Source organism: Cyclopterus lumpus, chromosome 25, assembly GCF_009769545.1.
Source record: "Cyclopterus lumpus isolate fCycLum1 chromosome 25, fCycLum1.pri, whole genome shotgun sequence".
In the NCBI taxonomy this organism is placed as follows: Eukaryota; Metazoa; Chordata; class Actinopteri; order Perciformes; family Cyclopteridae; genus Cyclopterus; species Cyclopterus lumpus.
The window spans coordinates 2,016,817-2,084,916 of NC_046990.1; the positions used below are offsets into that span (position 1 = coordinate 2,016,817).

The 68,100-nt window shown below is 43.9% G+C and overlaps 5 protein-coding genes across 16 annotated transcripts in view; 1 reads left to right on the forward strand and 4 right to left on the reverse strand.

Annotated features, from left to right (window-relative positions):
• Positions 1-1,038, forward strand: part of ccdc9 (coiled-coil domain containing 9) — a 20,495-nt gene extending 19,457 nt beyond the window's left edge. For all 3 annotated transcript variants that reach the window (XM_034528690.1, XM_034528689.1, XM_034528691.1), the window contains one exon: positions 1-1,038. This exon is cut by the window's left edge and continues 1,189 nt beyond it. The gene's annotated coding sequence lies outside the window, so the exon portion shown is untranslated.
• A 10,159-nt stretch (positions 1,039-11,197) lies between these two features.
• On the reverse strand, positions 11,198-20,198 carry zgc:152863 (uncharacterized protein LOC562658 homolog). The gene is made up of 5 exons (XM_034529057.1): positions 20,109-20,198; positions 15,275-15,375; positions 14,095-14,298; positions 11,804-11,948; positions 11,198-11,659 (listed from the first exon to the last, which is right to left on the reverse strand). The coding sequence occupies exons 2-5, from the start codon at positions 15,360-15,362 to the stop codon at positions 11,323-11,325; spliced, it is 774 nt and encodes a 257-aa protein (XP_034384948.1). The 5' UTR covers positions 15,363-15,375; positions 20,109-20,198; the 3' UTR covers positions 11,198-11,322.
• Positions 20,199-22,398: 2,200 nt separating this feature from the next.
• On the reverse strand, positions 22,399-47,490 carry pak4 (p21 protein (Cdc42/Rac)-activated kinase 4). Of its 5 annotated transcripts, XR_004609081.1 has the most exons (12): positions 47,350-47,490; positions 34,490-34,726; positions 33,980-34,185; positions 33,694-33,901; positions 33,251-33,484; positions 32,091-32,549; positions 30,921-31,054; positions 29,878-30,004; positions 27,668-27,793; positions 27,445-27,579; positions 25,659-26,658; positions 22,399-25,484 (listed from the first exon to the last, which is right to left on the reverse strand). XR_004609081.1 is itself a non-coding variant. In XM_034528587.1 (11 exons), exons 2-11 carry the CDS (start codon positions 34,688-34,690, stop codon positions 26,503-26,505), a joined length of 1,986 nt encoding a protein of 661 aa, XP_034384478.1. In that variant the 5' UTR covers positions 34,691-34,726; positions 47,350-47,490; the 3' UTR covers positions 22,399-26,502. The 5 variants fall into 5 exon arrangements, 4 of the variants coding, with proteins under 4 accessions (XP_034384478.1, XP_034384481.1, XP_034384479.1 ...); XM_034528587.1 differs by having other exon boundaries at positions 22,399-26,658; XM_034528590.1 differs by lacking the exon at positions 47,350-47,490 and adding an exon at positions 47,130-47,301 and having other exon boundaries at positions 22,399-26,658.
• Positions 47,491-50,476: 2,986 nt separating this feature from the next.
• On the reverse strand, positions 50,477-60,437 carry LOC117728029 (heterogeneous nuclear ribonucleoprotein L-like). 2 transcript variants are annotated; one of them, XM_034528693.1, is made up of 14 exons: positions 60,303-60,437; positions 59,023-59,138; positions 58,558-58,795; positions 57,819-57,904; positions 57,343-57,439; positions 57,006-57,078; positions 53,989-54,021; positions 53,166-53,237; positions 52,770-53,017; positions 52,376-52,497; positions 51,935-52,136; positions 51,755-51,812; positions 51,502-51,618; positions 50,477-51,051 (listed from the first exon to the last, which is right to left on the reverse strand). In XM_034528693.1, exons 1-14 carry the CDS (start codon positions 60,378-60,380, stop codon positions 50,993-50,995), a joined length of 1,599 nt encoding a protein of 532 aa, XP_034384584.1. In that variant the 5' UTR covers positions 60,381-60,437; the 3' UTR covers positions 50,477-50,992. The 2 variants fall into 2 exon arrangements, with proteins under 2 accessions (XP_034384584.1, XP_034384585.1); XM_034528694.1 differs by having other exon boundaries at positions 50,507-51,051; positions 51,508-51,618.
• Positions 60,438-61,262: 825 nt separating this feature from the next.
• The window catches only part of srsf7a (serine and arginine rich splicing factor 7a), a 7,379-nt gene continuing 541 nt past the window's right edge, over positions 61,263-68,100 (reverse strand). Inside the window, exons 2-9 of one of the 5 annotated variants that reach the window (XR_004609084.1) lie at positions 66,992-67,225; positions 66,430-66,606; positions 66,207-66,305; positions 65,908-65,949; positions 65,647-65,694; positions 65,056-65,148; positions 63,380-63,914; positions 61,263-62,156 (exon numbers count right to left, since the gene is read on the reverse strand). Coding sequence is in view for 3 of the 5 variants with exons in the window: in XM_034528696.1 (XP_034384587.1) it covers positions 63,821-63,914; positions 65,056-65,148; positions 65,647-65,694; positions 65,908-65,949; positions 66,207-66,305; positions 66,430-66,606; positions 66,992-67,215 (777 nt within the window). In the remaining 2 variants the exon portion in view is untranslated. Of the gene's footprint in view, positions 64,869-65,043; positions 65,149-65,258; positions 65,695-65,907; positions 65,950-66,206; positions 66,306-66,429; positions 66,607-66,991; positions 67,226-68,100 lie in introns of those variants that run through there. The other 4 variants (XM_034528696.1, XM_034528697.1, XM_034528698.1 and 1 more) reach the window with 4 other exon arrangements.

The following is a 68,100-nucleotide window of genomic DNA, read 5'->3' on the forward strand; positions in this document are numbered from 1 at the left end:
CTGGTGGCCCATCTTGGGACCTCCGTTAGTGTTCATAATGTGGAGAAGAGGCCCCGCCCCCCAGCCTGTCCTGCTCTGTGGCTTCATTGTGTAACTTTGAATTACTTAGGCTCCATTTTATTCTTTAAAAAGACACACTAAAGATCCTTTCACTGCAGATGCATCGTGACGTTTTAAGTGTACTTTATTTAATGTTTTGCTGTTGTAGAATAACTGACTTCAGACATAAAGTTCTTTTGGTCGAAGCTTCCGCTCTGATTAACTTCAAGGTCAGGTGTTGCTCAAGGGCGCGCGACATCCTCCTCGTTATCAAACGCCAATCATGACGCTGTTTTTAATTATGTAATCGTGTCACAATCAGACAACATTTGATATTTTCCGTGACACAGACTGCGCTGTCGTTTTGTGAATCATGACTTGTACAGAGGAATCTGTTCATCTCCGTCTGAAGGGACACGCTGCCTCTCGCTGTTTTTAAGATCACGGTTCTCGTTCCAAAATGGCGTCATGGTAAATGTTTTGGCTTTACGTTCAATATAGTTATTTTTGAACGGCTGCGTTTCGAGGACATAATTGTCTCTTCTTTGGAAATATAGATTATTGTGTTAAATAAAAGTGGAGTAACATGAATTACTAATTGAGTAATGAAGAGTTAATTTTGGAACGAAGCCTTCGTACCTCAGCAGACTTAAAGGGCTTTTAGTTTGTTTCCTGCCCGCGGACCCCGGGATTAATGGATTGCTTTAATGTTTCCTGTGTTGTTTTCCGTAATAGAGGAATAAAAATTATGCTTTTGGATTGAAAGGAACTGCAATATGTACAGTTTTTAAATGGGGGGGGAAAGAACATTCCACAGTTGGGTGTATCTGTATAAATGTAGCTTGTGAGCTATGAAAAGATACTAGTTATTTTGGTTAGTTTTTTTGCACATCGATGTTTGTTTTTCTGAGCTTCGATGACGGATTGTATCTAAGGCAGAGTATATTTCAATATACATCCATTTCTACAATGTCTTCCTGATTGATGCACGAAATTGCTCCGAGAACGAAAAAAGGTTTGTCCCTTTATGGAACGGAGACGTGCCGCTGTTTTCATAAAGGTTATCAGGACGAGCAGGAATCCAAAAGTATAGCTTTTAAACGCTGTCGACGCCATTGATGAAATAAATGTCCCTCGTCAGCGATACAGCGGACAGGTGGTTGAACCCACATGAAATGTAAAGCACACGGTTGCTTATTAGTTTTTGTTCCTCTCATTTAGCCAATAAATGTCTGATTTCTGAAGTTGGTCTGATTTCTTCTGTAGCTGTGAGACTCGAGCTGTCTGAGGAGCAAGTGTGAAACATTGTATATGGAGATAGATGGAGATGGGAAACAATGTACCGTATTTTCCGCACTATAAGGCGCACTTAAAAGCCTTTAATTTTCTCAAAAAACGACAGCACCTTATAATCCGGAGCGCTTAATTAATTCTGGCTGTGCTTACTGACCTCGAAGTGATTTTGGCGCTCTGTCAACATGTTTTAGTACGACTTTGGTAAACTACAAAGCCGCACCTCTTGCAGCATTATGGTGCGTTCACCCCAAACGGCTTTATAACGCGTCAGTTTATTCGCCAGTCAAGTTGTGTTCATTTGTGTCTTTCGCTACCAGTTGCGAAAAGTGGGCGTGGCTTATCTCCGTGGCTTGTCTCGGTAAAAACAGTTAGAATTTCCTCCATCCACCACGGTCTAAATAACATTCAACATTAATGAATCAAAGGTACGGAAGTGGAGGAAGCAAGAAGATGACCTGTAAAGTAAAGAAGACCACACAGAGTCACGCTAACGTTTGATTTAGCGGTATCAGACTGTTTTTTTACGTGTTACAACTGAACAAGGTTGGGAGTTATTGTGAATACGCTTATTAACGTTTGAACAATGTTGAGAGTTATTGTGAACACGTTTAATAAAGACTGTTTTGTTTCGCTTAATGCGCCTTATAGTCGGGTGCGCTTTATATATGAAAAAAGAACGAAAATAGACCATTCATTGACAGTGCGCCTTATAATCCAGTGCGCCCTATAGTGCGGAAAATACGGTATATGGAGGTGCGAAACAATGTATATGGAGATGGGTGGAGATGGGGAAACAATGTATATGGAGATGGATGGAGATGTGAAACAATGTATATGGAGATGGATGGAGATGGGGAAACAATGTATATGGAGATAGATGGAGATGGGAAACAATGTATATGGAGATGGGTGGAGATGGGGAAACAATGTATATGGAGATAGATGGAGATGGGAAACAATGTATATGGAGATGGATGGAGATGGGGAAACAATGTATATGGAGATAGATGGAGATGGGAAACAATGTATATGGAGATAGATGGAGATGCGAAACAATGTATAGAGATAGATGGAGATGGGGAAACAATGTATATAGAGATAGATGGAGATGGGAAACAATGTATATGGAGATGGGGAAACAATGTGTATGGAGATAGATGGAGATGGGAAACAATGTATATGGAGATAGATGGAGATGGGAAACAATGTATATGGAGATGGGGAAACAATGTGTATGGAGATGGATGGAGATGTGAAACAATGTATATGGAGATAGATGGAGATGGGAAACAATGTATATGGAGATGGGAAACAATGTATATGGAGATAGATAGAGATGGGAAACAATGGAAATGGAGATAGATGGCAATGGGAAACAATGGAGATGGGAAACAATGAATATGGAGATGGGAAACAATGTATATGGAGATAGATGGAGATGCGAAACAAAACAATGTATATGGAGAGAGAGAGAGAGAGCTGTCTGGTGAGCAAATCAATGAATATGAAAAGAGCACCAGCTGCATGGAGGGAGAGAGAGAGAGAGGCCATCATGCCAGGCACCCGAGGGTGCACTTCATTGCATTTTCTCCGCTGATGACTCGCTGCAGGCCTCGTGCACATCATGAAGACCTGGGGTCTCGTGCACCTTGCCGGCTGCAGCGGGACAAGAAGGGCCCAGAGCTGCTCTCTAACGCCCGGTTAAGGTCGCTCGATGCACGGCCCATACATGTTCACGGCCGCAGCGGTGACTCATCTGTGTGTCGGGAACGCTTTTTATTGCGTCTCTAGGTCTGGCGACCCGCAGCCGCGCACGTTCTGCAGGCTGGAGGGAGTCCGAGGCGCCCCTCGTCTGTAGCGGAAGTCCGCATCTCTCCTACTTTCTGCTGCGGGACGTTTCTCTCAAACTATGACCCAATCGTTAGGTGTTGCGTACTTTCAGCCCCTCCTCGTCCGAAGCTGCGTCAAGCGAGGTGGAGGCACGCCGAGCGGCGCCGGAAGCGTGGCGGAACTTCCTTCAGAATAAGAGTAGGATCTACATTCAGGCGATCAAAGTTTGGTCTTGATCTCATATGCTACATCATTTGTTGATTTTTGTATGCTATATTATTAATCCGAATTTTCACTTTACTGTTTAGTAAAAATGTATAAGATTTGTTTTTGTGTAGAAGTACAAAATAGTGGTAAATACTCAAACTACAAGCAAATGAAAATAGTACCACCGTTTTTAGGTACTTGAGTCATTTTTTCACTCTTTTTACTCTGCAGCTGTATTTGCTGGCAAAGGAAATAAAAGTATAAATAAATAAAAGTATAATTGACATGTTAAAGTTTAGCAAGTGTGCTGCAGAAACCTGTTATCTCTCTCTCTCTCTCTCTCTCTCTCTCTCTCTCTCTAGATTTAAAAAAAACAAAAAAAAACATACATCACCAGCTGTAGCTGTTTGTCCAGCCCTTCTAGATACTGATGTTCGTTACTTTATTCCACAATTACATGTCATTTAGCTGACGCTTTTATCCAAAGCAACTTACAATAAGTGCATTAAACCATGAGTCCAAACTCAGAACAACAAGAATCAAGCAAGTACAATTTCTTCAATAACGTTAAACTACAGAGTACTATCCGTAAGAGACATGTAAGTGCTACTAAAGTGTTAAACTACAAAGTGCTACTACGGCTCTACCTTCCCTATTCAAGGTATAGTCGGAAAAGATGTGTTTTTAGTTTGCGACGGAAGATGTAGAGACTTTCTGCACACGTTTATCTTTGTTGTTCTGGCGGTTACAGCTCTATTATTTTGAAAATCCCCACCGGAAACCACCCCTCTAACCATGGCCAGCCTGACAGCAGTCCCATCCAGCTGATGCCAGAGACAGCCTCCTTGAGTTCAGTTTGTCCGGTGAGCACGGAGGACTCACAGGGGGTCAGGGATCTCAGGCTGCGGGACTCCGTGTTGCTGCCCCTGCGGCGTAGACCGCATCCCATCGCTGCCCGGGCCCGGAAGAGAGGACAGCCGGCCGTGAAGGGTAGAGAGAGGGGGGGGGGGCGCATCTGGCTCTGGCTCTGCTGCCCGGACTCAAATGAACACGCGACAGTCCGCAGAGGACAAACCATCGCATCAGGTCCACGCGCTCACACCGAGATGAAAGCGGCCGGAAGGCAAGTGTCCGCGGCCGCGACCGCGGAGAAGCTGAACGGGGACATGCAGCGGAGGCCGAGCTACCCCGGCGAGCTGCGGGCCAAGCACGCCAACATGTCAACTAAGATTTGGGTGAAAGTGGCGATGGCGATCACCTATTTCCTGTGCGTGTCCGTGGCCGCGTTCATCCTCGTGATTTACTACGTGTTCTTCTGGAAGCCCGACCCGCCGCACAACATCACCAGCACCGCGGCGCCGAACCGCACCGACTGCGTGACGATTTTAGGATGACTTTACAGCACGTGCGCGCGCTCCCCCCCCCCCCCCACACACACACATCTGCACACGCTATGTGGGTGACTGCATACACGCACACACGCACACACGCACGCGGCTGCAGCAGTGACGGATGGAAGCGGATGGAGAAACATGACTGCATCCAGAGTTTGGGGTGCTGCCTGAGGACCTGAGGGAGAACCGAGTGCGGGATGCGTCAGTGTTCCGCATGCAGGATGGGGGTGTTGTTGTTGTTGTTGTTGCCAAACACACTGTCCCGAGGGGCTCTATATGTTTTAGCAGGTTCTTGTCACTAGACCTGAAGGACATGTTGGCTTCCCCATCCAGTAAGTATGCGTCTTAGATTTGTTGTTGTTGTTTTTTGTTGATTTTGTGTTTCCCTGTGTGTGCGAGGGAGAACATGGTGGTTCTTCGGGAAAGTCCTCCATACATCCTTCAACTCTTGCACTTTGCAGTGATTTCAAAATATGAGTTGTGCCTCCTCAAGATATAGAGTCGGTGTCTCCTGGAACCTACAAGAACCTCTTAATATACTTAAGAAACCTACAAGAACCTCTTAATATACTCAAGAAACCCCGATCCCCCCCATGAAAACTGAGGAACAATCCCTGGAGCCCTCAAGAACTTTGGAACCCTCAAGTACTTTAGAGAACCCTTAAGAACATTCTTATGGAGGTCTACAGCCATTGCGTGCTCCTCAAGAACTCTTGATACCCAACATTAATGACCCCGTAATAACCCTTTGAAGAACCCGACATGTTCCTGTTGCACCTTGCAAAAGAAAAGAAGGAAAACAAGACCCTATACGAGATCTCAAGGACTTCCTCCCCCCATGAGATCCACCGCTCTGCACTAACGAAGACTTCGTTTTTTAATTTATTCTTTTTTATATGCCAATGTGAATGATGGACTGTCCTTTGTCTGCGCAGCAGGATGCAGTTTGTATTCAGGTATCTAGAGGAACTTAAAGTGAGACTGTAGCAGGAGTAGCCTACATTGTGATCTCCGGTAGCTCGTAGTATGAAAAATGCAAGGCGACCACTCGTATACTCTCAGAAGTTGCAGCAATTTAACCTTTTTTTTAGAACAACTTTAGTCTTGCAGCACCTCACAGGATGAGCATATATATTCAATGCAACATGACGTTTGTACCTCTTCTCGATGACACGGTTTATTCACCTCACTTCCTGCTCATAAGTTAGGCTACAGACCCTTAAATCTACTAGACTGTTTTATTTACGATGTAGCCTTGAGAATTTATTGTCATGATATGATAAACTATGCATTTATTCCAGTGTGGGTGTCGTCATTCGGATGATCTTTTGTGTCGGGGCTGACGTCAGCTTCCAGAGGACAGTTGGTGTGCTTCCAATGAGAGAAACCACGTATCTCCAGATGTGTTGCTTTTGAACGAAGGATGAAGTGTTCCTTTATGTGTTGAGAACATCCTCTTACTTCTTCAGCTGAGTAAACTCTTTGAAATGCGTCGTCAGAGCTGAAAACAGGGTTCAATTCAATTCTGTTTATTTTGTATAGCCCAATATCACAAATTACAAATTTGCCTCAGAGGGCTTTACAATCTGTACACATACGGGTTGTTTTTCTTTCTTTTTTTTAGGGATACGTTGTTCTCGTAACAGAAAATCCCAACTAGCAGTATATAAAGGAGTTGAATTGGGTTTTGAAAGCAGGGCTTTCACGTCGAGTGAAAGATCGTAGTTCTGCACCTTAAAACACATTCCTGTCACGTTGCAGCTCAGAGGCCTGAAATGGAAATCAGCTTTGTGTTGATTCGGCTCCTTTACAGTTAATGACCCCAGAAGAGTTCATCAGCGTCCCTCCAGTGCGAAGCGGCATCGCAGCAGATCAGATTGATGTCTAAGAGAAGACACAGAAGAGTCGAGCCACTATACTGAATATCATAAATGTGGGAATTAGTTGGTTAAAAGAAGAGAAGAAAAGAAAGTGAGCGAGAAAGAAAGACGCCATGAGTCCAGGATGGAAACAGAGCAGTGACCGAGGCTAAAGGGGTGGAAGAGGAGCTCAGGGCTTTTACTTAAACATAGGGTAATCTTCTCAAAATATTTTTGATATTTATAGAAGTTGAAAAATATTTAAAATATATATAATAAGAAAATCCACTATCTCTGGCTAGTAAACCATCCAATAATTATCCAAACACACTTAACGGGTTATTTTAAGTAATCGGGCTATAGTGTGTTTGTAAAGTAGAGACTGGACTCGTATATTCTGTAAAGACCTTGAGCAGCAACATGTCAACAATACGATTCAATAACCCAGATGTGGACGTGTTTAATCATTAGGATTTAATGCAGATCTTATTGTTCATCTTCTGCTGTGAAAAATAAATGTTCGGTGAATTGTTTAATTTGTCCCTCTCAAGCCAAAAATACAAGTTAAAAGTAATAAAAAAGCATATTTATCTCCAAGTCGGTAATCAGCCAAGCGCATATGGATGATGCAGCAAACAAAAACTAAACAGCGCCAGCAAGGTAAGAGGGAGGGGCCCCATGTGAAGGTGGGGGCCCTCACACCAGGAACCGCACCGGGCCCAGCTGTGTCTCATGAAGCAGACGACCCAGTGACGGGGACACGGGGACACCCAGTGGAGTATCACATATGCCATGAAAGAGTCGGAGTATAATATGTCGTTAAAGATTATCCTTAAAATGTCTTGGTATAGTATTTCACAAAAATTCAACAAATGTTATAAAAATAAAAGTCATAGTGTAGTATATCTGTCATGGTCTTGTGTTTACAAGGTCATCAGAAGGTCATCGCATAGTGAGCCAACAACATGTCATGGTAGAGTCACAGTATTGCATGTTGTAAAAAATGTCCTAATACTATGGTATAAAAATGTCGACATATTACAGTATGTGTCAAACATGCCCTAAAAAAATCATCATACAGTATATCGTGTGTTCTATTCATGTATTTTAATTGGCCTTTAAATGTTTCCTCTTTTGAAAACGGTTTCTCTGGCGCCACCTTCTGGCCACACAGCCCATCTGTCCTTGTTTTATGACGTCAACATGTAATGTAATGTCATCAGTGAGGGTCCTTGATGCTGCTGTTTGGACAAAGAAGCATGGACCGCTACTTCCTGTTTCTGTTTTCTAGTTCTTCATCTTTAAGATGGTCTTTGAAGGCATTGTTGGTATGTACACTAAATTATAAAGAATATTTCAGTTCATGAAGGAAATATGTAAGGAGTGCATACGCCAACAGCGTTTGTAATGGAATAACTAAATACATATATATATATATATATATATATATGTATAAATACATATATATATACATATATTTATATATATATATATATAAATACATATATATATATAAATACATATATATATATATATAAAAATACATATATATATGTGTATATATATATATTAAAAAACATATATATATATATAAATAAATATATATAAATAAATATATATATATAAATACATATATATATATACATACATACATAAATATATAAATACATATATATATATATATATATTTATTATGTGAAAAAAGAGGCCTTCAGGTTCTCACTAAGTTGTATAGAAGTGTACAATTTCGATCATAATATTATTATTTAAATTATATTTATAAATTATACAAATTGTCAATATTTGTGTTTTGGAGATATGGAATATACCCAGTAATATTAGTAAAATAGGATATCTGCACCTCCACTTCGCCTGTCTGCGTGTCTCAGCTGCCTGGGGCCAAGAGGCGGGTCTAAGAAGCAGTTTAGCCAATTACTGATTGAAGATATAAATGAGTGATATACAATGTAGCCAATCAGAGTCCTAAAATAGGTTCAGCTTTGGCTCACCCTCCACGCAGACAGAGAATTGGGCACATTGACAACGTCAGGTTCTATGCATCTCTCAACAGGGTTCACAGAATCAGAGGAAGCACAGTATTTTATAACAGTGGCAATATGTTTAAAAAACGAGCACAATCCTGCTGGCATTACAACACGAGCCATCCCAGCAGGTCATCTGAGAAATACAATGTGGTTCACCAGCGTTCCTGTCTCACCCAGAAGATGTGTGGCACACTCTGGACAGATATGAACTCCCGGGGCCAGAACAACACGTCTTCAACCACTAGTGTTGATGTGCTCTTGTACGATTCAACCATCAATAGAACATCCAGCAATATGACCAATAGCTAGAGGGCCGTATGTCCAATGTGTCCATTACAAAAGCACACACACCAGCAAGAAAGTCACTAGTGTTGACTTGTGTGCGCTGGGCCCTGGTCTGTGTCTGCAGGGCGCACTAGAGGAGGCCATGCTGAGATGGGGGCCGTGCTCTTCACCTGTTGGTGTGTCAGAGCTACACACATAGAGGTCATTGTGTCCTTGGACACGTCAATCTTTATGAAGCACATAAAGGTACATTTCATTGCCGCTTTTCCATCCAATGCTGATGGAGAAGCCGTGGAAAGGTTTCTGTCAGAACATGGAGAGGGGGCAGTATTTGTTTGTCCACCCATAGGAGTCCATTCCACCAGCCCACACGGAAACAAGGACGCCTGGTGCTTCTTAAGGACAGTCAGAGCCCCGAGGCATCATCCCCAACATGTATCCAGGTAAATACAGAAGGGTCAAAAGTTACATCTCAGACCTGTAAATGAAGTGGTCTTACCCCCGAGGGTCCAGCGCTGTGGTTTTCAATAAGCATGGACGCTCTTCCCTTTGATTTTCATCAACCTTAAATTGGTCTTTGGGATGTAAAGAACGTCTCTGTTCATGAAGGGGGTCTGCAGAGTGTTTATTTAGCTTGAGTCTTTGTCCTGGAAGAGCTCACCAGTGTTTTGGATGGATGTTACATTTCTGAAGGATGTTTATGTCTCACTTACACCAAACTCCAAGGACTTCAAAGAGTGCACGTTGTCAGCGTTATCATTTGTGGAAGACATATAGTACATCTTTGTAGTATAATACGTCAATAAATATCATCGCATAGTATTGAATGAAAATATCATATATTTAAAGTCAATGTATGGGAAAACTATTTTTTTTAAACTTCCAAATTTAATATTCATCGTTTGAGTCTTGATCTCAGGGTTGCTTGTCAGTGTGCAGTGACTTATTATTTCAAGTTCTTTATAAATGCAAATGTTTATTGGACTAACTACATTATAAAACTAATATATATATATATATATATATATATATATATATATGTGTATATATACAAATATATATAAAAATAAATAAATATATATATATAATTAGATAATATATATATATATATAAATATATTTATTATGTGAAAGAAGAGGCCTTCAGGTTCTTGCTTCTCACAGCATGTGGAGATGTTTGGGCTCGCAATGGGCCTTCAGGCCTTCAGGCTGTAGACAAACAGAACAACAACAACAAACCACTTCCGTGTTGACAACGATCTCGATTCTTTCATAGAACCTTCTTTTACAGAAGCACAGAACCTTGTGGAACTCCGGGACTAACCCATCTGGTTTTAAACCCGCTCAGTGAGGTTCCTTTCATGCCAATCGACTGTTCTAGTCTCTAAGTGACGGCCCGTGGTGAGGAACGCAGCACGGAGGTCTCCCGAGACCAGAACAAGTCCTGTATCTGCTTCACTTTGAGACAATATCCTCTCCGTCTGCTCGGCATCCAAATGACCACAGAAAGGGCCGAGATGTCAAACATCGCAATATTTATTCATCATTTCATAATTCTCTGCAATAATACAATGTACAAATAATCTTTCAGTAAATATTACAATCCATAGTTAAGATGTGTTGCCACAATATGAAACATAAAATACATTCAAGGTCTGTGAAGGCATCAGTCGCTCTGCAGAAGTTAGAGAGGGAACCAGTCAGGTGTAGTGAGGGCTCTCTCTCTCACACACACACACACACACACACACACACACACACACACACACACACACACACACACACACACACACACACACACACACACACACACACACACACACACACACACACACACACACACACACACACACACACACACACACACACACACACACACACACACACACACACACACACACACACACACACACACACACACACACACACACACACACACACACACACATTGTCCAACACCTGTTTTCTTTGCAGGTTGTGGCATGAAAACGGTTAAAAGCCCCTTCTTGTGTCTGCACCGATGCCACCGGGGCAAATAAATGTACAATTATTCCATATTCTCCTTACTGTACATTTAAATTATAAAAAATATTATAAATTCTATACTTCACTCAACACCGTTTGAACAAATGGAGAAAATAAAACTTTTCACGTCTCTAAATATCTGCAATACACAAAATAAATTAGCGTGCGATGCTGGTGAGCTGCAGCCGATCAGGAAAAGTGCAGTCTGGTTTTATTTCTATGGATCTGCAGAGTAAACACTGCAGGCGTCAATCAAAATCCTTCATTGCTAAATAACACGTGGTCTCACGTGATCTCACGTGGTCACATGTGGACCCCCCCCCCCCCGACCCCCGACCCTCAATCAAGTGTCTTTGTCGTCTGAAAACGCAACACGTAGCGGCCGGACGTCCCCGGCCCCCACCCTGTCTCTGGGGTCCGACGACAGGACCTCCTCGTAGGGGGGCGGGGGGTTGTCAGGGCTGGGCAGGAGCGGGCGGTTGCTGCTGTCTGATTGGTTGTTGAGAGACGCCGGGTGATTGATGGGAGCCTCCTGAGCCAACAGGAGCTGGGTGGGTCCCGGGGCCGAGAAGGCGGGCAGGCGCTGCCCCCAGCTGCCGTACACCGCCTCCTCGTAGGAGGGGAGGGAGACGGGGAGTCCGTCCACCATCAGGTCCAGCTGGTCTGAGGAGCGACGGCTGCTGGGACACACAGAGAGAGGGACCTCATGTCGGGGACCAGGTGTGTTGACATTGAATATTAAATGAGCCCCTTTCATCCAGACGTGTTCATTCGGATCCACGATGAACCAGATGCTCTATAAACGTAACAAGACGTATTCTCACCTGTGTGATTGACAGGGGTAGAGGCGGGACTTGACGACTAGGCAGGCGGTGGTGGTGAGCAGGAAGATGGACACGCCCACCGCCGTTGTGGCCATGCTGGGCATGGAGTCGTTCACCCGGTCGTCAGAGCGCATGTTGGGACCCTCTGAGGAGGAGGAGGAGCACACAGGTCTTTGGAAGGTTCTGGAGACACCGTTCACCACTTTTTAAATCAATTAAATCTTCACCATAAATCTCCCGACTCCTCAACTCCATCATGAATTATTAACATTGACACCATACCACCTGAACGGCACATTTCAACAATGAAACCCTGAATCCTTCAACGGATAAATAGACATAGAAACAGTAGTAATAATCAGTAATTGCAGCCACAGGACTAAAGTCTCACGATGAAGAAGAAGACGACGTGGAACTTCAAAGAAGCACGTAGCTCGTGTTAAGTGTTAAAGTGAGGATTTGGTATTTATATTTTTTTAATGATTTACTATGAGCTGAAGCTGTGGCAGAAAACAATCACCCTGTGGGTAAAAAAGAAAGACAGAAGGGCGTTCCGTTTGCAGAAATAGATCAAACACAACATCTAGAGGACGTTTTCATGTCGTTGTGGGGTTCCCATGAGCTCTTGATAATACGACAGTAGCTTTCCGTGAGGCTCCGACAGCTCAACGCAGAGGAAACGTTGAATGGTTGCGATGGCGGCTTCGCCCGCTTCCTCTTTCTGCGCCCCGGCTTCCTGTCGCAGCCGGTTTGAGTGAATGGCGACGGAGGAAGTCGGAAGTGGTCCGAGTCAAGTAGAGTGCCACAGAGCGTCTCCGTTAAGTAGGTCACAAGAGGAATGTTTCAGTTCCAGTGATGGTCACATTTAGGACCGGGTCCGATTCAATCAGAGGATCGGTGGTTCAATCCCCGCCCTAGCTGGTGTGTCCTTAAGCAAGACACTTAACCCCGAGTTGCTCCGCTGTGTGATTGTAAGTCCCTTTGGATAAAAGCATCAGCTAAATGAAATGTAATGTAAAAACAATATGAACAAAACCCAAACTACAACAATCTTTTTAGATCGACACAGTGTGTCAACAGCGATGGAGGTGAACGTACCAACACCACACTGCAAGTCAACGTCCTGCATTGAAGGTGCATCTATTTGCTTCTGAGATGTAAAAGTATAAAGTAGCATGCAAAGAGAAGTCTGCACTTCAGCACAGTACTTGAGTTCATGAGTCACATTCCACCACCAACAAGTCTTTTGGTTGACCCTCACGCAGCGGGTCCACGGCTCACCCATAACTCACATATCTTAGGGGGGGTCACCCCACTGGTGCTTAAACAATGACAGGCCAGGTGACGGTCGTAAAATGACCAACCGGCCTCATGAGCACGTTAGAAACTGAGCTCATCGCTGCGTGTGAGAGCAGCAGAATCAGGAGAGGCCACCGGGGGAATGACGTCTTCTCCAACCCACAGCGTTTTGTACTAAACACTCTTTAAATCTCATTTCATTTAACACACCCACAACCCCGAATCACACAGAGATAGGTTTTAACTCTATCCACCAGTGGGTGAACAAGTACTGAGCTCCCAATATACAACAGGCCAAAAATACTTCTCATACCAGTGCATTCAAAATCACACTTAAAGGGCCAGAAACTAAGAATCTGTGTATTTTCTCAAAACACGTTCTTAACCAAAGTCATCTTTTTATCTTTCATATGATAAAAGTAACTTTTAGTGTCAATTAAATGCAGTGGAGTAGAAGCAGTACCATATTTCTGCATAAAGAAGCATAACATAAATACTCAATGGAAAGTACAGTTCTTGAGTAAATGTTCAGTTACATTTCACCGCTGATGTCCACGACCCGGTGGAATCATTATTCATTGGCTCACAGGACGTTTATTCTTTACTTTAAAAAATGTTCTTCCACTGAAATGAGAACACAAGTGAAACCAGTCTGTTATCATGTCATAAAGTGATCCGGGTGAACTCAATAACTTACCTTTGGTTATATTAAAATAACTACAACATGTCAAAGTTTTCATCATCCTCCCTCCCAGACAAATGCTGAGCCGGTCGCATATACAGTTTACCTTTATTTACAGCTTTTAGATTAAGCCGTTTTTTATTTCTTACACGAAATTTATGAAAATATTGAAACATGTCATTTTGTCAGAAGTGACGTCATACGTCCGTCCGACCAACCACACTAAACAAAACCGGCAAAAAAAGAAGCAAATTCTCATATTTGTGACCGTCACTGTTTACATGCTACCAGCGAACCCCTGAACTCTGACCTCTGAAGGGGATGCAGGCAGGAATCGGGGGCTGCCACCTCCCGTGGCGACACCTGGAGACGCGGACCTTGTTGTTGACGTGGTAACCGGGCTCGCAGAAGAAGTGAATGGAGCTCTTGTGGGGGAAACCTCGACACGGAGACGGATCGCAGCGGAACCCTCCATGTTCCGGCACCAGAGGGTGCGTGCAGTTGCTCAGTCGGCCTGTAGGGACACCAAACACGCTGGTCAATGGTGGCCTCGACCTCGCAAGCTGGCTTCCACTTTTTAACTCCTTTATTGGTTAGTTTAATCTACATCAACGCATCATATTCTATAAGATCATCATATATGTTTGGAGCGTCTCCGCCCCGTGAAAAGATCAAAACATCTGTTTCCAGCTGATCCAAGAGGCTTTTTAAAGACTAATTAGATTAAGAATAGGAGGATTTTCTCAACACATAAAAGGAACATTTCACCGTCACAACATCTGGAGATACGAGGTTTTCACTGGACAGGACAGGGGTGAAAAACTGTCATTTGAAAAGTTACTAAATCTGTCAGACTCTGTGTGTAGTGGAGTAAAAAGTATAAAGTGGCAATAATTAAGCAAATTTACCTCGATTTTGTACCGAGTACAGCACTCGAGTAAATGTACTTGGCTGCAATGGCCGACGACGAGGGAGGGTGACACCAGCTGGTGAGTAAGTGAGTAAACGTCTCTGTGGCGCCTCGGGCCCGAGTTCGGATGCATGGACGTGTAAACGCATGCTGAGCACCGGGAGCTCTTTGCAGGAATCAAAAACGCCAACCCAACGAGCAGATTCTACCCACTTCCTCTTCCACTTCCTCTTCCCCTCATCATAGAAGGCTGCGTCTGCAGGAGGTCTCCACTGTCTCCCTCACCCCGAACATCAACACCAGAAGAGCAGGTCCAGTGTGACGCCGAGAGCGGAAAATCACGAGCAATGACACAACCAGAGAACCCCCCCCCCAAAAAAATAACCTAGTTTGACTGTGGCTCCAGAAAACAAGACGTTGTGATGACAAGAGGAAGACAATTGAGTTTCAAACCTCTGAAATAGAGCCCACATCCTGCAGCGGGCTGCCTAAAGAGCCATGATACCAGTTCATCTCGGTCACGTTTATGATTAAAGCTCGTTTCAGTGTCTCATTAAAAGAATGAATGCTGAGCTCTCACCTGCCGTGAGGAGCGGGGAGGAGGCCAGCAGGAGGAGGCCACACACCAGACTGACGCGTCCGCAGGGCGATGGACACGAGGCCCACATCGAACCGGACTTCCTGAAGACACGACAGGGACGAAGAGTCAGAAGCAGAAAACACACTAATATTAAAGATATTAAAAGCAGAAGACGCAGCTCGCTCAATAGAAAGGGTCTCAAAGGGTTTGGGTTGGTCCCCCCGTCCCCCGACCCCCTCCACGTGTGAATGTGTTTTCAGCTGTGACCCCAACTGCCACCTGTCCATCACACCTGTCAGCTGCATCCACACCGCCGTGTGTTCACACCTCTGCCGGCGACCCCCGCCGGCAGAGGTGTGAACACAACTTATTGAGCAGCGCGCATCAACATAATTGTTGATAGGTTTGGCAGGGACAAATAAAAACGACCTTTCTCTGATCAAATGCTTGGAGCAAAACGCCAAACAAAAATGCATTATGCATTTATAACGCATATGAATCATATTAAACTGATACGCATATGTGGAGGGAATAAATACAATTAGCCTGGTTGTTGTGGGATAAAGAAAAAAAGAACAGGTTTCCATAGTTACGGTTCAGTTAAAGTCATGAACGTTGGGGGGGTGGCCATCTTCAGGTTACATCCACCAACATTTCAGAAATCAATCTTAGCCTGATTTACACAACATTCTACATTTGATCCCAAACAACGTGGCTCTCGTGGCTCTTTCTTGATTCACGCAGTGATACAAAGAGATTTCCAAAAGCTCCTCAGTAAAAACAGACACAATTAAACAAAACTTTCCAACCTGGCCTTATCCAATGTTCAGATTTCGGTTCTGGACATGTAATCAAGTGGGGATTTTTTTTTTTTACCCTAATAACAATAATAATAATAATAATAACTGTCGTCTTCCCTCAACACGTAGTTGTAGTTCCTTGATGCAAATGAGGTGAGCTGTATGAGGCTGTGATTGGCTGCTGGGGCCACATTTGATGTTTTCTGTTCCTCTTAATACATAATGGAACACCTTGAAATGGATTCTGCTCCCCATCAAACCACAGTGGAACTATTTACTGTCATGTATGATGACGATGACGATGACCCCCCCCCCCCCCCGTCACTTCCTGTGATAAACTAGTGCCGACAGAGCCAGACCTCTGCTGAGGTGTCGGCCTAAATGCCAGTGTGTGTGTGAGTGTGTGTGTGAGTGTGTGTGTCGCTTTTGTCGTCTTTCGTGTGTGCTTTGTGCTTTCATGTCAGGAGATGCCAATCATCTCTGTAGCAGTGAGGAGAGTGAAGGGAAGGGAGATCCCCCCCGCCCCCCCAACACACACACACACACACACACACACACATTCATATTCTCCAACTTATGAGACCAATCTGCGTGGGAGGTCTGCATCTTAGTCATCGCAGCCCTCTGTGATATTATAACTTCTGCTGTAATGTTCGCCGAGTTGGAAACACAATTATTGTGAACAGAGAAAATGTAAATGTTTTTTTTTCTTCTACTCAGACAATATAAATACCAAATCCTCATTTTAACACAAAGACATGAATCATCTGTTTTGTGTTAGAAAGGCACATTGGTATGTCGCTGAATCAAGACAGTCTTTCCTTCTTTTTTTAAGCTGACATCCATTGGTGGAGGAAGTGCTCAAATATTTTAAGTTATTACCATAGTGTAGTAATACTCAGTAGTAATGCAAGGCTTTTACACACAACAGAGTCACAAACAGGTTGTGTGTAATGCATCAACTCAACATTGTGTTGTTCTTTACTCCTTTATATCCCGGTGGCTAGTTTCATCTCTGCAATGCATCGCATGTCTGTCTCTAGAAGAGATTCAAACTGAAGTTGTCAGCTTTGAGAGGATGCATTTCCCAGCTGATCCTAAAGAGTTTATTTAGATTAAGAAGGAGCAGGATTTCCCTCAACACAGAAAGGAACACTTCATTCTACAGTTTACCACCAACATGCAACGTCAGCACATCTGGAGATTTGTGGTTTTCACCAGACAGGACGGGGGATGAAGAAGTGTCCTCTGACGAGTATAAAGTATAACGCTGTTGGACAAATGGAGTCAAAAGTACGTTTACCTCAGAGGTGTAGAAGTAGAGAGTAGCATGAAATGAACATGTACCTCGAATGTGTGCCTAATTCACTTGGGTAACGTTAGATGCACTTAGTTACATTCCGGCACTGTAAATGTGAGCGTAAAGAACTGTATTTAACAGAAGCCCAAAGTGGGTCTGTGAACGTCTGCTGAACACTGAGGCTCACGTGAGGGACGCTGAGCATCTTCACCTGCTGAACACTGAGGGACACTGAGCATCTTCACCTGCTGAACACTGAGGGACGCTGAGCATCTTCACCTGCTGAACACTGAGGGACACTGAGCATCTTCACCTGCTGAACACTGAGGGACACTGAGCATCTTCACCTGCTGAACACTGAGGGACACTGAGCATCTTCACCTGCTGAACACTGAGGGACACTGAGCATCTTCACCTGCTGAACACTGAGGGACACTGAGCATCTTCACCTGCTGAACACTGAGGGACACTGAGCATCTTCACCTGCTGAACACTGAGGGACACTGAGCATCTTCACCTGCTGAACACTGAGCATCTTCACCTGCTGAACACTGAGCATCTTCACCTGCTGAACACTGAGGGACACTGAGCATCTTCACCTGCTGAACACTGAGGGACACTGAGCATCTTCACCTGCTGAACACTGAGCATCTTCACCTGCTGAACGCTGAGCATCTTCACCTGCTGAACACTGAGGGACACTGAGCATCTTCACCTGCTGAACACTGAGGGACACTGAGCATCTTCACCTGCTGAACACTGAGGGACACTGAGCATCTTCACCTGCTGAACACTGAGGGACACTGAGCATCTTCACCTGCTGAACACTGAGCATCTTCACCTGCTGAACACTGAGGGACGCTGAGCATCTTCACCTGCTGAACGCTGAGCATCTTCACCTGCTGAACACTGAGCGTCTTCACCTGCTGAACACTGAGCGTCTTCACCTGCTGAACACTGAGGGACGCTGAGCATCTTCACCTGCTGAACACTGAGCATCTTCACCTGCTGAACACTGAGGGACGCTGAGCATCTTCACCTGCTGAACACTGAGGGACGCTGAGCGTCTTCACCTGCTGAACACTGAGGGACGCTGAGCGTCTTCACCTGCTGAACGCTGAGCATCTTCACCTGCTGAACACTGAGGGACGCTGAGCATCTTCACCTGCTGAACACTGAGCGTCTTCACCTGCTGAGGACGCTGAGCGTCTTCACCTGCTGAACACTGAGGGACGCTGAGCGTCTTCACCTGCTGAACACTGAGGGACGCTGAGCGTCTTCACCTGCTGAACACTGAGGGACGCTGAGCGTCTTCACCTGCTGAACACTGAGGCTCACATGAGGGACGCTGAGCGTCTTCACCTGCTGAACACTGAGGTTCATGTGAGGGCCGTCTGGCTGATCAGTAGCCCTGCTGGACTTTGCTCGTTGTGCTTGGCTGCTTCTCAAACCCTGAACCACAACAAGTGTCTTCAGCGGTGGAAGAAGTAACCGGATCTTAGAGTCAAGGGAAAGCAATACAAAAGATACTTAATGTAAGCAGAAGTCCTGCATTCAAAACTCACTCCACTTAAAGTACAAAAGCATAAGAATATACTTGAGAAACCAAAAGTCTTCAATTTGAAGAATGGCTAATTTCATAATAATATATACATAGTATATTACTGAATTATAATTATTGATGCATTAATGTGTTCATTGCTGTAATGTTGCAGCTAGGTTTTACTTGATATACTGCTGCTTAGCTTAATCTATACTAATAATAATACATAACCTCAAAATAACACTTGTTTTATCACCTTGATACTACCTTGATAATTGGTTTAGCACTTATTTTACACAGCCCAAATATGTCTGTCCACCTTTTAATAACCATGAACACTTTTCTACATATTATAGTTTAAAAAAGGTCAGAATTAAAAGTGAAAGGCATTTTAAAAAAAGGGGGAAACAGACATTCTATTATTATCTTTGACAGCAATGTCAAGAACAGAAACCTTCTCTGCACACCACGCCTTGAAAACGTCCTCTTCTGTTTATTTGATATAACTAAATAAACATGTGAGCGATGGGGCCGTGGGAGCTTTGCCCGGTGGAAGTGCTGATGCGGCGGAACGAGTCACATGAGGCCGCTTCATGCTCCACAAACTACAGCAGCTCATTCAGTCAGCAATGAAAGAAGCATCGACATGGGGCCGATTTATGGAACATTATTAATAGAGTTGCAGTTCATCAACATCTCGGTCGACTAATCGATTGACCGGCCAACTAGCTCTAGGTTGAATTATAGTGGAAATAGTAGACGCCTGCAGACACAATGGAGACCCTATAGCCCCATCCCACCTCAAATGACCCCTCAAACACCTGGAATACACACAACCTCCAGAGACCTGCGGGAACCCCCCCAGAGCCCCTTTGTTCCTCGGTGGAAGCTTCAGGAGTTCACCACAACATCCCATATTATGGATTACACATCCCCTGTACCTGCATGTACATTAGACATGTATATAGTTTGAAAGCTGGCTGTTTTTTTACACATATATAACTGTAAATAGCCTACTGTCTGAGAAAGCCCACAATACCTATAATTCCATCTAAAAAACAACAACAACAACCACACTGCGCACAGAGAGGGTTTCAATGGCGGAATAATCGATATATTTTCTCGATCGATGTAAAGTTATAACACCGACGCCTCCTCACTGAATATCGAGCAGCTTTAAAAACGTCTGACCTGAGGAGGAGGCTGCGGCAGCAGCGGGCACCGGGGAGCCGGAGAGCCGCGGAGGAGGCGGCGGGCACCGGAGGCAACGGGGAGCCGGAGGCAGCGGGCACCGGAGCGGCGGGGAGCCGGAGAGCCGCGGAGGAGGCGGCGGGGAGCCGGAGAGCCGCGGAGGAGGCGGCGGGGAGCCGGAGAGCCGCGGAGGCAGCGGGCACCGGAGCGGCGGAGAGCCGCGGAGGCAGCGGGCACCGGAGCGGCGGAGAGCCGCGGAGGAGGCGGCGGGGAGCCGGAGAGCCGCGGAGGAGGCGGCGGGGAGCCGGAGAGCCGCGGAGGCAGCGGGCACCGGAGCGGCGGAGAGCCGCGGAGGAGGCGGCGGGGAGCCGGAGGCAGCGGGCACCGGAGCGGCGGGGAGCCGGAGGCAGCGGGCACCGGAGCGGCGGGGAGCCGCCGGTTGCGTTCACGGTTTTCGGAGGAAAACGCGAATTGAAGATGGCTCGGTGGGTTTGCTCTCCGTCGGCCGTCGCTCCCGTCTCTCCGCTACTGCGCAGCAACAAGTGGGACCTTTTTCGGCTGCTCTCGCCCCCTGACTCATCGATCAGCTGTGTTCGACACCGAGCGCCCCGGGGCCGACGATTGGCCGCCGCGAGCAGCCCGACACCGCCCACCCGGGCGACTCCGTCATTCTCTGGAAACGCTCCCTTTATCTCACGAGAGAGAGAGAGAGAGAGAGAGAGAGAGAGAGAGAGAGAGAGAGAGAGAGAGAGAGAGAGAGAGAGAGAGAGAGAGAGAGAGAGAGAGAGAGAGAGAGAGAGAGAGAGAGAGAGAGAGAGAGAGAGAGAGAGAGAGACGCTCGCCGTTATTCAGAAAGCGGAAACAGCTCCAACATATAAATAATACAATAATACAACATTAGTAGTTAATATTTCTATGAGTCATTAAAATAGAAATATTAACTACTATTACTAAGTATTTCAACTTCTTCTTCTTTTAAGTAGAGTATATATTTTAAAGTGATGAATATTAATCAGTATAATCCTGTAGTACTTTTACAATTCATACACACAATAAATAAAATAAAAATGTATATATATATATAAATAAATATGCCGATAGAGAATACTTCCTGCGACCACTGACCTATAAGCAATAAACACAAGCTGATGGGAGTGTTATTATAGGTCCTTTATGACCAAATACCTGCAAATAGTTGGAGCATGAAATAAACTGCAACTGCCCCAACGATGGCGCCAGAACTTGAATATTAGCACCATGTTTGAATCATAAGTCGCAGGCATGTTCAGCACGATCATCGGGACTCATCGTCTGGGGATCACGACTGTAAAATATTGTGCCAATCCTTAAAAGCCAATCGAGAGATATTTCCCCAGAATAAGTGAACACTCTGACCAGCAGGTGGCGCCAGAGGTAAAAGTCAGTGGGTCGTCCAAGTCAGCAGGAAACATCCTCTGGGGACCATGAACGTTTAGCCATCCATTTGATAGTGGTTGAGATATTTCAGTCTCGACTAAAGTGGTGGCTTAGAATTATTAAAGTACTTAGAATAAAAACATGAGATGAATTACCTACATCGCCGATGTGGTTTGTCCTCCGTGTATCGTTTGTTGCACCTTCGTACCGAGGACACCGTTTGTGAGGGTGACTCAGCATCCCATAACCGTGCAGCCAAATTCACACGAAAGCTAAAGTTGGTGGAGCGTCACTTTGGTTAAAGACTCCTGAAAAGGAAAGAAGCACCGAGGGCTCCACGCGCTGCAAGAAGGGGAAACACAAGGCTGGCGCTGCAGTAGATGTACCGCCATGTTTGGTACGGCACAATGTCCAGGATGTCACATGAGGAATGGCTCCGCAGGAGGCCTCAACTGATGGTGGACTTTGCACCTCTCGGACCGTTTCTGTGGTTTTAATGCCACGTTGTTGTTGTTGTTGTTGTTGTTGATGTTTTGGGACTCTACACTCCAACAAGTACCACAGCTGACTCCAGGCCTGCAGCTAAGGGAGACTTCCATTGTGGACCGATCTGTAAATGATGGTCTATAAAACGTTCATCGGTGCCTCCCGAAGCCCATGATGACATCAACTCTATTCTGTTGCCCACAAACTGAAAGATATTCAGTAAATATGGTACATTGAATGGTTGTCAACCGGTTGATTCATTGTCGCTGCGCAGGTTTCCATATCATGCAATAACTAACATCCCAAAGTTGGACTATCACATGCTAAAACAAGTTCTATGAGCACGAACATACTCCTGCACACAAGAACAGAAAACAGACGCCGTGGATGACTTTTACAAACTCTGTATTTGAAAAGAAAAGAAGTTAAATTTGCAAAGTGAAGTCTATGTTTTTGACAACACTAGTGAAATGTACAAAAACCAGATGGTGGGAGGAACAGTCGACAAAACATGGCACAACTGCAACAAAAATCCGCTTTTTATTTGTCACGTTTCAAAGCGCATGCCGGTTGGTCGATGTGATCACAACCAGACGCACGGCCGCAAAGCAAGGCACTAAACCCTGAACGGCCATCAATAAAGAGATCAACGGGCAGCGTTGGGAAGCTCTGGTAAACAGAGAAGAGCGCCGCCTGGAGGCCGACCCCGGAAACATCCTCCTCGATCTGAAGCGTCAAACGTTTCAGCCCACAAAAAAGAAAAGGGTTCCCTGAACACCACATGAGGTGTGCGTCACAAGCGCTCCTCCAGCTCCAACAGTCGGAAGTAGTGATTGTAAATGTTAAGGCAGGAAGTCACGAGCGGGCACAACCTCCACACGGCCCAATAAAATGTAGTCCACGTTGATAATTAAAGGAAAACTGATCTGATGTGGGATGAGGAATAACAACAACAACAACAACAACAACAACAAAGAAGTCTGTATGACCAGAGTGGGAGTTCACACTTGGACAAGAGACACACACAAACACTAGGAAACACACTAAAGGAACCAGTATTTGGGCCACTGAGCAAAATAAATAATCTGGGATTTTCTTTAGAGAATTAAGGCTACATTTGTTGCAGTATTTGGAGAACAAAGTCACAGGCCCAAGATTACAGCTTACTAGGTGTGCAAGAAGAGTTTGGATACACGACAGAATCACTAGATTATGTTTTGTGATACTGCATCGATTCTCAAAAACACTTTCTAATTCATATTTATTATTACGGCTGTGATGAATGCAAACGTCTCGACACCAGAAGGAGAAGGAAAGGCTTCAGGGTCCATGACGGGAATGTTTAACAAGGAGAAGCTACAACATGTCATCCAATTGACCTGCTTCACTTTATTCTATGACGACATTTTACTCCTATTCAGTTTGTGGGGGTTTCGGTTATGTTATTTTTGGAGGGAACTAGTTATATTTCCCTCGAAAAATAACACGACCGTTTGTTCTATTTTCTAAAGATACATCAGGAAACGCACCAGCATGCATTTAGCAGGTCCTCAGCTTCACTATAAAGTCTATTTGTTGTCAGTCCCCAAAGGATGTTTAAAGATTATTCAAAACATAGTGACTGATGAATGATTGTCATTCAGCGGAGCCATTGGATGACAACATGAAACCCACAACACGTTTCGTAATCCGTGAGTCAGTATCGGTTTGTGTGAAAACACACACACACACACACACACACACACACACACACACACACACAAGATACACAATGTTAGAAACTAAATCCTTCCTGCTTCAAAAAGCCTTCATCCTCTTCTCCTGTGCCTTTTCTGGATTAGGAAACAAATTAAAAATCGAAGGTTATTTCTCCCATCCACTAAACGATAAGGTTGAACCATTTATTTCTTCTTTTTAGGCCAAAACTAACGTGTAAATATTAGATTTGGTGTCCGAATGATTATTTTTGGAAATCCTCGATAAAACAGAGCCTTTTTTTCACTGCCTCCCTCCTGCAGGCTCGACACAAAGTGACCGAAGACGCCATCTTAAAGTGGGAGTGTTCATCTTCAAGGAGCACGAGATCAGCAGGAGGCATTCAGGGTCGAGAAAAGTCAGAGTAAAGAAAGAAGCAGCCTCGACCTCGAGAGGGGGATGTTCTGCGGGCCGCGTTCATGTCGCATTAGCTCGAGAACGTTGAACCCCAGCGGAGCTGCATCTCTAGTGGCGTCTCCTGTGAAACTCACCGCGACAGACGCCTCCTTCAGGGCACAAGTGGGGCGATAATAGAGCGGTCTGTGGTGTCATTCAGGCTGCCGAGGCCGGATGACACCACAGGGGAATTGAAAGTAAATATTCATTTGCAGTGACTGATTTGAATGTCCTGATGTGGGAAAAAAAAAAACACAACATCATGTCACAACAGGGTGATTTACTCCAACATGAAAGCCGTGTTCAGCACATTCTGAGACAAAGGAACAGAATCCTCTTATAGACCTCTGGTTCCCCCGTCTTGAAGTCGATGGGTTTTGTGGTTTAAGGTCTGTGGTTAACACAAGATTAGATGAGAACATTGTGTTCTGCAAATCTAAAATACATCAGTAGATGCCCTTCCTGTGCATTTTTAAGCTTTAGCGCGCCTTGAGAAAGGCGGTTGATGAAAGTGGAGGAGATTATCTTGCTGAACAAAAGTATCATGAACATTTGTTTGCCACAGATCTTATTCTCTGCAATAATCCAGAGGAACAAATCCCATTGGCTTTTTGTCTGGGGAACCAGTGCAACGCCAACTTCCTGGTTGGACCACACAAACACATCACGCTGCAGCACTCCTGTTGCACCCGTTCGTGAAATCAATTGAGGCCGGGTGCAAAGTATTTTTGGTGGGTAAATTCATAAAGTGACAGGACTGTCATGTGTGTGTCATCAGGGGTGTCCAGAATGGATCTTCCTGCAGACGCCAACACAAAAACAATAAGCACACCTGATCCGCTACACTCCTTTCCATGTGTGTCCGTGAGGTGGATTCAGGATGCAATAACGAGGAAAATCAAACACGGAGGCGACGCAACAGGAGAACGGTTTGTTGAAGGGGAGCGATGGCGTTACGAGGAATCACCGCGAAACACGGAATAAAAAACACACTAACGACTCGCCGATTGCCTAAAAAGCAGCTCAGGTTCATTTTCTACCCAAGAAGAACCGTTTAGTTTTGTGCTGATAAGCCTACTCTTCGAAAAACACTACGGTAAAAATAAAAAGGATTTTGTTGTCCATTCAGTTCAAAGTGGGAACATTGTTGTGTTGGTGTAAACCTTCTTCCTGCTCGAGTGACTCACTCCGACTCATTGAGTCACATCTGGTCTACAAAACGACCCGATGGAATATCAAGTGTCCATCATCTGCGTGCTGGAATCAACCGGCAGTGCAGCCTCTTAGCGCTCGGGACAGTGCTTCAAAAATCACCACATCTGTCTAAAATAAACCAGGAAACAAATCATATCAACAACAACAAAACATTCATAAACTTGAGATAGCAAAACATCAAAACTGATATCTCTCTCTATGTTCATTGTACTTACACATCAAAATAAGGAGCAAATAAGAGGAAAATGCATCTGTAAAAAAAAACACAACTCCAGTGTTTACCTTTTCGACTTAGTGTATGTTTGCGTGTTTTCAACAGGAAGCTAGAATTTATAGGGCTACAAAATAAAAGTCTGTGTGACTCATTACTGAGTCAAAAGTGTTTCTCCCTCAGTAGTCGGTTCTGGGTGTGACGAGGGTAGTGTCCGAGTCCGGGATCCGTCCGCGGAGTAAGTCTTTGTAGTGAGAGGCATTCGGACTTCCAGAGCGTCAAAACAGTGAGATTAAAAATGACGATCCGACCGGTTTCTAAAAATATCCGCTAACGGGCTCACAGCTCCTCCAAAGCATCCAATTGGTGTGCAAAACCCCAACTTCACACTTATAATCCAGGTATGGTCCAAATGGAAAAATAGCCACAATCTTTCCAGGTCTTCAATTAAAACCAAAATGTTTGAGTGAAAATGGGCTTAAATCACTCGACGGGCACGTTGTGGCTCCTCTGCTCTCACACCATGTGTGAGCCGTTAAAACACTGTCATTAACAGTGCTGCCAACTATGTTTATACACTTACATGTTCACACTCACGCACGCACACTCACTCACTCACTCACTCACGCACGCACGCACGCACACACACACACACACGCAAGCACACCGCCTTATTGCCTCATATTTAGGGAAGACACTTCCCACAGTTCAGTGATTCACATAAGAGAGAGAGAATACTCCTGCACACCCAGCTTGCACTCTGCAGCTCGTTCCGAGAGCTCCGCCCCTGAAGCGCAGACCTCTCTACTGCTGTGACCTCTGACCTCTGCGGTCCACCTCTATCCGTGTGCAGGAGTATTCTGTTCCATCACGCGCTGCCCCCTCCGCGGTCCGGAGGGCTCGTTGTGGCGCGTCTCATCTCATCCGGTTCTGCCTCATCAGGGGGACGATGCAGGACGGCGGACCCGCCTTCGTCAGGAAGGGGTGCTTGAGAAGCTCGCTGGCCGAGGCCCTCTGAGCCGGGTCTCGCACCAACATCCTATCCAGGAAGCCCTTGAGCAGAGGGGAGACCTGGGAGAGCAGAGGAAAACATCCAGGTGTTGATAACAAGCATGCGCTTTCCAGCTGTGGAACCTAGAAATGTGTATTTTTATCAGTTCTAGTTTACCGTCAGATTGAAATCATTTTGATTAAAACATGTGTTTAAACATGGATTTCAATAAGAAATAGAATCGGTTATTTTAGTAACATTTAAGAAATCCGGCTATTGCTGAACGCTAACAATAAATAAATAAACACAGGTGTTTAAACCAACACCAGAGATTTGTCTTTTTGTTGTTTTTTTCCCTGTTTGTTTTGCGCTCCTCCTGCAAACTGCATTTCAACACATACACAGACACAACCTCCACTTTGCTTCAAAGGGTCCTCTGTCCTCGTCTCAGCCAAACACCTTTCCTTGGCCACTTTCATAGCGCATTTACAAATTGAATCTGAAAGCAGTAGTCAGGTAGTCGTGCTGGGATCTGTGCCAGGGCTGAGATAATCTCTGTAATCGTTGCTCAAAGAAGCCCATAAAAAGGATGTTTATAAAAAGGTTACATATTACGCAACGCTCCCTTAATGGATGTGCCACTTCTAAAGTGCTGCAATAAAAGAAAATGACACAGGTTATAATCAACCCTGCAGGTTGGCTCTTAGAAGCAAAGAAGTCATGTTATAAAAAAAGAAGATATGTTTCTGTGGATTTGATTTTGCTGCTTTAGCTCAAATTGGCGACGGTATAATTACATCCCTGACATTTGTTAATGGTGCTGCACATAAACTGCGCTGGCAAACTCGAGCTGTCCGTCTTTGTACCTTGTGCAGGTTCTTCAGTTTGGGGGGCAGGTTGTCTCGGATCATTTTCATGGCTTTGAGCGGCGGCTCGTTGAAGTATGGCGGCTCCCCGTCCACCATCTCTATGACCATGATACCCAGAGACCAGATGTCCACCTGGATTTACAACGAGCAGAAGAGATGTGATGTTTAGATGTTGGCAGAACAAAGAGCAGTACAATGCTGAGGGGAGTGGGAGCAGTACCTCCGGTCCATAAGGCAGCCTGGATATGAGCTCTGGTGCCATCCAGTAGGGGGTTCCCACCAGAGACTTCCTTCTTTGCACTTCCTTAGACACCTGGGCACAGAACCCAAAGTCTGACAGCTTCACCTGGAGACCGAGAGAGCCAGACCAACGGATGGAAGGAGGACGAGATGGAGAAAGGGGAAACGAAACGAACGTCACCATCGTTTTTCACACAAAACACGCTGACAGAGTTTTTAACATCCCGTTTGTGTATGTGAGGTTGGAGAACTACAATAGTTATCTGCATCCACTTTATGTATACATTTTAATGCTTTCAAAAACTGTACTGTAAGTCAGCCCCCCCCCCCTCAAAGAAATGAAACAAACCAGCTACGAGAACCGCTGCACACGTGTACGAACTACTGACAGATGAGACGCTGCAATAGGACGGCGAGCGATGAGGGAGTGAGCTTCATAGACAACGCCAAAGGCTTTAAGAGCAATCTCAACTCTACACATTACAGAATGGAGATCCAATGTCTTAACACTATTTCACTACTCACACACTTAATCACACAGCTGCATTCAGATACACCAAACACACCCTGCTGACGAGAAGCACTTCCCCTGGCAGTCCAAACCGCAAGCAGCGACTCAAACCCAACCCAGGAGGAAGCCCCCCATTGTATATTTGTGACGCCCCCAGTGTGTGAAGGGCCTTCCTGAGATCATGTTCTCATAGTCTATCATATCATAGAGTAAACTCATTAGCAGGAGTATGAGCGACATGAAGACGACCCTGCAGGTGATTTTTTTTTACCTTTCTCAGAGCACAACAATGCTACAGTGACCCTTCAGTGTCACTGTAGCGGGCCGCACATGCTGCTGCAGGCCACCGCTCATAGAGACGTCAAACCAAAGGCGTTGGCTCATCTTATCATCAAGAGGGACTTGGACATACAGGGTATGTCGGTGCAAGTGACGCAGCAAAAAAGAAATGAAACTACACTAGGCCCGAAGATGAACTTGTTAATACGAAAACAAGGAAATGAGCAGACTACGTGTAGGTCAATTAAGCCTACACTTTATTGTGAAGAGAAAGTGGACAAAACTCTGCCTGCGATTAGTGAACAAGCACAGAGAAATGGTTGCGACCGCACAGCAGTAACCTTAACAGATGTGAAAGCTAAGCTTGGATCTCCATCTGGGGATTGACTGAAGCGGTCAGTGGTCCGCTGTGGACAAAAGTACAGAGTTGTCCCCTTAAATTCCCTGAATCGTTTACACAATAGGATATTACCAATGTAACATCCTATAATATCAATGTAACATCCTATATTACCAATGTAACATCCTATATTACCAATGTAACATCCTATAATATCAATGTAACATCCTATTGCTCGAGGCGTTCAGCTGAAGGTTTTAATCGGCCTTGTTGAAATGGTCAAATGTGGTTGAAACTTCCACTCAGCTGAACCAAACATCTGTGCGGATTCAGCAACATCTGACACAGAGTCGCTGTCTTCTGTGTCCACGACCAGAGTGTGTGCGTGTGCGTGTGTGTGCGTGTGTGTCCCCCGACTGCCACACACTAAAAATGTCATGTTCCTCTTTTGCCTTGGTCTCACTGCAACTGTGGTTTCATTTTCTGCAGGAATTTGCTTGTCAACAAGCAGGAAGTGATTCGGTCACCGCCTTCTTTCTACAGTAGCGGTAACCGACAGGCACTCGGTTCCTTTTTACAAACCTTTATTCTTGTAACACCGGGTGACTCCTCTGATAACAAACTGCTCGTCCTAGGACTAGTCAAGATGTCTGCAGAGAGACGGCGTCACATGCTGGTAAAGGGCTGCATCAGACAGTGTTGTGGTTCGACATGTTAAAGCAGCTGCACGATTGCTTCCAATTGGAAAAGCCCATTTCTGTGAAACCACGTACCGAGCGCTCGTCAGCTCACAGACTTATTTTCTCATTTTAAAGAGGGAGCTTTTTGACAGCTTTATTGAGTCTTTAAAGGCCTTTCTCTTGCTTAAAAAGAACTACAGATGGAGATGTTGCTTCGATGTCCTTTTGAAACAAGAATGACCACTAATAGTTGCAGTTCGCATCATTTTATCCTATTAGTAATTTGTGTGAAGTTAAACGTATAAACGTGTTTTGCCGCAGAGGCACACATTTAAAAAAGAAGAAGAAGAAGAAAGCAGTGTCAAGCTGGTGGTACATACGCGGCCATCGTGAGTGAGGAGGATGGAGTCACTCTTGATGTCCCTGTGGATCACGCCCTGCGTGTGCAGGACGGACAGAGCCTTCAGGACGGACAGACACACCGTGGCGATCTGCTCCTCGTTCATCCTGCGGAAGGAGGGAGACACCGGAGGGCTTTAGACGCTTTTTAGTGCCGCCTTTGTTTCTGGTTCACTCTACGGCAACGTGGCATCAGTTCTGACACCCTATTGATGATGGGCTGCACCCAGACCACAGCAGTGTGTCAATGTTTCACAAAGAGGTAGTCGTCCCACAATGTTGCAACAATCTAGATAATAATCCTAATAATTATTTTGTAACGGAAATAATTGAAACACACAGGTTGTTGTGGTCAGTGGTGGCATGCAAATAAGTACATTTACTCAAGTACTGCACCATTTCTAGGCACTTGTACTTAACATGAGTATTTTTTTTTTTTTTAATGGTACTTTATACTTCTACTTCACCTTTTAGTCCATTACATTTATTTGACAACTTAAGATACTAGTTACTTTGCAGACTCAGATTATCAATACAAAATATAAATCCACTAATAAATGTTGATGTGTTATTAGAGATTAAGCTAACCAGCAGTACATACAGTCATCACAATTAGCTCCACCTTTACCATCTGCAATATTAAAGTGAAGACACTTATGCACCACTAATTGTAATCCGGTAACAAAATATATACATCATTCTGCATAATGAGTAGCTTTTTTGTACTTAGGTAGTTAAAGTATATTTGAATACTAATAATTATGTACTTTTACTTCTACTTGTTGAGTATTTCTATATTATGGTATTACTACTTTTACTTCGTACAGTCTCTGAATACTTCTTCCACAAATGATGGCGATATCTCTGAACACACTAGGCAACACTGCCCCCTCATGGCGAGGAGAGTTTTTGTGGGTTTGGGATTTATTGAGTGACATTTAAAGCAGGATACAGAGTAATGGAGAGAATACAAATAAAGAAAATGTAGCACAAAATATATATATATACACAAAACGCTTCCCACCTGGTGTGCGTCACAATGTCGGTGAGCGCTCCCCCCTCCAGGAACTCCATGACGACCCAGAGCTCGTCTCCCACCAAGTAGCTGTTGTACATCTCCACCACGTTCTCATGGTGATAGTCCCGCATGATCACCACCTACAGTTACCATGGAAACAGAAAGACATGCAGGCACATTTACATTGGACCCAAAAGAGTGGCAGTGCTGGTAGAGAGTCTGTTGGTCGTATGTCTGTCGGGTCAATTCTGTAATCGATTAACCAGCCTCGGAAACACTGGCGCCTGATGACTCAGTCGATTGGCAATTAGCGAGTCATGTCAGTGAAACGGAGCCGTGTGCTCGACTACGGCATGAATGCATTTCTACTGACAACTCAAACTCGTTCTACGAGAGGTGTTTAATTGTAATTCATTGGTTGTTGTGTCAATAAAGTGTGTAATGTACTTTTAAACTTGTAAATGTTAAAAAATCAACTATTTATATACACAAGAGAAAGGCGGCAGTTATTTTATTGTGGCTTAAATGTACCAGCTCGAGAAAAAACTGCCGATAATGTATATTTTGTAGTTTTCTGAATTGATGTTTTAACATTGGTCATAAGTAGTGATGGTGCTGAACTGCATTGTATTGAGGTGTTTGTTGACTTATCAGAATATATACTGACAAGACCTTGATATATTTTACGTTATGACTTATCGTACGATATTCTGACATGAACTTGATCATTTTTCCTGACCTGAATATTGCCTGTTTCTCATGCGTCTTTTACATTGTAGCACTACATCCAAATAAACAGACATATTTTGGGGGGTGCGGGGGGTTTAAACCCAATGAGAGAGAAAAGAGAACCTGAGAGTACATTTTATTGAGATGTAAAAAAGGTGTTCTTGCATTATTATGCTATTATATCATCATTACATCAGTGGCATAACATGCTCTTAAAATGACATCTCTGGGGCAATATATGGTCCAATAAAGAGTACCGATAGTTATCTTGACCGGTCATTTATGTAAATAGGGAAGAAAAAAATATTGTGAAACACATCTCAATATAATGTAGTCCAGAACAACTATGACCTCAAGCATTGATATTGGTACTGGGTTATTTACCCTAAAACAAAGAAGGTATATAGTACCAATACCCAGCCTAATCACAGCATTGACTACCCTTACCTCATTGAAGAGGAGTTCTCTGCGTTGTTGCTTCCTCAGGTCCATCTTCTTCACGGCGACCAGTTTCCCCGTGGTCTTCACTGTGGCGATACACACGATCCCCGTCGACCCCTCCCCTATCTTAATGTAGTGGTCCAGGTAGGTCCGTGGATCGCCGGGATCCACCACCATCTGTAGTGCCGCTCTGAACTGCTCGTGGGAAACCCTCTGGGGCTCCTTCTGCGGCGAGCGGCCCTGGGGCGGAGCACCCGACGCCGGGGGCCCAGAGGGCGCGGGGGGGCGCGGGGCCGGAACGTTGGGGTGCTGGGTGTGAGGGTGTTGGGTGGCCTCAGGGGTCAGGCTGGGGTGGGAAGTGTGATGAGGGTGCGGGTGGCTTACAGGGGGCTTTGAGCTGGAGGAGCCTCGTGTGGAGCCGCTGGAGGGGCCGTTTTTAGGGGAAGAGTCCTGGTGTCGAACCGGCTGGAAGAAAGAAAACGTCATCACAAACACAACATATAATTAATATAAAATAAACTAACTTTTCCCAACTTGACGCTGCAACAAGTTCTATATTGATAACTTGCATCATTGAAAATATTGATTATAATATGGATTTCATCCTCTATTACACAATATGTAATTTAACAATGTTTTGTCCATTGGGACATGGCAAATCAAAATATTTCATCACATTAATGTAAAAATGATATGCCATAAAACATAGATGCACACAATGACCTTTCATTGTCTATTATAGAGAGATATTACAGCAGTTTAAATGGAGTCGGGACATTTCTTCCTTTATTCTGCATGGAAAATACAGAAATCTCAGCCTGGACCATAAAAAGTGTATTTTACTCTGAATTGTCTGAATAGTTAACATTTTCTTTTAATTACATCATTCTGTAAAGCACGTTGGCACCAAGTTGGTCTGTTTGAAAATAATAAAAACTCCCTGAACTTGACATTATTACATAAGCTCCACCAACAGCTTTCAGTGGACAGAATTGGTTCATTCTGACCTGGAGAACAAAGAGCAACATGATAAGATCTACCATCCATCAGCCTGCGGCTCAATTTGCACCTGTCTGCCTTTATTTTTCGGTCAATATCTTCTGTTTTTTGTCCTTCTGCCTATCTTGGCAAACAGCCTGTCTCTCTGTTCATGCTGCCGTCCCCACCTGTCCTGTGGGGCTGCGTCCGCCCTCGCTGTCCGCCCTCGGGTAGGTGTTAAACGGCCGCGTGGTCTGTTGGGCAGTCTTCATCACGCCCTCCGTCACTGGAAGGTTAGGGGTGCAGATGTTGGGCCCGGAGAGAGGCCTCTTGTCCCTGGGAGACTGAGGGCTGCTGTCCCGCACCATGTAGCTGGACTTTGGCCTGAGTTCACTGGGTTGATCCCTGTGAGCCACCTGCTCCTGAAGAGAGGAAGTGTTTGCATGAGACATGGAGGGTATTGGGATGTGTGAAATAAATAAACAACTAGAGGGTGCTCAAATCTCTCATTTACTGCAAGGACACATCAGTGAGGGAAATAAGTTAAGAGTTAAGAGTGGTGTGGAAGATAATGACTGCAAGAAAGAGAGCCAGACGAGTCCTTTGAACAGCAAATCAGTAATCTCCCTACCTGACCCCGGTCCCGATGCTCTCGGTCTCTATGAGGTGGAGGAGGAGGGCCGGAGCCAGGCCTGTCCCTGTGGGTGCGGCTGGGCTCTTGGCCCCGGGGCTGCTGCTGGGGGCGACACTGGACTCCCTCATCCCAATGAGGACGGAGCACACGGGGACCCTGGCGGTGGTCACCTCCACTCTGGTGGTGCTCCGGTCTGGGTTGGTCTCTTGAGTAGCAGAGCGATGCAAAGGTCAGTGCAGATACTTTGCTCGTAGGACAGGACCTCTGCGGTTGAACTACCTACCTGTCTGCGTGTGAGTAGTGTCGGGAGTGAGGGTCACCGTTCTCCTGCCCTCCTCCTCCTCCTGAAGAGCTAGAGCCCTTGCGAGGCTGGATTGGGGGGCTGCCCCGTCGCAGGGAGTTGGAGCGAGTCACGGACATGGTGTCAAACTCATCCAGCAGCCAGGTCAGAGAGCCGTCCACGCCAAGCTTGCTGCCACGTACAATTGTCTGGAGTGAAGAAAGTGAATAGTCAACCAGATGAGGATTTTATTGATACCAATGCCAGTATCAAATCCACTCTTCATCAGTTCCCTCAACGATTCCTGATCTAAAAAAGTAGGTCTACACAGTTTTTCAGCGTCAACTGACTTATTAAAAACTCTTCTTTTGAAGACCAAAGCACTGCAGTGACCATGTGGTGGTAAACATTCAAACAATTTGGATAGCTTCCGTATCCGTTATTGAGTTATAATCACAAACATAATTTGTGACATTATTTTCCTTCGTTAACTAATCCTTTCGGTCATCCCACCTTGCGCGGCTCTACAGTAGTGATGACGGTGGCGTCGATGAAGGGCTTGGGCCTTTTGGCCGTGTCTTCGATGAGCGACTGCCATTGCCGCGGCAGCCCGACGAACTTCTGCTCCTGCTCGTCAAAGTCTGTGTGCACGCGGTGCTCAAAGTTGGATGGAGCGGAGATCTGGATGCGAGACTTCTTCTTTTTGGTGAACATGATGGCGCCTGTGGCAGCTGCAGCCGAGCATCAGACCTGCAGTGAGGAAAGAGGACAGAGAGGGAGGGGTTACAACTTCAGAAAACATTAAAAAGCAAGCTGGATCCAGTTTCAATAAAATGCAATCAGTGATATACTCAGAGTGAAGCCATTTAAACCCCATATTGCACAATCGACTATAAAACATAAGAAAATGCAGTCCTTGTTTGTGTACAGTCCAACAAATGAATTACCACCACCAGTGTCATTGAGCATTTAGCAGCGTACTGGCTTTAAACCAGCTGTGACCTTTAGCTGAAGGTCATTGGCAGCCTCAACAATGGGCTCATTGCTGGACTCCCATTACTAATGACAGGACAAGTGCTCCTGCTCGAGCATTTCCTAACAACAACAACAACACAACAAGCCGAGACACCAGAGCAGGACCCTCAATAGTCGTTTACTCGTCATCACTTGCTGCCCTCTCAGCCCCTGGGAGGGGGGGCAGAGGGGATTCACCAAACTCATGGGAACGATGGCTGTTCAGTCACAAATCAGCAAAAAAAATATAACTTTTAGAGATGCCCCAATCCCGTTTTTTTTGCCCACACTGCAAACTGCCAGTTACGCCCGAACGCATCATAATATTACTCAACTGAGGTCCTATGGACGTAGAGTCCCTGCCATTTCATGTTCAGGACATTTATTTTGGACATGATTCTGAATATGAGCGTGAGGATGCCTCTGAGAACGTTTCTAAACATACTGCCTTGTGACCTTTCTCCTTGGGGAGAACTTTTAATGTTATGGCTGCAAAAGGCATCCATGCTGGGGTGCTATGAATCCCAAACAAAGAAAGGTTAAAAGCTGGATAGATAGATAAAAAAAGAAGAACAATGGATAGTTTTTCTGGTAGGCGTTTGCAGGGATGACCCCTTTAACTCAAGTACCGCTTTATTCATAAAACAAGGAAGTCCTCTAGTATCGATTTGGGACATTTGCCTTTGTTTAATAACAATAAAAGTAAAGTTAGGCTTCTCGAATCATTTGAAAATAGACAGAGAAAAAGAGAAACATGTGGTGAGAGCAAAACATTATTTCCTGACAGCACAAATAAACAACCATCAATCAGTCAACAGATGAGTCACTGCCTCGTATTGTTCTACAGGGAGTCGATAACAGGAACAAGTGCATCGTCAGAGCCATCTAATCAGTAGGAGTCATACAATCTGCTGCCCTTGTGGTTAGCTGGATTAAAAATAATGCAGATGGTGGAGGATTTCTGAGTTTACAAAGTATCCTGTAAAGCACTGCTCACCATGGGTGTAAATAGTCTCCAACTCAACCATGCTGCTTTGTTGTCGGGTATCAAAAGAGACACTCCCAGAAGTCAAACAGAGGCTGGCTGTTACAAGCAGAGCCAGGCCCTGCTGACCAACCAGAGGGGGCAATGGGAGTGCTGGGGCCCTGTTAAATTTAACCACAATCCTCTCTTCTTGTTTTTCTACAAAACACTTCACCGAGAACAAAAAGATGCAGGGATGTGAGGACCAGAGGGTGGAATGGCGAGCTGGGGCGGGTCATGAGTTAGAGGCCATGAGTCATGCTGCTGGGCTCACAGTCTGCCGCGTTAATAAAGCCTTTAACAGCAGGAGTGTTTGAAGTCTGGAAGGACCCGCCCGGGAACACGCTGAGAAAAGTGAGGTTCGCGGCCAACAATGACCGCACCGGTGCGGAGCTTCAACACAGCGCTGTGCGCAAAACAGCCCCCAAAAAGATTAGAAAACTTTGATAATATGGATATTCACGTGCAGAGACGTATTGAATGGCAAGTCAGGTCAGTGGAACAATACAGCTCTTATCTTCAGCATGACGTTTCTATCCGCGCTTAATTATTGGCTTTGCTTATAAAAGACATCCGGTGTTATAAATTTTTAACTGCATAATGAGAATATAGAATCACAATGAATTCCGGGGACTTTTTCAAAGTTAAAAAGCAGCAACATATATGGTGAATAAAGCAAAATCATAGCTTTTTTTTTGTTGCTTTTTTAAAATCACAATAATTAGACCTTTTAATAATAATGAGATATTTCCCAAATGACGTAGTGCCAGTATCTTCAAAGTGGATGTTTAAGTAACTCCAACAAACTACGGACTTTTAGAACCATTAGGGAAAGTATCTCATAACCGGGAGGTTACAACACTGGTGATAAATGCCTCTTTCTATTCATAATGAGTCTGGTGACAAGAGAGAAGAGGCCTACAAATCACGTCTGATGGGCCGCTCAATGCATCCAAACTCTGGCTTACGAGAGGACGAAATTAAATGGTGGCTGAAGAGATCTGGAGCTCTTAGCTTGACCGGTTGCGGGTAAAAAAACTAGATTTTACGACCACAGTTGCAAGCCTAGACATGATAACAAAGTTGAACTGTAACTAAGGCTGTGTAGTAAACAGTGAACAGATTACAGAGCTCTGACCTCAACGCGTTTGATTTGAGAGGGAACTTCATTAGCTCGGTGGCATTTAGATGACTTGTTTGTAGAACAAACAAACAAACAACCGTGTGGGAGGGCTTCACATGACATGCGAGTTTGGGTCTTAAGTCTATGCATGATAAATGCACATAGAAAGGTCAGGCTGTAATACCTAGAGGTCAACTGATAGTGGATTCTTAAACGGCAATAAAATGTTGACATTTTCCAGCAAACAATCTTTGACTATATTACAAACTATAAAAAATGATTTTTTTATTTATAGGTTGTAAAATGTGCTTTCGACTCTTCAAACATGACACAGATGTAATAAAAATGTGCCAGTTAAACAACCTATTGAGCCATGCACACTACTGAAAGTGAAAATGATTTGTGCCTGGAGATTGTGAGATTTTGTTTCTATATAAAATGGTTATCAAAATGCACAAAAAGGTATATAATATTATTATTATATTATATATATAAGATTATTGGTGTTCAGGGGAACAGGTGAGCTGCAGGCATTAAGCCAAGGAGAGTGATTAGGAGCTGCAGCAGGTGTATGGTCACTCCACCCTTGACCGCCCCATATCCCCATCACCTTGAAACAGGAAGTGCTGCGTGAGAACCACGGTGTCAGACAGGTGTCTGCTCTCCCTCACCACTGACTCATTAATATCATAAACATGGACTTAATGAATTACACAGAAACACACAGACTAAAACAACTGGCTCCGACAGCAAAGACACAAACCATGGATCAATCACAGTTTTTACCGCTGACCAAACCACCCCATTGTTTTTCTCAGGGTCGATTACAGTTCTCTGCATGTTCAGTTCCTCACAGAATATCACAACTAAATAAAACAGTGAGGCGATGCGGCGAATGGGACATGGCTTTGGACATATTTTAACCCGAAGATAAGAACAGTAGCAGAGCTGCTGCTCCGCGCCACCCACTCAAACACAGTCAACTAGAAGCTATAAAAAGACCCCTCCTCTCACCGAGCACAACAAGCAACCCCTCCCTGAACACAGCAGCCACTGTAGTTATAGCTTCCCTCTGGGTTGACCCTCCCTCCCACTCAATATCCATCACCATCCCATCACCCCAATCCCCTCGACCTCTCGTTCTGCTCTCCTCCCCCAGTCTTCTTCTGCTCTCCTACCCCCTGTCTTCTTCTGCTCTCCTACCCCCTGTCTTCTTATGCTCTCTCTCCCCCCCGCCCTCACCCCATCACCCCGTCCCCGTATGCCTGGCTGAACAGTGAGAAAGCCTGTCCGATCTGCGGGGCCAGAGCCAGACTGATAAGCCCTGGATGAAGCTGCTGTCCTCTGGCCTGATTCAAGTCCTGCACATGGGTGGTCCACGCTTGAGAGACCACACCTTCAGTCACAACAACACTATTTAGCTGTAATGATACGGTCGGGGGTGAAACGGGTCTGAATTGCAACCGAATTCATAAGAGTGCTGAATTTGCAGGGGGAAGCTTTTTGATTCTATACTTATTAATCCCGAGAGCAATCCTAAACCTACCATAGCACAATGTATAGTGTTAGAAACAGTGGGCAGGGCCTACATCTCAAAAGTACGTTGAACACATTATCACTGCACAAAAAAATAAACCCGACTGGGGGAGGAAAACACTGAATCTGGATGAAATGGTTGATATCAAGATCACAATGAGAATCATCTTTCTAGTTATTGTATTTTAACTGCTGTGAATAAAAAAAGGATCCGACTTGCAGTTCATTTACACTAGTGGAGATATTTGGAGTGCTTACTTAATATGAGCAAAACGTTTGTCCTCGCCAATGTTTTATTTAAGCTTAAGATGTCGACATATCAAATATAATTAGAGCAAATTGACAATTCTTTGCTCGAATCAGGACACAAAACTGAAGATTTTCTGTTTTTATTTTTACAGCACCTGCTCATTACAAATGTTATTTAGCCTATCCTTTCATCAACCCAGTGGTGACCTCACCTCAAGTACATTACCAGTAATCACCCTCTCATCAGGTCCACCCGGTCTTACACTCTGGGAAGAGCAACACAGTGAAAACACCTCTCCAAAGAGCGGGCATCACACTTCCTCCTTCCGCTCTAATGACTTTCTGTCTGCGGCTTCATCGAGCCGCACCGTGCATAACCATCTTCCTAAGAAAACACCAGCAAATCAGCCAATATAAACACACTTCAGGGAGACAAAAATAAATCTTAATGATTCATAAAAGATTTTACTTTCTCCTCCCATCATATAACAAGGAAAACAAACCTGTGTAATTACTTGTTAGCTTGCAGTTGATTCATGAAGAAGACCATCAGTCCTGTGCTTGTTAAGCAAATCATTATTCCATATAAAAACACAATATTTACAAAATAACTAAAAGCTCATGGACTGAATACTGATGCTTAACTTCACTCTTCTGAGCACTTCTTTAAGTTACCACAAGTTGGAAAACGTAATACGTGTCTTTTGTCTAATGCAAAACTCTCATGTCTCTGGAATAACTTGAGTGAGACATCCGCTGACCACATTTCCAGAATTAACCTTCTCGGTTGCCATTGTTGTTGTTGTTGTTCGACATTAGCATGCAAGTGCTGAATCAGGGGTGATAATTAATAGCCTGGTGTGCAGGGTGGTGGAGTTTCATGGAGATGTCAAATGAAAAAGGTTAACAGATTTCCATCGTTTCATCAGAGCACATACATGCTGAAGACAATCTGGTCAAAGCAGAATATCATACACTTATAAAGTATAATCCATAAATGTATGATAGGAGTCCTCACAGTTTGTGTACACAGGAGATATTTCATGTACGGACAGGATTTCGTATCAGGGGACTCTCAACTCGACTAGATTCTTTTCAGTGAATCAAATTGATTTATTGTGAAATTAATGATGGGTTCATGAATTAAAAAAAAAAAAAGGTCACGTGACGTTATTAACAAACTGATTACATCAACTTAAAGACAGAATTTTTTTTTTTAAATAAAACTCGAGACAATTTAGATATCTTCTTGTAGTAAAACACATCCTTGTGTTTTGCACATTACTAAATAAAATGATGGATTAAAAAAAAAATGACTTACTGAATCTGTGTATTTCTCCCTACATCCGAATTATATTCTTCCAACACTCAAAAAGCACCAACCGCAGGCAACCTATACAATACGCAATCATATATAATCATTGATAGTTTCCTTGTCTCAGACTGCTTTATTAAATAACATTAAATGCACGGAACAAACTTCCTGCGGCGGTGAACGCCCCCTTGCCCAAGTGTCACCAACACTAGTGCAAAGAGAGACCGGCCGACAGCTGCCCGGACCCGCACGAACACGAGCAGCCGAGCACCGAGCACCAGGTTTGAATGTAAGAGTCGGGCTCAGAGAGCCAGCAGCTCCCAGCTGTCCAGCTCGTCCTCCGCTCCCCTCCCTCGTGCCTCTCCCCCTGACTCCGGCTTTAAGTGGCCCAGGTGACCCGTCGCTCCGAGCCGAGACGTTACCTGAAGTCGGAACTTGTTTTGACGCGCCGCCGCACCTCGACACAAGGCGGAAAAGTAGCCATTTCCTCTCGCGATAACTCACTTGTAGTCACAGGTCCGGCGACTTACGATCCACCTGATCTCATGCGGGAGACCTCCGGGAAGAAGAAGAAGAAAAACAGCTACAAAGTTGTTTCCGCGAAGAAATCAAACTCCCTCGTCGTTACTTCTTCGGGGAAGAAACCGGACCCGGTGACCGATGACGAAGGTCGGCGTGTACACAAAAATAATAACGCGAGTACGTTTTAACACAGAAAAGCATCGCAGCAAATACAAAGTGTGTCGCATTCCTCTGGTTTCAGCAAAACGCGGCCCAGTATCATGACGTCACCGGGGGGAGGGCCTCATTAGCCACTTCACGTCATAAACAACAGAGAGGAAAGGAACCCACTCTGTTTACTGTAATATAGTGATGGGAGGTAATCAATTACACTGAATACAACAACTGATCCGTCATTTTGATGCTACTTATACATCGCAGGAGGTAAACATTGTACTTTTTACTCCACTACATTTATCTGACATCTGTGGTTGCTTTGTGGATTCAGATTAATAATTTAAAAAATACCAACAAAACAAATGATGCAATATTGTAGATGAATATTAAAGTTAATTGACTTGAAATTCACATGCTACTTTTACCAGCTCCAACATTAAAGTGAGGTACACATTAATGCATCAGTACGTATCAACCGATTGCTACTTTGAGTACATGGTCTTTACCCGTCTTCTACCACTAATTAGGGCCCGAGACCCGACGAAGTCGGTCAAGGACCTATTGTTTTTCGAATGTTTATTATTATTAGGGTCCTCGTGACGACTTCGCCGTAGAGGAACCTATTGTTTTTCTAAGAGTTATTATTATTTTCCTCTCCCTGGAAACCCCATTTTGAGGCCTTTATCATATCCCAAACATTCTTAAATTTCACATGCATATCAGGCCTGGCGAAAAATTTTATAATTTGGAGGTCTCGCATTTGCGTACAAATAATTTACTCTATAGCGTTACTCTTGAGTTGGAAAAGTCCAGCCCTTTTACACCCAATGACCGATTGACTTGAAATTTGGTACACATGTCCACTTGGACCTGCCTCTGGTGACCATAAAATGCACATAATTAGAGCAAGAAAATTATTAATTATCAAAATAGTTGTTGATAGCTTTTTTCATGCTAGTTGATTTGCAATGTATTAGTTGAGTCAAACTGATGCAATATAACTGCCTATTACTACTGCTTCAATAGTAAACACATGATTGGCCCAAATACAAATATTAAGTCAATACTTGCATTGAGCGACGATGAACATCACGTGAGGAAAATAATAAGGGGAGGATGGTGAAAGATTCTTCTCTTGTTGCATCTTCAGTAAATCATTACGGTTAATGAGGACATGATCATTTTACATGACATGACAATACGAGTCACTCTGTGGCACAGCAGGTTCTGACATTAAGGCTCAACTTATTACAATTTATAGCTCCATAAAAGGCAGGCTGCTGTGAAATGCAATGTCTGCCTGCTAATGTAAACAGATCCCTCACCAGCGACATTACAGGACACAGAGCGAGTGAGCCAAGGCTAAATGCCAAAACACATCTTAACCACAACAAACCTTTTGGCGGCGGAGCGCTGTCAAATATTGACTCGGTTTCTTTGTTATGTTGCCAATCAATCACGTTCGCACCGTGGCGTAGTTTTAACGCACATCCAATTGAAATAAAAAGCCCATTCCAGAGGGCTATTTCAAAGAGATTCATGGACACAAGATGTATGAAATTGAAAAAAAAGATTTTATGCCAGTGCCTTCCAAAATAAAACAAAAGTTAGTGTATTAATTTGACCGCACAGCTGTCTCCCACAAGCATATATCATTTAATTGTATGTATATATTTAGCTTCAAATAAGGAAAAGGCCTGTTGACATTCCTTTGAAAGTTAAAATACAGCAGGAACAGGTCCACTCGACACACGAAGCGGCCAATCCCGAGGCCTCGTTCAAACAAAGCACTGCAGTGTTGCAGCCAATGACGGCCGACTTCCAGGAGCAGGTTTAGGAATGTGGAAAGGTCAATGATAAAGAGAGCGTGATATAGATCACACTCTCACACACACACACAGGTTGTGCTCTGAGAGTTTTGCTCAGTTGCGGGTGCAAGCTGAAAATATTTTTTTAATCTACAGCCAGGACAAGCATCCAAAAACACAGACAGTCTGAATATGATCCCAAAATTTGGAGAAATAAAAAGTAACTAAAGCTGTCCGACAAATGTAAATACGCAAGTTAAGTTCAAGTACATCAAAAGTGTACTTGGGCACAGCCTTGAATATGTAAATGTATTGCATTCCACCAGCGGTACTTGTCTACTCTCGCCTTAACTTGTTGGTGCCCCATAAACAACAAACTCGATACTGCACAATGTCAGCGTGGTTAAACCTCAAACATACTGTAAAACACATGATTCAGTGGAGCGCCATCATTACACGGTGATGGCACCCCGTCGAAGAACGGAGACAATGAGGTGATGTGGTTGTGAGGTCAAACATCACACCGATCCCCCCGCCCCCTTCATGAGTGAGGCCCGTCACCACGGTGTCAGCTGGGAGGAGATGTACTGTTTGCGAGGTGGCTCTGCCAAATACAGCATTAGACCGGTCAATGTTATTCAGAGGTACGTTATTGTAATCAGATACTGGTGAAATACACCAACTGTAAACAGATGCGGGAAGTGATTGTGATTCTTCTTCTATTGCTGCGGTGTGCGTGAGCAAGTGGAAGCCATGGACAACATGTATTCAACATTTGGACATGTTTATGCCCAAAAAAAACCATTCTGGCTGCATTCAGTTGTTTCGTCTTGGACTAAACTGTCGAAATCTACCACTTCCTAAAAAAGTATTCTTAATGTGGTTTGATTCATCTTCGAGAAAGTTTAAGATCACTTGAGTAGAGTCTGATTCGATTGAACATACTTGTTTACAGACCAAGCGCTGCAACAACAGTCTTGCCTCGGTCATCCAGAATATTCCAGAGTTAAAAACAAACAAACCAATAACAACAAAAAAAAAGCTTTTGCCCCTCCCACTAAAACATGCATTCATGAGCATTGAAACACCTCCAATACAGTGGAGGTGAACCGGGGCCACCTTCCAGAACGGTCTGTGTGTTTGTGAAACCTTCATATCATTGGGAACGTGCAGGCCCAAGCTTGATCTTTTTCTCCGGGCGAGATGAAAACAACTGCGCATGCAAACACAAGAACAAAACTCCTCCCGCTGTTGCTGTGTGCAAAGTAAAAGAAAAACTAAAAACACCTATGGAAGCAACGATATATTAAATAGTGATTAATCTGACGAGGTAATGGAATTATAAGTAGGTCACCTGCCATGGAATAGTCAGAGACTAAGATGACATGACACTATAGAAGTGTGTTTGGTTGTCAGTGGTGACGTAGAAAAGGTATTTCAGACCCTGTATCTGACAATTATTTTCTTGATTGATCAATTAATCTAAATTAAAAAATGAAATGATTTCAAAAGTCGCAATCAAAAGTATGATGAGACAGAAACAATAGAAGTGTTGAGCAAAAGGTTTCTTGTGAGTTTTCTTTTTCACAATACCTATTCACTCCTTATATGCCGGACACAGCGGCGGCCTGAAAATCAGACTAAGTGGTTGGAACGGATTCTCAGAAGAGGGTTATTGTTATGAATAATGATGGTGTTCATGCACTGTGCTTGCCTGTTACTGAGCACGTAGAGGGCTGTGTTGATGTTGGCTACTGCAGTCATTCCTGAGAGGATTTTCTTTCCTCTAGGGCAATAAGCCTGGCCTGTTCTCCCCGTTACAGGGAAGAAGCAAAATGCTTCTTCAAAATGTCTGTATGACCCACCTCAGGGTTTTTAAATGCGTTTTCAGTCAGCTTAGCTTCATCCTCACTCTCTAGACCCTTTTACACACCATTTTATAGGGTTTTTTATAGATTTACCAAAAAAAAGTATGTATGGCTTGATGAGCTAATGGGTCAAAAAGATAGAAAATTGAGGAAAGTAACTAACCCCCACAATAAAGCACAGAACAAAGAGAAACAAAGATTGACGAATATGATTTTTGATTGTATGCCAATATTATGTAGCGTAGAGAGGAAATGAGTGATGAAGCAATAATCCCCATCTGGACTCAAACCGGAGACGTTGCAGTTAATAGTCGGCGTCTTAGCCCATAAGCCACACTTTTTAATATATTTTTAAATAGTCAAATTAACTGTTGCTGTTCGGGCTCTTACAATCAAATGTTTCGCCGCACATAAACTTTTTAAGTTCTTTTTTGAGAACTAGCCAAAGTCCATTCTGCATTCTGTGACATCACTAAGGTTACCTGCAGTGGACGAGGACGGACAAACAGTAGAAAACTGAGCATTTATGCAGATTGATGTTCTGCTCGTTGGCTACATGTTGTGATAAAGTGTGTCCCTGACGAGTGAGGGTTTTACTGACTTTGATACAAACAGAGTTCTCAGCATCTACTGGAGTGAAATGTAGCCTCACTTTGGATCTTTGTCTTCTCTGCCATGATGAGTCTCACGCTGTACTGAGCGTGCATGTGTGTCAGAGTAAAGCACGACCCCATGCAAAGACAGACGCAGGAGGTTTAAGACGCTGCTTTGGGTATTTAATATCTTAATGTCTTATCGCTTCCCGTTTATATATACATATACACACACATATATATATATATATATATATATATATATATATATACACTATTTTAAGAGTATATATATATATATATATTCTTAAAATTGCATTAACATATTTGTATTGCATTAGACTTTTTACAAATAAAAAAACTTAAATAAAGTTATCATTAAGTCCCCTGGCCCCATAAATAAAATGGAAATAGTTTAAAAAAAATAGCAACATTGTCTGTTTCTGTTTCGTTTCTTACATGATAATTCCTGTAGATTTTAAATCAGGCTCAATTTTCACTGCCCTTCCGTGATAGCGAGCTGAACAGCTTTTTCAATTCCCTCGAATGAGGATATTCACGATTATCCCAATGATGAAAATTCACCACAATAAGTTTATTTAGGGCGTGTTTTTTCACAATTCGGCCACCAACTCCTTTTTTGTGCCGTTTCTAAAAGGATCGTGAAAACCCTAGTTTCCAATGAGCTATAATCTTATCTTACAAATACTTAACTTTCAAAGTGTAACAGATAGTACGCTGATCTACGTTGCCATCTGACCTGTATCCTGGGTGATTTTCTCAGCTGACAGCCAGTTCCTTCCTGACACAGTTATCCTCGCTGAATAACTTACAGAGCATGACGTGGAGATGGGGGATGATTTTGATAAGGGTGCTCACTGCTGAGGTATGGCTGTGAGTATGTGAGAGAGAAAAGTGACCCCTCCATACAGTTCTGGCATCCCAGGAATGTGTTGTGTGCCCAGCACAAATCGCACAACCTTGCTGACTATCTAACTGCATGCACAATCTCTTTTCCTACTCACTCATGCATACATATATGAATAACACAAATACATGTAAGCCAGCTGAGGAGAAAAGGAGGAGGGGGAAACCACATTAAAAGATCAAAAGGAGAAGAGAAAGGACTTGGGCAATAAAAAAAAAGTGGGGTCATGGAGGGGAGAGAGCAAGTTAATCAAATCTCAGACAGACAATATCCTCTTTCCTCCTTCAGTCTGGCCAGAAACACACAGCGGCTTCAGCGGAGAAAATTAAAGTGTACCACATTTGTGACCAGTTAAAGTTACATGTGCATTGTGATACCATTAATCAGAGGTAGAAGATCCTTTACTTAGTAAAAGTACTAATACCACACTATGAAAATAGTCCATTACCAGTAAAAGTCCTACAAGAATTATCAGCAAAGGGTACTAGTGATTGTGCAGTAAGATGGCCTCTTTCAGTGTTTTACTATTATATATCATTTATATTATTAAGATCACTGCTGCATCAATATGCACGCTGCACTCCTTTATATCGTGTTGGTTAGTTTAATCTTGTTAATGTGTGTAGCGTCTCTGGCCGGTGAGAACCACGCATCACAACAAACACACACACTGTAAACTGCTCATGAGTTTATGAAAACAGCCCTTCTTACAGCTTTGTGACCATGCATTGTGTCTTTTTAAATAGTTTACAGTTTCACAGGTCACTTCGAAACCTGAAAAGTAACTTGTGCTGCAGTGCTTAGTGATAGCTGGCAGGCAGATAAGTAAAATGGCCAATGTTACCAGAAACAGCTTTCCCCCTGGGTTTGCCACTAAGCCGTCCATCGAGCCCAGAGAGTCCGAGCATCGACGCGCAGCCCTGCCGTACAATTAGCTCGGTTATGTGTCCACAGCTGCGGCTTTTAATTGTTCAACAACTTTCACAAGTGACTCGTCGCCTTGTAACGTGGCCATACCGTGAAAGCCAACAGCGTTACGCCTCCCGTTCCCAGCGAGGTGCTCCTCAGACCACATCCGCAGGGACCAGACCGAAGGAGGTGTCCCTGCGGTCCCCTCGAAACCCAGACTTGAAAGCAGCTAGCGTTAGCCAACGTTAGCTGCTGGACGGGGAGCGGAGACGTGCCCCAAGCTAGCGCGCAGTGAACTACAACTATGGAATCAAATGTCGTTACTCACCCGAAAACTTGCGGGGGATTGTTTTTTTTCTGCCGCTAACCTTGTGTGGAAATAAACTTCCCTTTATTTCAGAGAGCAGACGCGGGGCTAACTTTGGGCAAACTGAAGTATCACTTTCCCGACGCCATGTTTGGTTGAACAGAAGGGGGGTGGGGGGGGGGTTTGGTCTACATCCGGGAAATTGCGGCAAGGCACCATGGCAACCGAGTCAGCGACTGGTCGCTAAGGAGACGCGTTCTCGTGGAGCGGGGATGACGTTTTGTTCTTCGGGACAAACACCGACCACGTAAAGAAGGATGGGTCGTGACGTCACTCGGGCTGCTTTCTCATTTGGACTTGGTGGCTTTTCTCATGAAGTTGGCATGAAACTAAACATAATATGTATTGTGTTTGTATTATTAATGTACACTTAAAAAAAAGTCAGAAAATACTGTATACCCACCAATAACCTAATGTAGAATATTTCAATTCAAGTAAAAAAAACATAAAATATGTTTCAATGTTACACATTCATGTTGCAATTTACATTACATTTCAATTTAATATCAACTTTGCAGGTCAGCGAAATAGTGGAGCAGGAACAGCTGAATAAATATGTATATTTACTGGTTTTCGCTGCCAACAAGTGGCGTGAAACAAACCAGCAGTTATTGCAGGTTTAATATAGGTTCAGATCCAAACACATAGAAGTATATTTTAGGATTGAATGATATAGCCTAGTCTATAGAAACGCGGAAGACCAGAAAAGCGCGATACAATTACATTGTATAACATTTACAAACACAGGTATTTCAATACATCAAAACAATTCGTCCACACAAAAAATTATTTATCCAGATGAAACTTTAAAAACACAATTGAGGCGGCGTTAAGGCCAGTGAGCCTTTGATAATATAGCGCCGACCACTGTAGCACATTAGGACGCCTCTTTTCCTCAATATGGAGGAATAATAACTGTCCAAATATGTGTAAATATGTAAATAAAAAAATCTGTTAACTGGGTCAGAACCAGCACTATTTTTGCCGGAGAGGGAAGTGGCCCCCCAACATAATATAATATATAGAAATATATCTAGAAGATATATAATATTGGTATATAAAAAATGTATAATATACAAAATTATATATATCCTACAAATACACAAATTAAGACGTTTTTCCAGGGAATAAATAATATATAAACGGTCCTCTGCTGCTACCCTTGGGAATGTTACAGTAACTGCAGGTTAGCTGGTTCATGATTTAATTTAAAACTACACTACTTCACATATTTGAACATACAATCATATATCATAGTATACACGTATATCTAGTTGTGGAATTTGAGCAGAAACACTTTGGATTCATATCAGTACTCTGGTTACTAGACTACAGAACACATTTGTTCTGGTCCTCTCACGCAACCGTTTTAGACAAATGTACATGGGTAGATGCTTTTTAAAATATTTCCACATTGAGCTAAATAGATGTCTTATCTTTATGGAAAATCGTAAATATCACATATCATCTGTAATTAATACAGCAAAAGTGTTTAATAATGACATAAAACACTTAATATACTTTTACATGGTCTCCCGATTGAGCAACTATAAAGTCAAAATCAAGAGGCTAGCTGTGAAGAACTTTGGTCTCACGTAAACAATTTAATTATGGACACATTGTACATTGTTTGTGTAGATATGAATGATGACAAGACAAAAAGGTCACTAACCATCTTGTTCATTTTTAGAGCATTTGTTATATAAAATTAATGTTTTATATTTTGAACATCCTCACTTTATCTGGTCTTATCACACATACAGATCACCATATTCTAGAGAATTGGGGCAAATCCGGTCCAACCATAAACATTTTTTTTGAGAAGCTGCAAGTCATGTTCACAAAATTATTACAAATCATAGCTTTCCATATATTCAGCCAGTTCAGTTTTAAAAATCCATTTCAGAGAAGTCTTTGGCAGCGATAGCTCATTTGATATGCGTGTGAATGGAAACCTTCTGCGTCCTACTCCATCAGATCAAGAAGTTCACGGTCATGCAGGTCGTTGGATCAACAGCTCTGCACTGGCTCCCTGTAAAATCAAGAATCACATTTAAAATTCTTCTCCTCACCTACAAAGCCTTGATTGGTGATGCACCATCATATCTTAAGGAGCTTGTAGTACCATATTGCCCCACTAGAGAGCTGCGCTCACTAAATGCGGGGCTACTTGTGGTTCCTAGAGTCCTAAAAAGTAGGATGGGAGCCAGAGCCTTCAGTTATCAAGCTCCTCTTTTATGAAACCAGCTTCCACTTTCAGTCCGGGAGGCAGACACAGTCACCTCATTCAAGAATAGACTTAAGACTTTCCTCTTTAATAGTGCTTATAGTTAGGGCTGAATCAGGTTTGCCCTGGTCCAGCCCCTTGATATGCTGCTATAGGCTTATAGGCTGCTGGGGGATGTTTTAGGATACACTGAGCACCTCTCTCCTCTTCTCTCTCTCCTTATGGATGAATTTACATCTCTCCATTGCACCTTATTAACTCTGCTTCCTCCCCGGAGTCGTTGTGACTTCACGTCTCATAGGGTCCATTGGACCTGGAGGTGTCTGATGCCTGGTGAGCCGGCCTCCCGCGTTGGCCCTGCTGATGCCCCGCCCCCCCTCCTCTCTACCTCCTTCTGTTTCATGGATTGGAGTTCCATTCATACATTGTCATATTCATGTATGTGTTTATGTAACTTTGTAAATGCTGTTCATTCTGTACACATGACATCTATTCTTCTGTCCATCCGGGGAGAGGGATCCTCCTCTGTTGCTCTCCTGAAGGTTTCTTCCCTTTTTTCGCTGTCAAAGGTTATTTTTGGGGAGTTTTTCCTGATCCGATGTGAGGTCAAAGGTCAGGGATGTCATGTGTACAGATTGTAAAACCCTCTGAGGGGAGTTTGTAATAAAAAATGAACTGAATTGAATATTTGACTTTTTGGGATATAGAGGAAAAGTCCAGATCCTCATTACCAGGTAGTTGTTGCACACTTGACACAAGTCTATACTTGTGATCAGCTCAGAGTATCTACTTGGCGCAGCTACTTCCTGCTTTCAGAACATCGACTGGACAGACAGGAAACACAGCAGAATAAACACAAGATTAAATTGATTTATATTTTTTTATTTTCTTAGAACAAAACAATTCTCCATCTGCACATCTGACACGGAAACGCAGAACTGAATGGGCATCAATTAAAACAAAAGAACAAAGGGAAGCTATAATAATAATAAAAGACAACTCTTTTACAAAAGCATGTTGTCCACTGCCGCTGAACCTCCAGAGCATAAAACCAAATCGTTCAAACACTTTCATGTCACTGTAGAAGCATAATACAAAAAGTAAAAAGGACAACTTAATATTGAAGACACACGGGTACTGATACTCTAGAAACACATCTGGGGCATAAATATCTAGACTTGTTTTATGTCCGTTAGATCCGCTTAATAGACCAAATACGAGGAGCTTCCACTTTATGAATCAAATGCATTGTGAAAATGTGCCACAGGATTTTTGGAAGCGTTTTTGAAAATCTAATTCCTCCAGGCGTGTTACAAGCAGACGTGGTCTAAGTACATGTGAACATGGGAATGGTGGGCCGATCTTTGTCTTCATGGCTCAGTTGGCGTGCTGAACGGTGGAGAAGCACAGCTTGAGGGTGTACGGGTAAGGGCCGGCTGGAGGGAGGGGGAGAGAGAGACACACACACACACACACGAGTGAGGCTTCGAGAAACGGCACCCGGAGAGGAATTATTCTTCCTTCCCATTCAGCTTCTCTGTTCATTCATTTTGTTCTGGCTTTTTAGGCTGTAAATAGACAACTAAATACACAGAGCCCTCCATGATTAATTTTAATTAGACATAAGTGCTGTACTTAAGCAAAAGTCAGTCATTTTTACTCCACTAGCCATGTACAACACACTGAAGAATAAGCATATGGTTACATAAAATAGAAATACTAGTACAGTACACCTACCTAAAAGTACAGTACTTGATGAGCATGAATTTACTTGGTTAAATAAGATTCCAGAGTAGTAAAATCCTGTCTAACAACACTTCTGTCTGAATGGAGCTCAGCAGTTAGAGTAGGCATCAGGGTTCATGGGAACAGTTTCGGTGTCTTACCCGTACCTGCATTTTTCATCTGGTAGTGGTTCATCAAGGCCAGGGCCTCCATGGCATCATTGATCGACTCCCACTCCAGCAGACCAGAGGCACTGCGGTCGCTGGGGGCTGCGCCACCTGGTGGTTAGGAGTCACAATTACACCACACGTTCAAGAAACAAAAACATATCCATGTGCAGTGCTTCGTTTAGTTTATGTGATACAGCTATCAAACAAAGCATATCCCCATTAAGCAGAATCAAAAGCAGCTTACTCTTGCCTGTGAACATTTTGACGTTGACGGGGCTCTTGACACCGATCTCATCACAAATCTGTAAAGAACACAACATGTATTATTATTATTATTATTAGGGACTGTGTGTCCAACCACTTTATTTGCACCGCCAAAGCTTCCTTTCAAAATACTTTCCACACACACACACTTTCTACAGACCTGATTGAAAATCTCTGGCGTGACGTCTGGCTGGGCGTTGAAGAAGTGCAACACGTTACTCGGGTGCTGGATGCGGTTTTTGGCCGCCTGCTCCGGCGAGGTGAACCGGTTGTTCCTGGAGCCGTGGAAGTCCTTGAAACTGCTTGAGCCGTCGTCCAGCTCGTAGCACTGACCAGGTACAATGGCTTGCTGCTTGGATACGCTGCAGGAAAGGATGATTATACGTTAGAGCATTGCCATCTCATGCCCTAACAAAAGGGACTGTATATTATTAAGAGTATATTAGCGGTTGTTGTGCAGACTTTTACCCCACTTACTTCCCAAGGAGTTGCCAGTACACAAGTTATTTCCTCCTTTAGCAGTTTGTTTGGCCTGACCCATACATTTCTGGAATAAGACCAGTAGGTTTAATCTCCTTGGGACTGGACGGGATGAACTCACCACACATTCAGTCTCTGGCCGAAGAGAAAGTTGTTGTTGAGGTGAGTGATGGAGCGGTCCACTGCATAGCAGTCTCCCATTTCCACCATGGCTGCCCCGGGCTTACTCTTCATGAACTTCACCTGTGGAGGGGGACACAAGACAGGATTGACCAGTGCCCTTAAGAGACATTAAAGACAAATCTGTTGAGTTTGAGGCAATGGCTTGGGGTAAGTGGTTATGGGGAGGACAAAGTTCCAACAATGTCACTACTATTCTATTTTCTGTTAATATTCCCTTGTCAGTCAAGAAGATTTCTCTTTTTAAACAATCATTGCCCCATAATATTACTTGGGTTCAGCCTCTCCTTCCCCTTCCCAGCACTAATCGACACCTCGACTGTCCAGGTACTGACCCGCTCCACGTTGCCGTAGAGGCAAAAGATATTGAAGACGCGGTCGGCGTTCATCTTGACGGGCTCCAAACCATATAACATGACAACTGGAGATTCGGCGTGGCCACCGTACTCGCCAGGAGGGGGGGGAGGGGGACCGTAGCCCGGCCCATAGCTTCTTCCTCCGCGCCCCCTCATTGGTGGACCCATGCGGCGACCCTCGTAGGGCGGGGAACCGTAGCTCTCATCGTAGCCGTGGTAGCCACCACCTGAAGAATGAGGCCATCAAATAAGTCAGCTTAAAAAAACAAAAACAGTTTATACAGGAAAATACTTCAAGTTTAATAATCAAAAACAGAAGTCCTTTTAAACTTCCGGAGTGTAGAAGACAGTTCTCGTTCCTCTGAAGAGCCTTACCGTACTCTGGAGGGTGGTCGCCCAGCAGAGCAGGCTGTCTCTGGCGCTTGTTGGGGTTGGCATTGACATCCTCTGAGATCAGGAAGACAAAAGAAGAGTTCAGGAAAAGGGTAGAAAAAGAAAAAAAAGGTGTTCAATAAAGAGAGAAAAAGAAAAGACAATGGTATGCCTGAGCATTTACAGTATGGTATGACGGAATTTGACATGGGCCATCACACCATAATGTAAATAAATAATTTGTCATGGGTAACGTTCCTAAAATTCTTTGAAAATGAAATAGCTGATAACTATCTCTGTAAAGATAGTGGAGTGATGCCTCAGCAGTTACAGTTGCAAGCTGAGCTTCTGTGCTTTGTTTATAGGGCCGACTGTGCATGTGTGTCCCTATTGGCTAATGGTCGCCGCTCTGCACGCCATTAATATAATATGACGCTGCGCTGACCCCCGCTACACTCCAGAGAGATAACAATCAAGAATCTGTAGGGAGGGAATTGGGAAGAGAGGTGTGGGGATGTAAGATGGCAAGACTGGTTTTAGGTTCTATGGAAAGGACCTGTAAACCATTAGAATATAAAGTGAAATGGGGGGGGGGGGATGGCAAACATGGCTGTGGATGCTGATCTAGGAGGTGAAACAGGCAAGAAAATAGTAGTACTGTTTAATTCAGTCATCACACACACAATAAATAAAGCGTGTACACAATAGGACTGAAAAGGCATAGGCAGAAGCATATTGCTTATCCTAAATATAATAACAAAAATCAATCCATTTAGCCATTTGTCAAGCTTATCCAAAGTGTAAAGGTCTGTACGCTCACACAAACCTGAATTGCTCCCATTGCCATCTCCATCACCATCTGTACAGGGACACAATAGTCATACACAATCAGAATAAAAAAAAAAAAAAAGTAGATCATTCTTTTCCTCCCTCGGGCAAATGTGAAATTACCCCGGTTAGAATGTCAGAAGAGTTCTGTAAAACCATTGTGTTTTTTATTAAACTTGTGGATGGCTTGGCACTTCAGCGGGCGATCAACCGGGCTCTTACAGAATCTAAAAAGCGATTTGGCAACAAGCTTCTGTAGGAAGCGTTGGGACACCCACGCTCTCTTCTTTGCAATGAACAGGGTTGGTCATGGCCCAAGCACATCAGACATGAAGTCATATCAAGTTCACACCCACTCCCTCGGATTAAAAGCATGATTTAATTCCCCCCCAAAAAGCTGGGGGAAGCACGTATAGATGATTCCTGGGACGAGACATGACAGTGAACAGACATACAGCAGGTTTGAGTGACATTAGAAAAAAACGCCAGCTCCGACAGAACCCCGACCAACACCCTCTTCCAGAAAGAGACAGATTAAGCCTGTATGAGAGGGTGGGGGGAGGGAGGGTGCGAGAAATGGAGTCATGTCAGTCTTGTGTGGCGATGTTGGGTGCTGGGGCGTTGGGGTCATGTGGTGCTGTGCAGTTATGTTCCCCGGAGAGGGTCTCGATTTACTTACTGCATGCTTACAAACAGTGGGGAGGGAGATATTTGCTGCAGCAGTTCCACCACTCAATTCATTCCATCCATCCCACACTTATCCATTTCCTCTTTTGGGGAGGGAAACAACTCTCCACCGCAGGATCGAGTCCCTGGTTTTATCAAGCTGAAACGCCCATTGGTTGGTTGGTTGTCCGGCCGTTTGTCCGTTTTGTCCCTTTTTTTTGGAATAGTCCGCTTAGCGCCCACTGGGAGGCCTTGAGGCTGCCATAGAGCACAGTTCAGTTGGGAAGCTGGCCCCTCTTAGCCGCAAATTGCCAAACCTGCATCACATGGAAGGCGTTACACAGGTTCTAGACTTTAGAATAAAGAAGAAAAAAACTGCACAAAAGAAAAGGAAAAGAAGGGATAGCTGTACAGGGATGCATGTAGGAAGAAACAGATTGAGAGATGAGGAGAAAGAGCAAGAGAAAAGCTGAACTCCACACAAAAGGCCCAGAGTGTGCTTGATGGTGTTGTCAGCAGTGTCTCATCTTCATCAGTTGTCTTGTGTTGACTCCAATGTGGCTGGCTACAGCTTGATTCGAGGGTGCGAGTCATCTATTGGATCAGTTGGTGCAGGCGCCAGCGAGTGTGTTGCTTGAATGGGTTTTTGGTGTCAACAACGTAGCCCAAAACAGTACAGGAAGGGCCGAGGCTTTTGCAAATGACGACTGGTTAGTATCAGTATGCAGTCAGTCGGTTGGACTGAGATGTCAGTCTCTACCTTCTGTTTGGGTGGATGCAGTGTCTTCTGTGGTATCAGTCTCCGTTTGGTGTAGACAGTGGGGGGGGTGGTGGGGTTGTAGATGCAAGCTTTGGCCTGCTTTCAATGTGTCATTCGCTTGTGTCTCGAAAATGGGGACGGGCTCCAAGTGTAGCTCAGTGCCCAACACCCCCCTCCCCAACACCACCCTTTAGAAGTGGCTCTTCTCTTGTGCTGGAATGCGGAGACGAGGAATGAGTGGTATATCAGTCCTACACCGGCGTGTTGAATGGATGGTGTCTTGTAGTTTGTCCCTCGTGTCTCGGGGGACAGTTGGCCCTCTGTATGATAGTGGCTGTGTCCTCACTGAAGAAGTGGATACTTGAGATGGTGGTTGCGGAGTGGTGATGTTGTCAGCATGTATCAGCCTCTCTGTCCTGTGCATGTTTTTGGACTTGCTGATATCACCGATTTATCAGGAGGAGGTAAGAGTTACATGATGTTGCAGATGTTCTGTTTACCGATGCTGGTCCTTGCCTCTGCCCTCACTACTCAGACAAATCGCACTTCAAAATAAGGCTGCCAGTTTGAGTCTGGCTAACCGCTCTTTTGTTTTATGTCAAACTCATTTGAGCCGGTTCTCTGACCACACATGCTCGAGTTTAGGATGTTAAAAAAAAAAAACACAACTTAAAAATGGGAGAATTTTTTTAAAAAAGGTAGAAGTTAGACAGTGGAAAAGACCAGGATCAGTCTTCAGTGACCGTCTTTAAAGTCAAAGTTGAAATACATATTTCCGTAACAGTTAAAAAGATACCGTTGCTAACATTTTTTACTTTAAGTTAACGCAATGCTTAGTGGTGTAGTCAGGAAGGCAGGAACAGTAAATGCTGGTTAAAAAAACACTTGCATATTCAACTCGGTAATCAAAACAATCGCTCAGACAACGACACCATCTTGTAAACGACAAGCAAAACTCTGCTGCAATGGAGCCTCATGCCATTCCAATGTGCAGTAACTACAGCTCAGGTGCTGGAACTGAACATGCAGTCCTGTAAAATAATATGTCGCTACATTGTTTTTGTGTGAACAAAACAAAAAAAGAAGCTATGAAGAGCGTATTGTTTCCAGGCGCGATGTACAACCTGCTTAAGAGTAATGTCATCTTTCTGTCTGCGAATGTGTTCCTGCCATCCCGGCCACACTGCAAAGCTCTTTAACACAAAAGTATGGAACTGGAATTGTGGGTATTCATTTTTACATCTCATGGCAAAATGATAAGTGACCACAAATTTCTACAGCTGGATTATTTTGAGTAATCCAACCTGAATATTGTTCTCATCGCGCCCCTGCTTTTCCCCCAAACCGGCATAAAAACGTTATCGAAAAGTACGAAGCACTACAAAGAGTAAGACCAAGAGCAACACTTCAGTCATAATGCCACACAAGTTCTTCCCAAAAAGAAAAACACTACATATCAGCATATTGGACACAATTTAAATCCATTTAGTGGCATTATCAATGAAGAGTGTTGCTGACATCCCACAGTAGCAGCAAGGATGCTTAACGTCACAGCTACAAAGCCAGTGGGAGTGTGTTGGATGTTTTACCTGGGCCTCCAAGGTTGGGGTTTGTGTAGTCCCAGGTGTCTTGGTCATTCTTGAACACATTCAGACGAGTGGGCTGAGGAGACACAACTTATATGAATACAAGCAAAAAGATACAAACTAAAAGTTCAACCTGGCGAACACATTTAGAGTAATATATGGATTTTTGGAAGAAGTGTTTTGGTAGCAATAAACATTACGCCTTTGTAAAGCTTGCATTGCAGGGAACATTCCAAGCGTAGCTATGGTGTTGGATGCATGGTATTGTGCAGGTGTGTGTTATTCCGCGTCCACCACGCCCATCTCGTCAAGTAACACTGGCGGTGCATTGCAGCTTTACCTTTGCGTACTCGATCTTCAGGGTGCAGCAGCCAGAGTATATGTCTGCTCCGTTGAGCGACGCCTTGGCCCGCTGGGCGCTTTGCACAGAGTCGAACGTAAGGACAGGAGTCAAGGACAAAACGGGGAAGTACCAAGTTTATCTTTACGACAGGAAGGAAGATTTAGACGACCAAAAGCCACAAAAGAGATATGACAGTTTCGAGCACAAATGGTTGAGTATTTTTTCAAATGAGGAAACAGCAGTGTGCAGTGCTTTTGTTGGTTGTCTCCAACTGCATAAAAAAAAGTATGCATGTGCCTCTTGACACCGCCAGACAATCACCAGTTCACTATGATGAAGAGTTTTATCATTACTCTAGAACAGGTTTGTACCAGAGAACAGGTGTTTCAAACTGACAAAACCCACCAGACAAGGTTGCTCCTACAAAACTAATTAGATTTGTTGTCAAATAGCACAGGTGGAAAAAAGGATATTCAACCATCGCTTGGACGCCGTTCTTCCTGAAGATGACGATTCTTTGAACGGGCCCACAGTTGTTGCAGATGGTGTAGAGGACGTCCTGTGAAAATATATGGGGTGGAAAAAAGCCTTATTGAGGCTGGCTCTCAAAATCATGTGAATACGCTCAGACACTCCATGTTAAAAGTCCCAACATTAAAGCAGAATTAAACATATCGACACCCTGCTCCGAAAAACGGTTTAGGTCTCTCTAGCTAATATGATTTATTTTATACCTCACCCGTCTTAATTAAACAATGAATTGCTTTTAAAATTCATACACAGAGATAGATTTACCAAAAAACAAGAGATGAACGTTTATTCTTTCTGGTAAGAAGCTTAGTTTTTGCGAGCAAAAATTCAGAATCCCAATTTATACCAAGGCTGCTAATGAGAATTATGAACGCACCTGTCGAACAAAGCTAGCACCTAACTTAGCCTATGTAATAGGACCTGCCCCACCAAGCCTTGCTTTTCCCCAGCTCCACTTATTTGTCCAAATATGGACACTTCAGGTTCCAAAAAAGTCGCCGTTGCCACCCACTTTTGAGCTTTACTTGTACATTTTATGTGGGGGTTTGGGCCATCCGAAGAGGTCACCTTGGACATTGTAGGAGCCCTCACACTGCTGCCACTATTCCGTTTGAATTAAAAACATTACAGGCACAAAAAGCGATAAAGCAACACAATTCTAGTACAAATATGTGCATTTACCGAGGTGATGGGGTAGATGGGGTTCATGATGGTGAGCAGGAGAACATTGTTGACACTTCTAGAGTCATCGGAGTCTCCCGGCCTGGAGATCTTCTGGCTCGTAGAGTAGTTGATGAAGGCTGGGTGGCCGGCGATGTATACTTGGTTGTCTGCAGCATAGGTCACCGATGTGGACGACCCGTTCATGTCTTCGTACTCCACCAGCGCCTGCCGTTTCTTGGGCATCACCACCACATAGCTTAAAAAAAAAAAAGTGGTTAGATGAGGAGGCAGATGCAGTTAACTCAACTGGGTCACAATTGTGGCAAGCTGCTTTTTACAATTGTACTTGTAACGTCATATCTTGGTAAAAGGTTGAAAGTCACGACCGGACTAAACCCAACATGATTGGTGCCATGCTAAGAATCCAGGTTCTTTTTTAACATAGTTTTTCCCAACACAAATGGAGCCGCTCTCTTCCTCTACCTGATTGCTCCAAATTCTTGCAGGGCCTCGACCAAATCAGCCTCTGTAACACCGTCCACCAGCCCCCGGACATGCACCACAACAGATGGAAGGGTCTTGTGTGGGTCTTCGTATCCCTGTGACGGAGAAAACTAGTGAATTACCAGACATGTTCCGTTTAAATATTTACTTATCTGAAGTGCACACATGTTTCGGAGCCCTCTCTGATGCAATCGTGTCGTCTGTTCCCCTCCAACACCAGGATGGATATGGATTGTGTATATAGGTGGAGTGAAATGTAATCAAGTACATTTACTTAAGTACAAGCAACGTGAATATTTCCCAGCTATGAAACTTCATACTTCTCTCAAACACATGTAATACCGTTGTAATTCGCTTTATTTTTTCCCCTTCAGTGAAAAACATGTGAACCGTAAACTGGAGGATTAAGTGTTTTCTGAACAGTAGTACTTTAGCAACACTATACTCATATATAGTACAATGCAACATAAACAGTATGTAATAGTACAACTTGGGCAGGGACCGTTGGACTACTTAGGAGTTCTTCTACTTTAGACAAGCGAACACTTAATGCAGTTGCTTGTTTTTATTACCGTTTCCAAAGTGTGGTGGTTACTTTTACTCGGAATACTTTTTCCACCTCTGGATAGGTGGAGATTACAGATGCTATTGCTTATAATTTGTCCCATATTGACCTCAAAACATGCTAATTGCCCGTAGGTTGCAGCGGAGGGGGAAGGGGTAGCTAATCGCCGCGCAGTGTTTTAATGTTTCATTTAATACTCTTTTCGCCAACAAAACAAAATGTATGTTGGTTTCTTTAACCCTACACGTCACGATAAAATGTTTCCCCGCGTGAACGAGCGGCTGGTCGGATGCTAGCCAGCCTCGTTACCACAATGTGGAGCGGTTAGCTCGAGGCTAGCATGTAGCTAACTGCTACCGTGCAGCTAACTACTAGAACAAAGCCGGGCTCAGGCGAGGCCCAGTCGGGGCACCCGCCTCAAACGAGCCCACCGGGCCGCAGAGTGTAGGTATATGTGCGGATAGTGTTTCAGGGGGAGTCGTTATGAGGCCCGAGTGTGTAATTACGTGACAAAGCTGAGAAAACACGACAAAGCTTTCACACTAAAATTACATGTGACGCGTCGTGACACTTTTTTTTTTTTTTTTGCCAAACGCGCATCTGAATGAATGCGAATTAAACCAGGCAGAGCCGCGCGTGTTCGTTCCGTAACTTGCAGTAATCTTCCAGTGCGGCTCGCGCGCACACGACTCACCGTGGCCATTCCGTCGGTTTTCTGTCGTTTCGTTGCCCGGCCGTCCTCGCTGTAGTAACGGCTCGCTGCAGTAGCCATGTTGTCCCGGTTAAAAAGGATGGTGGTAGTGACGCTAAGCTGAAATGGACGGAAAAGTCAAGAAAAACGAGGGCGCTGTATCCACGCCCAGTACAGTGGCATCGCGGGCCGTGATAGGCTCAGGCAGCCGTCGATCTATCTGTTGACTTGAGTAACAGCCAATGGGGGCACGGTAAGCGTTAATGACCATTAAGTGAAAATCAGAACATGGAAACTGTCAGAATCAGATTAATTATACATATAAATAAAACATAGAGAATCAATTAACTATAAAATAAGAAATACAACGTCTATTTACAAGTCGATTGTTATGTAAGATTTACAAAAAAGTGCAACAAAATAAATGATTATGTACATGCAAAGATAAGTGTAGGATTTATATTTAGTTGTATCCCACATGGTGTTCTGAAATTAAGTGTATTAGAGTTCAAATTGATTGAAATATGACATTATATATGCACATACACACAGTAGTTCAATGTTTTTTTTTAACTTTTGTCCAGCTGTTTGCCTAATTTTAGCTGCATGTCTATTTATGTGCCCATGACAAGAACACTAAAAATAGCATTACCAATAAAGCGGATTCTTTAACTTTCAGTGTAATTTGTAAAAGTCACAGCTATAGAGCCGTTTTGCATTAATAACAGGTTAATTTAAGTTTGTAGCAAAATGGCTGCAGTTTAAAAATGTGTCCTCTTTAGAAGTACTTGCACAGATGAACTGGAAAAATAAAATGGCATATGCATTTTGTACAGCACTAGACACTTATGTAACAGTCTATACTGCTGATTTTTCCCAAAACATCAAAAGAAATGAGAACAAATACAGTATATTTTTTAAATTACACAAAATAAACTTAGTGAAATAAAACAAAACGAGAGGTATGTTGAAGAGGTTTATTCAAAAATAAAACTGCCACTGTCTTACCAATCAAGCCAGGAACACAACACAACTGTCAAAGCAGCCCTTACAGAAATCAAATGACAGCACTGTATAATATCTTAAAATTAAAAAGACACTGGAAAAAATCGGAGATCAACACATGGGGGAAATCTATTCAGCACAGTGAACAGGCTCATAAAAAGGGGCAGTGCAGCACAGAAACAACAAACAGTAGGAATGTGACATCGTATTTAAAGGCATGCGGGCCAGCAACTACCTCCTGATGCCGTCGCAAGCGGCGACTTATACCAGCATTTAACTCAATCAAAAAATAAAAAGAGGAAATTATTGATCGTATTGCCGATTCTTAAAGGGGGAAAGATATTTTGTGGATGAGAAATGTTTGGGACTTTCAAGTGATTTCACCCTCGAGAACCGCATCGACTGGGCCTATCTTCCACAAAAAAATCAATCTGCTGTACAAGCCGCACTAATCGCTGTCAAATGTCAACGGCAACATTCGGCATTGCCCTAACACGGGTGTTTCTTCTCACACATAAAACGCGACTTCAGGAGAGAGATAAGACATGCAGCAGCAGAAACATCGAAAAAAACAATCTCTATCAAATGGAAACTGATTTTTGGCTGCTATACTGACTAAATCTTCAACAATAGGAGGAGGCTGCACTAACAACTACAGCCCTGGGAAAAAAAAGAAAAGAAAGACTAGGGATAAACGGACAGGTTAAAAAAAAAAATAATTACAAAAAAAGCTGCTGTAGGGCTGTAAAAGCAGACAGGGTGCAGGGCGGGCGGGGGTAAAACTAACTAATCTTCTTCACTCAGTCGCCTGCTGCCGTGGGGCTTCGGTGTTGACTTGCTGAACGGGAGCGACTGAAACAGAAAGGGAGAGGGGTTAGCTCGCTGCAGGGGAGGATGGAAGAACACACACACACACACACACACAATAAAAACAACACATTACTCATCTTGACAGTGTACATACACCTTATAACAAAGTCCCTGACTGCATGGGATCTGAAAACCTCTTTTGGCCTCAAACTAAAACATTCATATCAAAGATAATATTAAATCTGTCTTGAGGCAACTAATCTTTGTATTTCAAACTGCCCAGGGTCAAAAAGCTAAATACACAATTAACCCCCCCCCACCCCCCTAAAAAAACTCTAATAACTGACGCAGCTCTCACCTGCAAATTGTTAGCATGGTTACTGCTCTGAGGAGAGATTTAGAACTTAATCCTTGTGTCTACGGGTCGGATGGAAACTATTCTATACCAACTGCACATTTGAAAGCCACCATTATTATTGTACCAAGTTTGGGCACTAAAACAAGTACAGTGGAAACCTCTTAAAAGTAATCAGGTCTCTCGGGCTCAATTTGGATCCAGAGTGGGTGATTATTAGATATATTTTGTTTATTTATTTCTCTTGCAGAATACGGTTTAATTGACATATTAGACCGTTTTACATAAACGGACAGATTCGCAATTTGCTGAGTTTGATCTACTTTCACAGCACAGCTGCAAGTGCACATATGCTTTCCGCCTCCATCGCCAGCAGCCACAACTGTCTCTATGTGTACGTGTCGACTACAGAGTAACGTAACACAACCCAGAATCTGTTGTAGGGCGGAAAAGGATTCTGTATGTACACAGCATGTCCAGTGGAAGCGGACTTCTTGGTTACTACGGGGTAAACAATCCAAACAGCCATCTTTATAGGAACGATTTGGTCTCAAGCGGTTTCCACTGTACTCGGATGGTAAAGCAGCCTTAAATGGTAATGATGTTGCAAACATGTATGGCACATAAATAAAACATATCTGACAAAGCCTCCTCAGAGATATCAGCCTATTAAAAGAAAACATCTTGCCTTCCTTTCTTGTACTCACTCATCCACTCGCATGCAGATACACACACACACACACACACACACACACACACACACACACACACACCTACTCTGAGCATGCTTGTAAAAAAAGGCTCAACTTTAGCTTGACAATCACCAGTTGTATTCCCAAAACTACATCAACCCTGTGCATTATCTTTCACTATGAACATGAGCTTGTCAGGGGGTTTGATTTTTGGTTACCTTTGGAGACAGTGGCAGAAACAACAAGTACAGAGAAGCGAAGGATGAAAGGACTGTAGGACGGATGACTACAACTTGGAGAGACACTGCGCTGCGAAGGCTCTTGAAGACTGATCTCTCGTCAGCTCTCACTCTCAGAAGCTAAGACAGAGGCCGAAGAACTCTGGTAGGTAGGGGTCTGGTAGGTAGGTAATGGATTTTAAACGGTCGAGCTCTGATCTGTGCGGGTCGGCCCTCTGGTACGTCTGAAGGCTGGCTGGCTGGGTGACTCTAGCAGAGCTACTGTATGTGTGCGAGGGCGGATCTCGTCTGAGCGTGTGCGTCGGTTGAACAGACGGGGTCGCCCATTCACTGCGTGGGAGGGGTCGGTCGGTAGGTCGACCTCTTTCTCGCTGTCTAACACCGGATGCAGGCGAAGGCTGATCTCAGGTCAGCGCTTAGTCACCCTCCCGCAGGACGTGCACACCGCCAGCTGGCAGACCCTGGGCCTGGTGTCAGCTGCGGTGTCAGTGCAGTGCTCAGCTCCCACCACACGCTTTAAAGAAAATATGAAAAATAAACAAAACTGTGCTGCAAAGATGCTTAACTTAAAATTTCACACCAATGGTGTAGTTGTCCCTTTTTTTTTTATGTCAGCTAATGTCTCTCTGGAGAGTTCAATTGATTTAGCCAAATTCAGGAAAGGGCATCTAAATTTAAGAAAAAGGTAAAAACATTTACAATACTACCTTGGACCTAGGGCTGGGCGATACGGCCAAAATAATTATATACACACACATCACGATATAGCATGTTTTCCAGTCATAAATAAATAAATAGACTATATAAAATAACTATTTGGTAAATCCCATATTCTATAATATAGTGCAAATTAAGTATTTTGTAATTTCATTAACATAAGTATGTATGTGTATATATATATATATATATATATATATATATATATATATATATATATATATATATATATCCTGTATGTGCTTGTTATTATCAATTTAGACAATATTATCCTGAATAAATTATCATATTAAATTATCGCCCAGCCCTACTTTGACAGTCTTTATTTAACACTCGTTAAAAACCAATAAATACAATTGTCCCTCTAGCGCTCACAGCCCTGAATTTCCTGTAGAATTAAGTTACATCTATGGTGGGTGAGATCAAAAGGAAAAGAGTACAGAGGATATTGTTCATCTCACTGGTTTTTAGCTGCTAATCTTTCATCTACTTATTACTTCCATACACCGGACAGAGGGCCCGGGTCACTGTCCTCTACCCCTCTCCCACTCCACTGCTGTCCAGCAGCAGAGGCAGAAGACGCAGAATCTCTCGCCGCCGAAGGGGTCTCGCTGCTCGTCCATCTCACCGTCAGGCGGCAGTTGTCTGGCGGCAGCATGGCGCTCTCGGGTGGAAGGAGGGTCTATTTAAACAGCCATTCCCTGCCTAGGATGGAGCACCTACTTCTGTTAAGAACATAACTGACCCTCTCCTGGAACGGGAACACAGTTGTGTAAAAAATAAAATCTGGAGTGGTTGAGCTAGACCTGACTGGAGCTTTTTTCTGCTGAGGTGTTACATATGTCTAAAATGTCTTGGTAAAACACTGACTAAGCACTAGAAATGTATTAAAACAGGCCTGTTTCAGTGAACAAGAGACATCTAAAATGGGGATTTACCTTTTCCTCTTGTGATTGGCCGCTGGGGTTCGTGAGCGGGAGGCGGAGCGCCTTCTGGGCGCAGAGGCGGACCGAGACCGAGACTTGGAGCGACTGGAGGAGAGAGAGAGCGGTGGGGAGGGGGAAAAAAAAACATTTACTTGCTCCACTATTGGATGAGGAAGCTGGAATTATACTTCTGCAGAGGAACTTATGTTGCAAACCGAAGCGGAGAAGGGTGTTATGGGTAGGTCGCACAAGCTCGCAGACGTGCACAACTCCCAAAATCTCGACGTTCCAACATTGTGCCGGGAAGGTTTTGCAGTAGAATGAGATCTTCTAGTAGAGCTCTGGAAACTAAATTTCTCTTCACAGTACTTTTAATATAGTTGCATATGTTGTCACTGTCCTGTCGATTCGGGTCGATAAATACAAATTAATTGGTTTGTTGTAGATGTAGAAATTTGCGGATTTCGTATTATTTTTCTCTACATTGCGGTTTTACCAAACAATAGAGAACAGTTTTACTGCATTTACTGCTTTGCAACAATGGTGCGTTTCAGATGCTGTGTATTAACTATGGCGCGAAGACCTGCTGCGCACATGACCTACCTTCTTCTCACTGGAGTCCTTGACTTGGAGCGGGCTGGGGAGCCGGACCTGACGTTTCAGAAAGCACAGGGGAGTTAATTACATCTTTGGTGAATCGATGGCAACACTTGAGGCATTTAACGACCAGAATGAGGGTGAAAAAAAGAAGAAGGGACAAGCACTCTGTGCTTAAGTGATCCATGTGGGTCCTGCCTTTCTGCTGCATAAAAATCCCTGTACTACCATAACAGTTTCTTATAGATCAACTCATTGTGTTCTTACCTGCTCCTGCGTCTGGAATAGGATGGAGAACGACGGCGGCTCCTGAGAAAAGTACAAAAAGGGATAAACAAAAGGCTCATATGTTGCCGAGCTGCCATGAATAAACATGACAAAGCATAACAGTTTATAATGTATTATTCAAGTGCATGTTAATAAAGTCTTGTGATGTCAGTAGGCCGAGATTTCTATATGAAAAGTGAACTATTTATTTAGATAATATTCTGATCCAATAGGTGGGATTTAATGTGGTTGTATGCCTAAAAAAGCCACTAAGTGTCTGTGTTTCGGTGCCGACTTACCGGCTTTGGCTCCGGCTGCGGGAGTGGGAACGAGAGCGATAACGGCGCCCGCGGGACCTGGACCTAGATCTGGACCGGGACCGAGAACGGGAGCGAGACCTGGAACGGAAACACACAAACATCTGTTATCCTCTTCCGCCTTTTGACAGAACCGGTCAGAGCAACAAGCGATGAGCGGCACTAGTGTAAACAACCACATGTGGAACACGCTGTATCCCTTCACCTGCTGCGGCGGCCTCCTCGCTTGCTAAAGCGGTAGCAGTCGTAAGCGTAGTGGCCTCGGTCCCCACACTGGTAACACCGATCGGTGGGGTCGAACTGCCGTCGGCTGGGGCGCCCACGGCCCTTCCTGGAGAGGCCAGTTGACAACTCCACGCGTACACGTGAACCACAGAGAAGCCTGAGGAAAAGGATAGGTCAGTAAGGGAGGCTGCAAGGACAGAAACCCTAAACAATATTACACCGTTGTCTTCTGGAGTCAAATAATATTTTTGTTCCTGTTGTATGTTACAAAAGGGATTGTTCACACCCTAAATGAGGAACAGACAGGAGTACTAGCACGGGAGTAAAGCAATGTACTGCTGTGGACGGGGGCAGCAGCAAAACAGATTTCAGCAAAAAAGAATTAAAAGCAATCACTCAGACAGCACTTTTCAATGGAAAACTCAGAACAGAGGAGTTGCTGGTCTACCACTGCCTCGATCGGTTAGTTTTGTTTTTGGGTGACTTTAGCATTTTAAACGTTTTGGTTAGGTGAGGTAAAATATTACATGACATCTACTTACTTTCCATCCATGCCTTTCACAGCATCTTCTGCATCTCTGGGATCCTCAAACTCCACAAAGGCAAACCCAGGTGGGTTCCTGGCCACCCAGACGGTTCTCAGTGGGCCATAATAACTAAACGCTCGCTCCAACTCCCCCTTGGCGGCACCGTTGCCCAAGTCTCCCACGTACACTTTACAGTCGGTGGCCCGAGATGAACCACGGGAGGATGAGCGGTGCGACATTTCTCCTTGTCTGTTGGGAATGTGCAAACGTTATAATTAGTCCATTAATCAATAAGATGGACAAAAATGACTCCTACTTTGATAATTCATCAGTGCAATATTTTATTAAGCTGCATTTTAATCATCCAATGTTAGAAGAGCGAAAAAGCACTGGGAAAATGTGACATTCATCTCTGGAAAACTTTACGGCATTTTCCATGATCAATTTGGGGATTGAGAAAATAAATCGTATTATTAATTAAATATTACAGGAGATCATCTGACTGTCTGCCACTTTCAGCCTAATAAACATTGCATGTATGCCCTCAAAATACTTAAATCCTTTTGCCCAAATCCATTTACAATGCGCACAAACACCCTTCTTACATGCACAGGTTGTGTGTGTGTGTGTGTGTGTGTGTGTGTGTGAGTGTATATGTATGTAAATAAATCGTAGATATTTTTAATATAGGTATGGTTTGGCATGCATGATTTTTACTTGTAGTGGAGGATTTTCATAATTCGGCATTAGTACGAATACACAACTGCACCTGCGGATGAGGGGCTAGAACGCGTCTCGTTTGGTCACGTGAGCTCAGCAGGTACAATAGCGTTCCGCTGGTCACACACGCGCCCGTGAGCGCGCCAAACACCGGCCTCCTAAATTCTCTTTTCCAACATACAACCGGTCCAGTTCGCTCCGTTCAGCGGCGTCAACCTCATTCACACAGACCACTGGTTTAACGGTTACATCACGAGCGTTGTAAGAGACATTTTGGTTATTTATTAAACGGCCACCTTTCATTAGACGGCAATAAGACGTCTATTAAATATTACTATAAACGCCATCTGCTACCAGCGGAGGACACCCAGTTTTCCGCCTGAATTAAATGATATGCGCGGATT

Bases quoted from the DNA above. Each gene is read 5' to 3' on its own strand.
- zgc:152863 (XM_034529057.1), bottom strand. From the start codon at position 15,362: ATGTGGGCCTCGTGTCCATCGCCCTGCGGACGCGTCAGTCTGGTGTGT. The intron at 11,949-14,094 runs GTCAGAGTTCAG...CCTCCTCCTCAG, and splicing joins TGCCTGCATCCCCTTCAGAG to AGGGTCCCAACATGCGCTCT. The intron at 11,660-11,803 runs GTGAGAATACGT...TGTGTGTCCCAG, and splicing joins TACCCCTGTCAATCACACAG to CAGCCGTCGCTCCTCAGACC.
- pak4 (XM_034528587.1), bottom strand. From the start codon at position 34,690: ATGTTCACCAAAAAGAAGAAGTCTCGCATCCAGATCTCCGCTCCATCC. The intron at 27,794-29,877 runs GTATGTACCACC...CTCGGTCTCCAG, and splicing joins TCCTCACTCACGATGGCCGC to GTGAAGCTGTCAGACTTTGG. The intron at 27,580-27,667 runs GTACTGCTCCCA...TTGTAAATCCAG, and splicing joins GGCTGCCTTATGGACCGGAG to GTGGACATCTGGTCTCTGGG.
- LOC117728029 (XM_034528693.1), bottom strand. From the start codon at position 60,380: ATGGCTACTGCAGCGAGCCGTTACTACAGCGAGGACGGCCGGGCAACG. The intron at 53,238-53,988 runs GTTTGTGTGAGC...TCCTGATCTCAG, and splicing joins TGGCAATGGGAGCAATTCAG to AGGATGTCAATGCCAACCCC. The intron at 51,052-51,501 runs GTAAGACACCGA...CCCTCCCTCCAG, and splicing joins GATGAAAAATGCAGGTACGG to CCGGCCCTTACCCGTACACC.